Source organism: Cylas formicarius, unplaced genomic scaffold, assembly GCF_029955315.1.
Source record: "Cylas formicarius isolate icCylForm1 unplaced genomic scaffold, icCylForm1.1 PGA_scaffold_10__41_contigs__length_53128322, whole genome shotgun sequence".
Lineage (NCBI taxonomy): Eukaryota > Metazoa > Arthropoda > Insecta > Coleoptera > Brentidae > Cylas > Cylas formicarius.
Window position 1 is genome coordinate 50,745,794 of NW_026844214.1, and position 72,089 is coordinate 50,817,882.

General features: G+C 33.8%; 4 protein-coding genes across 8 annotated transcripts in view; 1 reads left to right on the forward strand and 3 right to left on the reverse strand.

The window, feature by feature from the left end:
* Positions 1 to 2,062: 2,062 nt before the first annotated feature.
* On the reverse strand, positions 2,063 to 43,273 carry LOC132707977 (5'-3' exoribonuclease 2 homolog). Of its 2 annotated transcripts, none has more exons than XM_060680026.1 (11): positions 43,095 to 43,273; positions 42,303 to 43,038; positions 41,921 to 42,228; positions 41,654 to 41,866; positions 41,273 to 41,598; positions 39,337 to 39,505; positions 39,196 to 39,285; positions 38,811 to 39,142; positions 36,836 to 37,054; positions 32,408 to 32,535; positions 2,063 to 2,578 (listed from the first exon to the last, which is right to left on the reverse strand). In XM_060680026.1, the coding sequence occupies exons 1-11, from the start codon at positions 43,167 to 43,169 to the stop codon at positions 2,304 to 2,306; spliced, it is 2,871 nt and encodes a 956-aa protein (XP_060536009.1). In that variant the 5' UTR covers positions 43,170 to 43,273; the 3' UTR covers positions 2,063 to 2,303. The 2 variants fall into 2 exon arrangements, with proteins under 2 accessions (XP_060536009.1, XP_060536008.1); XM_060680025.1 differs by having other exon boundaries at positions 36,836 to 37,057.
* Positions 43,274 to 43,616: 343 nt separating this feature from the next.
* LOC132708061 (uncharacterized) lies at positions 43,617 to 46,795 on the forward strand. Of its 4 annotated transcripts, XM_060680166.1 has the most exons (5): positions 43,622 to 43,845; positions 43,909 to 43,971; positions 44,562 to 44,824; positions 44,909 to 45,046; positions 45,100 to 46,795. In XM_060680166.1, the coding sequence occupies exons 3-5, from the start codon at positions 44,716 to 44,718 to the stop codon at positions 45,312 to 45,314; spliced, it is 462 nt and encodes a 153-aa protein (XP_060536149.1). In that variant the 5' UTR covers positions 43,622 to 43,845; positions 43,909 to 43,971; positions 44,562 to 44,715; the 3' UTR covers positions 45,315 to 46,795. The 4 variants fall into 4 exon arrangements, with proteins under 4 accessions (XP_060536147.1, XP_060536149.1, XP_060536150.1 ...); XM_060680164.1 differs by lacking the exon at positions 44,562 to 44,824 and having other exon boundaries at positions 43,617 to 43,845; XM_060680167.1 differs by lacking the exons at positions 43,622 to 43,845; positions 43,909 to 43,971 and having other exon boundaries at positions 43,981 to 44,595; positions 44,654 to 44,824.
* Positions 46,796 to 48,052: 1,257 nt separating this feature from the next.
* Positions 48,053 to 57,635, reverse strand: LOC132706669 (uncharacterized). The gene is made up of 4 exons (XM_060678147.1): positions 57,281 to 57,635; positions 49,434 to 49,529; positions 48,949 to 49,053; positions 48,053 to 48,896 (listed from the first exon to the last, which is right to left on the reverse strand). Exons 1-4 carry the CDS (start codon positions 57,429 to 57,431, stop codon positions 48,688 to 48,690), a joined length of 561 nt encoding a protein of 186 aa, XP_060534130.1. The 5' UTR covers positions 57,432 to 57,635; the 3' UTR covers positions 48,053 to 48,687.
* Positions 57,636 to 69,439: 11,804 nt separating this feature from the next.
* The window catches only part of LOC132704461 (testis-specific serine/threonine-protein kinase 3-like), a 26,897-nt gene continuing 24,247 nt past the window's right edge, over positions 69,440 to 72,089 (reverse strand). The window contains exon 6 of the mRNA XM_060674505.1: positions 69,440 to 69,664. Within this exon, the coding sequence (XP_060530488.1) occupies positions 69,440 to 69,664 (225 nt within the window). The remainder of the gene's footprint in view (positions 69,665 to 72,089) is intronic.

Here is a 72,089-nt window from a genome sequence, read left to right on the forward strand (position 1 = left end):
ACCCGTATACGGAGCGACGCAGAAAACGGCAAAAGCTATGAAATTCGAACCACGCAAAACATAATCAACGTATTTACAAAATAAATTAACGTAATTATTTTTTTCTACTCCCGTCTGTAAAATGCCTAATTACACACCCCTTTAAGCTAACGGTTAAGTTTAAGTATATTAGCAAACATTTTTATTTCGTGTGTAATATAGCGTGCGTTGAATCGTGTGCGAATTATGCAAAATATGTGCGAATCTAGTGTATCTCAGGAGATGCTCCCGCCCAAATCTAGGAAACACTTCAATTCAGACTATGGAAGTTATACACAATGTTTATTTGACTCTCATTGAAAGATGGTTGGAATCCAAATGGACTTTTCTGTCTGCGAAAAATATTAAAAGATTCTTCTCTGGATTACCATGAAAACACCACCGCTGATTTATTTAAAAATTGGTTTAGAAACAAACTAGTTCCAAACATTCCTCCTAATAGCGTAATTATAATGGACAATGCAAGTTATCACTTACAAAAGGAATACGTCAGTGATAATTATGCAAAAAATCTAGGGCATACAGTTTTCAGGCTTCCCCACCTTACCACTGTATATTTAATCCCATTGAACATGTTTGGCACCAACTGAAATCTGCCATTCGTCGTAACAATGTTTTTCCCCGTGTTAACTCCAACTTATAGAAACCGAAGTTTCTAACATCCCTTCACAAAGTGGGGCAAATTCTGTTAAACATATAGAAAAAGCAGAACAATCGTATATCCATATTGCAAATAATATAGAACAAATAATATATAAATAAATATATAAAATAATACAAATAAATAAATATTGTTTAGTATCTTTCCTAACAAAACCCCAAATAATTAAATTCTTAGCAAAGTACGGACCTGTTCGGCCATATTTCATTCTTACAGCTTGCCCGGGTCTTTCCTTAATTTGTATCAGTTAGTCACTTTCTTATATCTATGAACACCTTCAAGGCTTCTGTTAAACAGCCGCGAGTCCTCAGAATTGTAGTCTGTCCCAAGTTTCTTAATTAGATTAGGAATATCGGTGCAATTAACAAGTTTGTTCAAAATAATCTATAACTTCTTCCTTCATCAAAAGGAGATATTAACGTCTTGTGCCAGTAAATTTTTATTTCGAAGGTCTGATGCTAAAATTTGGGAAAGATCCATAGTCTCCATAGTCTCTCACTAAGTCATTAAGTTCTGAAGTTCTAACTGTGGTCGCTGAGAAACACTCCATACATCACTACCATGACTAGGGGTGTCTTAATTTATTTCAGGTTCAGAAAAACCGGTGGTATCTTTTTATAAATTGGCTGTCGCACTGGCCTAATTGCAGGTTTGAGGTTCGGATAAACAGTGTTTTTTAAATTTTGAATCATCATGGTGATTTGTTAGCTCTTTACATACAACCAGGTGTGTAATTTTAGGTCTAAATTCCTTAATTACAAAGGAACCACACACAAACTAAAACGTATCTGGAATATTTTTTGCTAAGTATTGTTATTTCAAAAAGAAATCTCGCTTAAACAATTTTCCACACTTTGACTATCATATCCACGGACATTACACAGTGTTTTGCTGGCTCTGTCCATATCATAGGATCGCCTGATTGCATTATTGTAGTAGTACTACTAGTACTAGTAGTATTGTTTTTTAAACAGGGGTCTAATTTTAAAAGAACTACACACATAGCAAAACGTATCCGGAATATTTTTACAAAGTCCTTAGCTACTTAGCTACGGCAAACGCAATTGCGCGATGAAGTAATTTTAATTTGTTCAAAACGTATGCCAGTGGCGTAGCAATTTCAATATAATGTTCCTATTTTTCAGACAGTAAATAGGACACCTCAAAAATTAATTCAAAAATGTTGCGTGATAGAATAAAAAAAATTGTTTTTCTATTAGTTTAGTCCCTGTAACTCCAAAAATATCTTTTGGCAATTAAGTTTGCTCACACTGTACAAAACCACAAATTTCCAAAAATTTTCTTTTTTTTTTGCACAATCGTATTTATTGGGCTGATGAAAAATAAAAATGCAATCGCCACTATAATATTTACTTGACGTAAACGGAAAAGAGATGCTTACATATCCTGAAAAAAAACGCCAACACCAATAATTTCCTAACGAACGGGAACGAAACAGTAAAACGACACAAAAATGGGGTCGAATTTTAAAAATTCCACTTTAAAAAAGTTAAAAAGTAAAGAATAGCGCGTAATGAAATCTGTCCGTTAATCTATAAGCTTGCCGTCAAAAAACGTTTCGGGTCCTGTCAAAATACTGTATCTATCGTCCATAATTGTATCTGTTATTGCTGACGTATCTATCTCTGTAGGGCCCGGGAGGTCGGTTACGGTCCTGCTGGTTGTAACTTCTCTGGTTGTAATTTTGATTGTAATTGTTCTGGCTGTACGAACTGCCAGGACCGTACGGACCACCTTGGTTGTAGTTACTTTGTTGGTTGGTGCCTTGGTAGCCCCTGTAATCGGACTGCCTCTGGTAATAATCTCGGTTGTCCTGTCTTTGGCCCTGGTACCCTCTGTTATCCTGATATCTCTGACCTGTGACGAGAAAATTCAAAATTTAATTAATAAATTAAATAGAATCCGAATGATAAAAAATGATTACAAGAAAACCGGATGTCAAAATCATTTGTTGTCGAAAATTACCAATTGTTTTTCCATAGCTTGCTGGGATAATATTTCAATTGCGGCCAATGAAACAAAATGAAACTTTTTGACAAATATTTTAATACGCTGATTTAAAAAAAAACGATATTTCTAAAATAATTTATTTTTTATTCAGTAAAACAGTGGAATCCTAGTTAAAAAAAAGTGACCAAGAACTCAGACTTTTTTAAGTGAAATCTTCGTCTTTTTGCCAAAAAGCTGAGTTGTCCGCACATTCGGCTGTCCACTTTTAAGGGTGTATCCCGTTCTACTATCCAGCAGTAGATCGCCATAATGTGATGGTGAAACCTCTTTCAAACTGCTTCATCAAGCCAAGTTTACTGGATCCCCTAGTAAAACTTTTTTTGGGTCTATCTCCTAATACATTTTTGTTACCAGATGTAAGGCTTGTTCTGGAGGGTCATTCTAAATGAGTATAATGTATATGCCTTGCCCACTCACAAATAAAACATGACAATTTTGTATAACCCTCTGTTGTCCCAAGAGCATGCTCAACACTTTAAGGCCACCACAAAGCATGCACTGATGTTCTTGGTAGTTTATTTTCTTCAAAAGATCATACGTTTCTGTTAAATACACCGAATGTGCAACGGGAACGGGAAGTCCGGAATATTGTTGCAATACCCTAGCGGTATTTCCTGGGTAAAATATTGACATAACTTGTTTGGGCGATCCTGATAAAAGCTTGATGTGATGTCAGGTGCAAGTAAATGGTTGTCACGAAGTCTGGACGCTAACAATTCGGATGCAATCCTTTGGTTTGGGGCGGTAGGTATCGGTAGATCTGGTCCATGAGGAACTGGTCAAGAATGGAATACACAATTCGTTTCTTATTTTGTCTGCTAAATTCTTGAACATTGCATCAACGTGATTCCTCGCCATAAGTTATAGTTTGCTTTTGCTTTACTACGCCATAACTACTACAGATATAACGAATATAACAAAAGTTATTTGGATTGTTCACGCAATGTCTTATTTCCATATTTATACTTTCTAGAACATTAGAAATACGCAACAACGAAGACAACAGACGCGAAAACAGTGGCACGACGTCCAATAGAACCAAACTGCGCATAAGCAGGTTACAACGCTGTATTGACGCTTCTGCGCAATTCTGTTGCTTTGCAGAAAAATCTAATCTAATCCAGTGTTGCCAAATCGCATATAATTTCATAAAAATCAATTAATTGAAGAATCATGGAACAAACATATTCATGCCATAGGCGTGTATATTAATAAAATAACATTTTTAAGAAATAAAGGGCTATAAAAAAAAACGAAAATTGACGTTTTTTAAAGAGTCCCCAAAAACAGCTTCCAAACATCAAAATCACTGTAGACCTGTGTAATTTCCCAATACACTGCACTAATCCAATGAGGATATTTCTAGTTTTTAATAAACATCTCTAAAAGTACTCATAACTTTAATACATTCATAATGACAATAAATAATGGAGTAAAACACAGGGTGCTCCATTTAAAAATACTAAGAAAAACTGATCTTAAAGTTGCAATTTTTGTAACCAAATTTTGGAGACCCTGTATGAAATAAGAAAAAGCTCAGAGTATTATTAGACCTCTATAATTACTGTTCGCACTATTTAGCTGGAACATTTTTTTTTCTATTTGTTCATTTATGGCTCTTGAAATAACGCAGCAAAAAAACCTAAACGTTGAGAAAAAATGTAGGGTGTACAATTTAAAATAATGTGTTTTATGACGTCACACTTTTTTAACCATTCAAAAAATGCAAAAATATTTTCAAAATATGCCACCACCAGATCACACCCTACAACTTTTGTCTTAAACTTTTTTTCTACTGTTGTAAATAAGGATACTATGAATGCCCGAAGCACTAATGCAGGACCCTGTATTTACGAGCAGAGTGGCATGTTACATTAAAAATAATAAAAGTCTAACAAATTAAACCAAACATCAAGGGTCATATAAACTTTCCTGTAATGATTTCCCCAAACGAATAAAAAAACATCAACATTTATTAATAATAAGCTTGCTTCAATTATGCAATTCATTTAAGAAAATGAATAGTTTCATTCAAGACTTTCAAATTTTACCTTATAGAAAGGATGGGCACACATTAAATTTACTAGAAGCTTTGGAGATTAATAAGCATTATATTATTATTAATACTTTTGACGTGTTTTCTTAGCGAACTGATGAAAAAATTAAAATATTCATTTATCTTTCAGTTCAGTTTCGGTACGTGTAGTAGATCTTATTTTGTCCTTTTTGCTTTTTAGACAGTCGCTCGCTATTGCTCATTTCTCAATATTTATGAATGTTGTATGGCTAAGCTGTGTTGCACTTGAAGCTCTTTCAATTACATTAATATCAATTAACAAATGTGTGAACTGTAAAGACCAAAATTTTTTATGTCAAATAAAATTAATATTACAATGATGTCTGTTTTTCAAATTTGAACAACTACACACTGAAATGAAAAGAAATGAAAAAATACTTGATTTACAAAATCCTATATTGAATCAGAACATTGGTTCCAATACCAAGATGCATTGCGTAATATCACCATCTGACTGTTTTTTATTTTTCTAAAATATCACTTGCTCCTATAAAGACCACATGTGTGTGTACCAATTTTTAGAAATTATTGTTAAGAAGTAACTAGTAAACAGGAACAAAGCATTTCGAATATTGTTGCGACCCAGCCATTATCAGGGTTGGGCTGATTTTAATCCTAATTAATTAATTAATTAATTTAACTCCTATTTTTTAAATCTTTTCTTATTCAGACCAACACAAAAAGCACAACGTACAAGTATTATCACAAATAAAAAGTAAAACGCAACTCTCTAAAAAAATAAGACAAATAAAATAATAATATACACTAATTCTCCTCATTTATATCTGAGTGTACTAAACCAAGTGCTCAAAGCTTGTCCTATTGATGCCGAAGAAGCAGTTCCCACATAGCACACAATATCCCCAGTATATCCGGTCAATGTCCTATTTAAGTCGCATGTCCCGGGACATGTCGAGGATATTCTTAGGATATACGTTAGCATATATACTAAGGATATACTGTAAAATACATGCCAAGGATATCCTCTGAATGGATAGCTTGAGGATTTACTGGACACGATACACCACATATATACTCTAAATAGATGACCTGAGGATATCCCCTTGCGCCATAATGGCGCAAAGTTAAATTTTGAACAACCGAGAAGCAAAATACTTAGGTTTTTTTAGATTTGTGGCAACGTTTTTGTGCACATCTATATCGACGTCAGTGTTGGCAAGTCCTAAGAAAAAAAACGGAATCAAACCGTTAAAAACAACTTGATTTTATTATTTTTGTTCACGAACAAACGCTATTTTAATAAAAATATCACAGAAAGTACAGATTCATCTAAGTGAAAAAATTACAAAAATATAAAAATAATATATTTGTTTATAAGACCCCATTTGATAACACTATTCGGCTGCAACCAATGACGCAACCACTCGCGGTCGTGCCGTGCCGGACTCGTTCGAGTTTCGTCGGCTTCTCCGCCGTCTCGTCGTCCGCCATCTTTTCAACCTTGTTTTTGTTGTCGGTATAAGGTATACGGCGACTTGGCGTGAATTCACTTTCTGGAAAAGATCACTCGTTGGGTTGGTATTCTTGTGCTTTTCAATCTCTTCGCATATCTTTTTGATATATTCATTTTTATTTTTTCGACATCTTTTCTGAATTTCTCGACTAAGGTGAGCGTGTTTCAATTGATTTTCATTCTTGTTTGGAATGTTTCTCAATAATCCTCAATGTCACCCCTGTCATCCTGTGCTTCATTTGCCTGTTTTTTCCCTTCAATGTTGCTTCTAATTCCGATTCGCATTCGTTGTTCATGATATCTATCTTATTGTCGGCTAATTTTCTGTTTATTTCTGTTTTGAGCAGTTTTGTTTCTTGCATGTTCAATCTGGATACTGGTTGGGGTAATTTTATGTTTTTCAATTTTAATCTCATGTCTGCAGCAAGCAATTGGTGGTCTGATCCGCAATCTGCCCCGGGGAGGGTCCTCAAATTGCTTATGGATGACTTCCATCGAATCGTCGAATATGATGTTGGAATAAAGTATTGCCTATTTCACAGTTGTATAATATTACCCTTCAACCTGACCTACTACAATTGTTTGCCCTAGACGGCCATATTTGATCGCGCCGTTCGGATAGACCAATGTTTTTTTTTCAAAACATTTTACGTCTGTGCCATAGATTAAACAAAAACAACCAAAAATGACGTCAGCAAGGTAATTCGCCGCCTGTAGCTATTTTCAAAAGGCACGGAAAATGTCAATAGTGGGCTGGAACAGAAGTTCGGTCCGATTAATTTGCTTTGACCGGTGTACGGCAGAAGCTAATCTTACGCGCCGGTGCACCGTAAAAGGAATTTCCCCCCTTGGACCCGAGAAATTAGCCCGACGGTAGTCTTCGCCTTTCGATCAACAACATCTGGAGAAGGTTCGGGTCCAAAGTCCATAACTAAGTTGCTCGATAATGGATACTGGCGAGTCTAATAAACAATATTAACCCTTTTTTCAAAGACCTTATTGTGGGGAAGGACGTTATAGCGTAGGAAATTAAATAATTTAACTGCGTTATAGCTAAAAGATCTCTGGAAAGTTACCGAAGTGTATTGTCTAGGAACGCAATATCTTAAACAATGACGGGTGTCTCGATTATGAATATCATTTCCTCTGTAAAGCTTATGAAACAAGTACGACGGCGTCTTATTGGAGTTTAGTAAAAAAACAACTGAACTCTATATCGGTCTTCCAGCTTGAGCCAACCGCAATCAGAGAGGCACTGTGAAATATGGTCCTACTTTCTGAGATTGTAACCAAAACGAATACAAGCATTCTGAAGTCGTTAGGGTCTCTCCTTATCTCTATTAAGTACAGCTGGTCAGTAGAAGATACTGCAATAAGCGACTTAAAATAACTAACATATCACAGAATTTAAGTTGGACTTCTTTACTGAGAAAAGATTTATTAATATACAATTTCCTCAACTTATAGGAGGCAACATGTTTAGAAAACCGCAAGTCACCGTCAAACCATAATCCCAAATTTCGTAACGTCGTAACGTAATCTTAAAAGAGGCGTTTGTTTACAATATCTTCCCTTTTATCTAGTTATCATTGAAACTACTCTTCTAACTCTCCAATGATCAGATGTACTAAAAAGCTGTAATTAATTCTTATCTGGTAAAAAATAACTGAAACTAGTCCACTGACAGAGTATCTCTTTTATTGAACAGCTGCGTCTGTCTGTAGGAAAGGTTGTTTATAAATAAATGAAGCAGTAGAGGCCGATTCAATTTTTTTTGCGTAATATAATCTTTTCCGATGAAACTACTTTTCGCAGTAATCATCTCAGCATGGATTAGATTCAAAATGGATGGATTTCAAGTTATTGGACCATATTTTTTCCGCGAACTGGGCCTAGACGTTTAGACTTTTTGCAGAATTATTTACGTCAACTTCTTCAAGAAATTGATAGCATTGATATCCAACAAAAGCGGTTTCGGCATGATGCACCTCTCCCGCATTACCATCGAAACGTTCGAGAATGTTTAAATAATCATTGAACACAGAAATGGATCGGTAGAGGTAGATTCATTAGATGGCCCCCTGGATCACGTGACGCAACACCAGTAGACTTCTTTTTGTGGTAATACGTTAAAGATCGTGTTTATGTGAACACCAATACTAGAAGATATGGAAAATAGGATTCGGAACGAGTGCAAGAGAATAACGCCGTTTATGCTAAGGAATGTAAAATAAAATAAACAAAGAAGACTAAGAGTGTGTATCCAAGTGTGTATAAATTATCCAAATATGTTGGTTTATTTTGAACACCCTGTAACATGTAATTTGAATTCCGTTCCATATATATTTGTGGATACAAAGTGTGGAAACTAGTATTTTTTTAGAAAAAATAATTAATTGGAAGAACTATTGGGTTTGGGTATGTATCATTATTGATAAAAATTTCAAAACTATTTCAAAACAAAATTTAAATATAGGATGTTCCATTAATCATCACGCCTTTTCGGCGCACCATGTATACTTTACTCTAACGTTGGCTCACCCTGCACCTTATCTCATTTCCTACCAATGTACCGAACACCAGGTATATGAATTATAGCAGAAATTTGACTTTCAGGTACCTAATTTTCATAAAAAAATGCCCATGATAAACTGGAATGCTACCAATGAGCAAAAAGAAGAGGAAATTTTAATTCAAGTTCAAGATAATTTCCACGTCAGTAGCCGTCAAGTGGCTAGCTTATGTGATACATCCCAATCTACTGTTAATCGCACCATTAAAAGACCTTCTAGACCTTCATTTCCAACAGCCGTTATAAACAGATTGTTTGTAAACCCTGAGAAATGTCACTGTATTTTGTTTACAAAAAATTACTACAATTGCAAATTAAAAGTGATCTGTACATACGAGAGCAGCGCCAAAATTTCCCGGCCTGAATATGAAAGAAACAAAGTAGAGTAACAAATTTTTATTATTTTTCAATATAATCCCCCTTTAACTTCAATAAACTTATTACATCTCTTATGAGCTAAAACATCCTTTTAACTCAACTTCGTCGTTAAGCCGCCGTCCACGTAAGTCCTTCTTCAAATATCCAAACAAATAATAGTCGATGAGGGCTATATCTGGATGGACTATAGGGAGGATGATCTATCTGTTGGAACCCACACATTAAAATTGCAGCTTGTGCAACACCAGCAGTATGGACAGGTGCATTATCGTGCAAAAGACGCACGCCTCTGGCCAATTTTCCTCGACGCTTTACGTAATGTTGCATAATATTTACCATTGACAGTGGTATCTATCAAAAGAATTCCTCCACAATCCCAAAAGATCGTGGCCATCACCTTTTTTGGCAGACTCTGAATTTTTTTGGAGGTGCTCCACCCTTACCACGCCACTCCATTGATTCCTTTTTCGATAGAGGGTCAAAATAGAGAACCATAGTTTCATCTCCAGTGACAATAGTTTCTATCACGGGCTTCGGTTCCGACCCACAGAGTTCCAAAAAAGACCGCACACACTCGCACAGGTTTTTAGGAAATCATCTTGCACGAACCTTATGCATACCTAAATGATCATGCAGGATTCGACGAACACTTGTATCAGAAAGCTTAGTAATTTCTGAGATTTCCTTGACCTTTAAACGTCGATCACTCAATACCACCTCTTCCACAATCGCAACAATATCTTCCGTTATGACCTCCACCGGTCGACCAGTCCTTAAAACATCTTCAAGGCACTCCTGCCCCATTCGAAAACGTTTTGGCCACTCTTTCACTACAGAATACGAAGGAGAACTTTGACCGTACACACCATCCAGCCTTTCTTTAATAATTTTAGTTGCTAACCCTTCTTTTGCCAAAAACTTTATGACTGCTCTATACTCAATTTGCGTTATATACGACCTTTTTTCGGACACGTCTTCTTTAAAATGCTGTCAATAAAAAACTATTTGACTATGTCAGGCCGGGGAATTTTGGCGCTAACCTCGTAGGTAATTACAAACTGAACTTTTCGGATTCTGGGTATTACATTGGATTTGGGGACTCCTTTTGAGATGCACGTAGAAAACATTGCTCAAAAGGCTCTAAAGAGTCTTGGATTCATTCTTAGGATGGGCTTAATAATAAAAAAAATAATAATAATACTTTTTTACAGTCTTGTCAAAGCTGTGTTGGAATATGCTACGCCAGTCTGGAATCCAATGTATTTTAAATATATCGAACGGCTGGAGAGTGTACAATAGAAAATTTGTAAATGCTATAAATTATAGATTTAATAGGCAGAGACATTTTTTTGTTTTGAAATCCTTTTGAAATTTTTATTAAAAATGATACATAGATAAACCCAATGGTTCTTGCAATTAATCATTTTTTCTAAAAAACTATTAGTCTCCACACTTTATATCCAGAAATATATATGGAACGGAATTCAAATTGGACATTAAAGGGTGTTCGAAATAAACCATCATATTCGGATAAAACTCGATTTTCTTAAGTGGCACTGTTGAAGTGTAATCCATGCTTGGGCAATTACTGCGAAAAGTAGCTTAATCGGAAAACATTATTTTAGACAAAAAACTGACTACAGACAGACGCAGCAGTCCAATAAACGGATCGCACAAAATGTCACAAAAAAGAGATACTTTGTCAGCGGACTAGTTTCAGTTATTTTTTACCAGCTAAGAATTAATTACAGCTTTTTAGTACATCTGATCATTGGAGAGTTAGAAGAGTAGTTTCAATGATAACTAGATACAGCGAATGTTTGCCTGTTTCGCAGAATGTAGGGATTACAATTATAGTATGTTTTTTCCGAAACGAAAGGAGATTATTATTGTCTACGTCACCGGAAAATGTCAAACTTCGTCAACCGTAATTAAAAGTTTATTTGGTGCGGGGCGTACCTACCACTTTCTTTGACTGACGTTTAAGACCGAATTAATTGCAAACGGATAACAATGGGGCGGGGGAGGGAGGCGGTCACGTGGCCGACATGGCAGCGCGTGCCGGATTTGTTATCCAAATAAACAAGTCGATAAATATAACGCGCGTGCCGTTTAAAAATCAATATTCACATACGCAGTCCATAATTTAAAAAAATAAATAAACCAAATACCTTATATTTGGGTAATATAAGGTTGTTCGGAAAGTCATTTCGTTTTTTCCCGTCAGAGGACTTAATTAGGTTTTTTGGAAACCAACTTCACACTTAAGCCGCATAACCATTATATGTCTTGAGAGCTGATATTGCAAGGCTTGTGTGTGAAAAAGTTCTATTAATTCTACGCAGTAGTTTTTGGTTGGTGCCCTTTTAAATATGGAGAGCAATAAGCAGCATTTTCGTCATATTTTACTTTTTTACTTCAGAAAAGGTAAAAATGCTGTCCAAGCGAGAAAAAAATTGACGGATGTGTATGGAGAAGGCGTGTTAACAGTACGCCAGTGCCAGAACTGGTTTGCAAAATTTCGCTCCGGCAATTTTGATGTCGAAGATGCACCACGGTCTGGAAGGCCGGTCGAAGCTGACAAAGATGCGATAAAGGCATTAGTTGATGCAAATCGGCGAATAACCACACGAGAGATCGGTGAGAGATTAAATTTGTCGAATTCGACTGTTTATGGCCATTTGAAAGGCATGGGCTTAACCTCGAAGCTCGATGTGTGGGTGCCCCATGTCCTTACGGAGCGAAATTTGTGTCGTCGCGTTGACGTGTGTGATTCGCTCCTCAAACGTCAAGACAATGATCCATTTTTGAAGCGGATTATTACTGGGGACGAAAAATGGGTTGTATACAACAATGTTAAACGCAAGAGGTCATGGAGCAGAAAAGATGAACCGGCTGAAAGCGTGTCAAAAGCCAACATTCACCAAAAAAAGGTGATGCTCTCCGTTTGGTGGGATGTCAAAGGAATCGTTTTTTTTTGAGCTTTTGCCGGACAATACAACGATTAATTCAGAAGTCTATTGTCATCAATTGGACAAATTGAATGATTCACTTAAAGAGAAGAGGCCCGAATTAATCAACAGGAAGGGTGTAGTGTTCCACCAGGATAATGCGAGACCTCACACAAGTTTGGTCACTCGCCAAAAACTTTTACAGCTTGAATGGGACGTACTGCAACATCCACCATATTCTCCAGATCTGGCGCCTTCCGACTACTATTTGTTCCGATCCCTGCAAAATTTTTTGGATGGCAAAACCTTTACCTCAAATGAAGATGTCAAAAACCATCTGAACCAGTTTTTTGCCAGCAAGGACCAAAACTTTTATGAGAGGGGAATTATGTTACTGCCAGAAAGATGGCAAAAGGTGTTGGACCAGAATGGCGAATATATAATTTAATAAAATATTTATTCATTACACGAAAACTGTCTTTCATGTTCCCCAAAAAACACGAAATGACTTTCCGAACAACCCAATACATTACAAATTTCAGTTCGAGAATCTACCGAATTAAAACTTGGTATTTTAATTCGATGGTGAATTATCAAGATCATTTTCCACACACTATTTGGTTTCAGTGTAAAAATGTAAAAATTACAGGACAGGCCTTCGAAAAAAGGGGCTAGAAATTAAACTCTTTCCTTGGGATAAACGATACGAAACTACTTGCTATAATATACAGGGTGTTTTCTAATTGAATATCAATTTTAACAAGAATGTGTCCCAAAAATGTGGTTCATGCATGATGACACGCCGACTCACTTTAGTATTGCAGTAAGAGAAAATTTAAATCACGCATTTAATAACCGATGAGTAGGTCACGACGGACCTCAACTATGGCCCCCTAGGTCTCCAGATTTAAATCGTATGGACCTTTTTGGTTTATCAGCCCAGTTTACACTGTAGAAGAGCTGAAGGGTGGTATAACAGCTTCCTGGGATTTAACAAGAAACACTGGAAGTATACTTCAAAGACTTCGCGACAATTTGAGGAAAACAGCTGAAGCGTGTTTCCTTCAAAGTGGAGAATACTAGTTTCTACGTTTTTTTTTTCAAAAAAACTGTTATTAATTTATTAACAGACAATTTTGTTAAAAATTCTTATTAGTAGGTAGTGTTTTTTTTTTTTAAATAAGAATCGTTTATTATTTATTTTGTTAAGATGTTATGTTACTTCATTAAAAGTGTAAAAGTAAAAAGAAGAGTCTTCCATTTTTTTTTCTGAAAGACAATAGTTGGTTTAGTTTTCACAAAAAAAAGTTCTCGATTGAACCAGTGCTGCAGTGGCGACCTTATGTACCAAAATATTATTTGTTCAAGTGGCAAGTCACTGACTTATTTAAACAAAAATAACATTTGAATTCATTTATGGGAAGATTTGATCTTTTAATTTTTGTGCAGTTAGTCGCGCGGTTTTCACTCAAAAATAACACGAATTTCTCTGATGCTGTCGTATTAAAGATGCAGAGAAGAGGTTCATCATCAGTTTGAAAAAAAAAGAAGTTAAATTTCTTTAGAAATAATTGAAGATTATACGAACAATTTTTATTATAAGAGAAATCAGTGGCGTGACATCAACCTCAAAATAGACAGATACATATTACATGTGTGCCATATTAAAAAAAGATATTTTATATTTGAAAACTTTACCATCCTGTATCTCAAAAGTTAAGACGGTTAAGACATACGGTGACTCACAGCTTAAATGATGAGTAGCTATAAGAAAAAGTAACTGGTCTGAATGTCTGTTCATTTATTTGGAAAAAAAAACAACTTATTAAAATTAAGTTAGTAAAGGGTCTTCTAAAAAAGTGTGAATTACTTTTTGTCTTAAATATGCCTTGCTTAGTTAACAATAAAGAATTAAATTATATACAATATTAACGTCACAGCTTAAATAATGCAAAACAAAATATCATCAAATCAATAGAGAAAAACAACAGAATAATTTGAAATACGCCTGCTAATATTTAGTCGGGCCTCCCTCATTATCGATAACGGCTTGTAGTCTTCTGGGTATTGATTCAACTAATTTTCTAGTATACTCCGCGGCAAATGTGTTCCATACTTTAGTAATTTTTACTTTTAATTCATTCTTGTTACTAAATCGAATTTTTGGAAAGTATCTACGGTCCTATTAAAATTTTTATATCTCGGTAACGGTAAGTCATACGGGATCGCCGTTGGTACCGAAATAATCACCGTCGAAAAGAAAAATTTTTTTTGTCTGTCCATTCTCCGTTGTCGTACTTTTTAACCCTCCATGAGGCACATAAGCGTATAATAAATGGCCCTGATCCGACGCAGGTATCCACCTCTTTTTCGACTGTTTCTTGAACATGAAACACGATAAGTGTATGAAATTTGAAGCAATCGACTTCATATTTGGCACATATACGCAGCTTTGCCCGGTGACGGAACCTATTGAAAATGGGGGCCTGGGAGGTCAGGAAGCATTCTAAAAAAATTAAATATCGCGAGTTCAAGAGTCTACATAAAACATTTTTCAAAAACCGTTTACGAGAGCAAAAAATTCTTGAACCAGAAGACGCAACTTTCGTTCTTGACAATTTTTCAAAAATTCAAAATTCAATTCAAAAGCGTCGATTTTTCGAAAACCATCTTGTTAGATATTGGAACACTATTTACTTTGTTTTTTAAGGTCAACCACAAATTTTCAATCAAATTCAAGTCTGGTGACTGGACTGGTCTTAACATTTGGGCAATTATAAAGCAATGACGTGTACTTTGGATCATTGGCATGACAGAACCGATAATTGTTACCGATATTTAATTTTTGGGCACTAGCAACCAGATGCTGTCGTAATATATCCAAATACACATATTGGTTCATATTTGCTTCAATGAAATGCAAATGACTTTTAAATTTTTCATTTTTAATTCTTCCTCAAGTTTATTTTGGTCCCACCGGCAAATATTACTGAATTCCAGACGTTCAAGTCTTTATCGATATATTCTCTTCTTCTTCTTCTTCTTAAAATTCCATCTTCTATCGAAGGTTGGAAACCATCATGGCAATGCGGACCCCGTTGACAGCCGCTGTAAACAGCTCGGTGCTGCTACATCCGAACCAATCCCTCAGATTTCTCAGCCAGGATATTTTTCGCCTTCCGACAATTCTTTTTCCTCGGATTTTTCCCAAAATAATTAGTTGTAGCAAGCCATATCTCGGGCCCCTCATTAGATGTCCCATGTATTCAAGTTTTCGTTTTTTGATTGTCACCAGAATTTCCGGTTCACATCAAATCCTTCTGTGCACCTCAACATTTAAAACCCTTTCCGTCCACGATATCCTCAGGATCCTTCTGTAACACCAAAGCTCAAATGCGACCAGTTATATATTCTCTAGCGAATGCCAATCTCAGGCGTCTATTTCTTTGGTTTATTTATGGCAGTGCCACCATGTAAATTATTTGTTCCCAGGATTAGTCGAATTGTTTCGGGGTGACGCCTTTTTACAAACTGTCTTTCCACCTCGACACACAATTTTGGAGCACTTTTTTTTGGATAATTCGATACCTCTCGTACAGTCCATCTTATCTCATTTGGAGCGAACCTTGGCTTATTCCCGACTCGACTATTTTCGTTACAGTAACGCTCAATGACATGCTGAACAGTGGACGGACATTTATTTACCATTTTGGCTATGTCTCTTTGGCTGTATCCGTTTCTGTGATGAGTAATAATTAAATTTCTCTCAGAAATTGTAGTCCGACTATTCATTTTTAAAAAGGCGTAGATTCGTCGAATGGGCACAAAACGAGATTGCTGATTTTCATAAGTGAATTTTGTTTAGCGATGAAGCGCACTTCTGGTTGAATGGCTACGTCAACAAACAAAACTGGCGCATTTGGAGCGAAGCTAATCCTCAAGTGTATGTCGAAACACCGTTACATCCAGAAAAACTGACTGTTTGGTGCGCTTTATGGGCTGGTGAAATCGTTGGTCTGTAGTTCTTCAAAAACGATGATGGCCAGAACTATGATTACTAACTCTTTCATTCTTGAATTGAATAACCATGATGTCCAGGAGATGTGGTTTCAACAAGACGGCGCAGCATGTAACACAGCTCGTGCCACAATCGATTTATTGAGAGACACGTTTGGTGACCGCCTAATTTCACGTTTTGGACATGTGAATTGGCATCCAAGATCTTGTGATTTAACACCGCTAGACTACTTTATGTGGGGCTATGTAAAGTCATTGGTCTATGCGGATAAGCCACAAACGCTTGACCATTTGGAAGACAACATTCGCCGTGTTATTGCCGATATACGGCCACAAATGTTGGAAAAAGTCATCGAAAATTGGACTACATCCGCGCCAGCCTTGGCGGTCATATGTCAGAAATCATATTTAAAATGTAATGCGATAAGATTATCTTTCGGATAAATAAAATTCCTGTCGATCGAATAATCCATCGTTGTTTTATTGCAACTCAAAGTTCTATACATCGAAAAAAAAACACCCCTTATAAAATAACGTATTTTTGTTTGTTTATAATAAAGTTGGGGCTGAGTTTGTAAAATTGATGAAATTTTTTGGTTTATCTCGGACTGTGTTTCAAAATACTCGAATAACTTCTACTTCAGGAAGTTGTATTGACAATATCTTTACTAACTCAGATTCGGTTAAAACAAATGTATTAGAACATTACATTTGTGATCACGCGGCACAAAAAATCAAAAACTCCTGAGCTCCCTGTGTATAAACGTGTTTTCTCACAGGGAGGGAGGGATGATTTTCTATGTGAACTAAAAAACCAAGACTGGACTGTGTTATGCGAATGTAACAAAAAAGATGTAAGTAAGTACAAATAAAATTATTTTTAATGAGAAATTCCCTTTTAGATTAATATCACATAGCTTCAAAAAAGCTAAAACAAATCCGGAATTACAGGATATTAAAAAAAGGCTAGACATTCTTTTAACCGTAAGTAACAACAATAATAAATATGAAGATGTTTACAAGCATACAAAAAAAAACGAGAGTAAACTAAAATATATTCAAACAAAAAGCTATCACGACCGAATTATGAAATCTGATAATAAAATGTCGGCAATAACTAAAGATATTACAGGAAGTCTAGAAATGATGATATTCAACTAGAGGGAAATTCTGAGCACATAGCCAACAAATATAATAAATATCTAACTTCAATAGTCCCAAACATTCTTAAAAACATAAAACAAAATCCGTACCAACTCAGTATAATACCTAACAACCAGTCAATGTACCTAAAACCTGTCACTCCTGAAGACTTTTGTCAGCTAGGCTCTGAAATAAAATAGCAGTGGCATAGACGAAATACCAACTAGTATAATTAAAGATTCTGTAAATGAGGTAAAAGATATATTTTGCCTTATAATTAATAATTCATTTCAAAATGGAGAATTTCCACACGGGTTGAAAATATCACTAGTGAAACCATTATTTAAGAAGGGTAACCTCAGTTATAGGTCCATCAGTTTATTGCCTGGATTCTCTAAACTCTTTGAGATGGCTATGTATAATAAACGCCTAATTAACTTAAGTTACTATACAATAATCAACATGGGTTTTTAAAAGGAAAATCGACTCAAACAGCAATCTTCCAATTTACTAAAATAGTGTTGCAATTTTTTGAAAAAGGAGAAGTAGCAACGGGGATATTTTTGGATCTAATCCATGCCTCTATGACTATCTGGACTGTTAGGGAAATTAGAAAGATATGGGGTTAGGGGTTAAGTGGTTACAATCCTATCTGAATGGGCGAATGCAGGTAGTGGGAGTTACTAAAAATGGTGAATCCAGTAAATCGAATATGGAATCGTCCAGGGTAGTATTCTAGGGCCACTTTTGTCTGTTATTTTCATAAATGATCCGTATATCGAAGCAGAACACCCCTGTCACACAATACTTAATTATGCGGAATACACAAATTTGATAACTGGCACCAAAAACATGGCACAATTGTTAAGCGATAGCGGTAGTTTTTTCGTACAGGTAAAACAATGGTTTCATCAAAATAAACTAACTAATAATCTTCAAAGCAAAAAAATCAAAATTAGAAAATAAAACAAAACTAAAAATCGCGAAGAATTCATTCGACGTTTCGGAAAGTGTCAAGTTTTTGGACGTTTTCGTTGATGCAAATTTTGGGCTGGACATTTCACATAAATTACTTACTAAACAAACTAAATTCAATATGTTACGGAATTAGAGTTCTTGGCAAGTGTTTAGATAATAAAAGCCTTAAAAATAGTTTATTTTGCAAACTTCGAATCGGTACTTAAATATGGAATAATATTCTGGGGGCGTCACAGTAAAACACAAGATGTATTCGTATCGCAGAAAAGAACAGTTAAGAATTTTGTCGAATGGTGCACGCCTTGTACATCTTTGAATGTCTAATGTTTTTACGTAGAAATTTAAACCTTTTTCACCATTTAAGAAATAGTTAGTATAGAGAAACCAGGGCGGACAGTTTAAACTACCCGATACACCGCCTTCGAATTACTGAAACAGGCCCGGAATTTATGTGTGTTAAGCTTTACAATAAGTTACCACTGCATATTAAACGGATTGAGAATCAACGTTTGTTCACGAAGAAAATCAAACAGCTTGGACAGATCACACGTCTGTCCTTGTATATATATAATTTTTTTCTATTATTTTATTTTTTGTTAATTTGCAAAGAGAGAAAGTTTTCTTAGGTTTAGTCGGCTTTTTGAGACAAATAATTTTGTGCGTACTCAAATAAAAATTTAAGTTGCTGGAACATTTTTTACCGCGGTATTGCCGTTAAAGTTTTTTTTGGGTCAAGCCGATCGGGAGTGCATTAACATTCTGTGGCGCGTTTTCCGCGAAGGGAACTTTAATTCTAACGATTTTCGTTGTGCGTTTTTATGTTGTCCGTGGCGTAACACCAGTAAGTTCTGCGAATTGAGTAGCAAAACTTACAGCAAAGAGGAAGCAGGCCTGCTGAGGAGACGGAGGCGTGCGCTTAAGGTGAGACCTTAAAGTTCTTTAGCGGCCCGTTTGGCGATCGGTAGTATCTTTAAAGCCTACAGTCCACTTTAAAGCTCTTCCGAGCTCGCCGCCCATTTTCTTTTCATACCGGTGGTTACTCCGCGAAAAGAAATTATTTGGTCCTAACGATCCGGATTCGGCAGTTTTTAGCCTTAGCTACGCAACGGAAAACATTTCTCTCTTACAGAAATTAAAATAAATTCATTATTTCAATCCGCATTATTTCGATTTCGATTATTACCACGGAGAGGGCACAATTTTAATTAAGTTACTTGAAATTGGATTGTCAAGATCTAATTCTTGAGCAAAACAAAAAAAATCGATGACCTTCGCATTCCTTTTTATGTACCTTTCGTCCATGCAATACGCAGTTGTTCATTTAGATAATTTAATTTTTAGCCAGGTAAATAGAGCAGGGCACATAATTTAATATTAGTGTGTGAAGAGTTTGACCAGTTTTTATTTATTTTATTTATTTAAAAAAAATGTGATAAGGAAAATGCGGATGAACTATTCAAGATTGAGGATGATTTTCGGAAAAAATTCGATATTCAATATTATAGAATTCAAGTTATTTATACGCAACGTTTAATGAAGCCGACGACGCAATCTGTTGCTATACCGGGTGAACAATTGCCCATCTCTGCGTATTTAAATTTACCCAAGCCTGAGTTACCGACATTTAGCGGGGAAGTTACCGAGTTTCGGAGTTTTCTCGATCAATTTGATGCGCGTGTTCATACGGTCCCCCACTTAAAAGCGATTGACAAATTTAACCTATTAGTTTCTTGCTTGATATCACAGCAGATAATTACACAATTGCTTACGATTTACTAAAAGAAAGGTTCAATAATGTGAGAGTTATTGCTTCAAATTTATGGAATAACCTCGAAAGCTCACCCAAACTTACCTCAGATAATTCAAAAGAGTTACGCTCTTCATTAGATACGTTTTCAAAAAATGTCGCAGCTTTGCAAAAACTAGGGTTACCCACGGAACACTGGGACTTTATACTTGTTCAAATGACGCTGAAAACACTCACGGTTTCTCTAGTTACACGATTTGAACTTCATCACAACGACAGTACTATTCCAAGTTATGCTAAATTAAAGCAATTTTTAAGTAAAAATTGTCTGGCGTTGGACAATATTAATTTTCACACTAAAACAAAGCAAATTTTTCTCAAAAAGCCAACTTTCTCCAAATCTACAGCAATGCTGGCTCAAACTGAAAATCCACCAAAATGTCCTGTTTGTAAAAATTCTCATTTTATTTATACAGCTGTTAATCCATTTAGAATCTTATTATCTTAATGACTACCTTAATATGTAATAGTCTAAGATCCGAATTAAGAACAACACCCCTCATTCTTTTCCGTGATAAAATAAGTTTTTTTAATAATAAAACTTATTGATTATTCGAATGAGAAATGATTGACAGTCTACATCTTAGCAAGACTATTTTTAATTAAAACTTAATTAATTTCATTTTTTTTCTTGGTTACCGTCAGTATTTTTATTTATAAATTTAGTCTCAATCAAAGAAAAAAAATGTTTTTGACCTTTTTTTAGGCAACAATACGTGTCAACCAGGTGTAAACAGGTAATTGGATGTAGTGATTTACCCTCATTCTTTTTCTTTAAAAATTAAATATGTAAATATACAGAATTTTATTACCCAACGATATATGATTGACTTTCCAAATCGTTTTCCAAATTGAATGTAAAAATAAAGGCTCCAAAATAGTTTTAAGTGAGGCAATATATTTATCTTTGTCTTATACACAGAGAACTGAACACACGCCTTTCTCTTTCTGGCAAGAGTCTTATGCGCAGCTGTTATTGTACATCCTTCTCTGGCGTACATGAAAAAAGATATAGCGCTCGCAGTCACACTTTATTTTTACATGAAATTATTGAAACTTTAGATCGTGTCAATCATTAGCTTTGCCACGATTTGGAAAGTCAATCATATATCGTTGGGTTCGTAATAAAATTCTGTATATTTACATATTTAATTTTTAAAGAAAAAGAATGAGGGTAAATCACTACATCCGATTGGCTGTTTACACCTGGTTGGTAAAAAAAGGTAGTCAAACATTGTATGGCATTTTCTATATACTTTTTTCTTTGATTGAGACTAAATTTATAAAGAAAAATACTGATGGTAACCAAGAAAAAAAATGAAATTAATTAATTTTTAATTAAAAATAGTTTTGATTAATCAATAAGTTTTATTATTAAAAAAAAAATATCACGGAAAAGAATGAGGGGTGTTGTTCTTAAACCGGATCCTCTACTATAATAGGCTAGTTAATTTATTTATGATAGACTTATGTTTGACGTCATTTCACTTTGTTATAATATGTAACAAATTTGAAATAAATATTATATTATTATTATAGGCGCGCATACACGACGCTAAAAAAGTATTCGCTGAATTGGATAATCCGGAATAGGTTCGGACTTGGCAAACATCGACTAGTAATCTCAATTCGATAAAGGCCCCACGGCGTCCCTTCCGCTTCAACGGGGAATTCAATTTGAAACGGCGAAAACTCCACGTCCACGTGAAGTACGTTTGCGAGTGTCAGATCGGCCGGACTGCGCGCGAGAAAGGCCTTTGTCCACACCAAGAGCGCCCCAGGTTGGATAGCGAGTTTTTTTAATCGAACACCCGGGTGAATTTGACGGCTGCCTTTTTTTATTTATTAAGGAATATGGAATAGGAGACGTTTTTCACATATCCGGTAGCGAAAATTTTAGAGCAAGATGCATTTGTAGGATTTTTTTTCGACAAAAATAAAGATTTTTTACTTTCAATTTCGCCTCGCGCCAGACTTTTGAACCAATTGGGCAGGAAAATTTACGTTAAAAATTAATAATTTCTTTTTCTCCATTGGAAAAAAACATTGCCAGCTTTTACGACCTTTTTTATTTCATTTATTTGAATTTGTAAGCAATGTAGAAGCATTTTCAACTTCCATCCCATTTTTTTTAATTTCATTATTAGCGGCATTTTATGAATTAATTTTTTCAATTATTGCGGCGTTCTATGTTATTTCTGTTATTTTTATTTATATCTAATTTAATTTTTTTTTTTTGTTAAACTACTTAACTTTTCAGCAAGTGATTTTCTTGATTTTCGTTTTTGACAAGATCGGGTATATCGATTTATTTTTTCACTTATTAGAAATAAAATGTAACCATCGATTTTTTAAATTATTTCAATTTCAGTTTATTTTCGAGGCTCGAGTATGATAACGACCTTTAATATATAATACGGTACATATTTCAATGAAATTTAGATAGAGTAAAGTTCATTATCTCAATGGTTACAAGTTAAAATGGCTCAAAGTTACAAGAAAATGGTAAATACAAAAGTTTTGAGGATTTTTGAAGGTAGATAGATTTGTTAACAAAAATTTTCGAGGTAGATAAACTTGTAGGATTTTTTTTTTCAGAAAAATAAACATTTTTATTTTAAATTTCACCTTGCGCCAGACTTTTGAACCAAGTGGGCAGGAATAATTTACGTTAAAAATTCATAATTTCTTAAATTATTTTTTATCTTATTGGACAAAAACAGTGCGAGCTTTTACTAGGTTTTTTGTTCATTCTTTTTAATTTGCTAATAATGTAAAATTATTCGACATTTTCAACATAATCCATTTTTTTTTGTTCAATTATTATATATGATTATTTTCAAAAACATGTTATTTCTATGTCATTATTTTTATTTATATTTTATTGTATTTTTAGTAACTTCAACTTAACTTTTCAGCAAGTGAATTTGTTTATTACAATACATTTAATACAACATTAGGTATATCGATGTATTTTTTCACTTATTTTTTTTTTAATTTGTTAGTAATGTAAAATTCGACGTTTTTAACTCATTCAATTTTTTTATTTTCATTACTAACAGTATTACATGAATTTATTTTTTCAATTATTGCAAATTTCTATTATTATTTTTAAAGATTGTTAAGCTACTTATCTTTTCGGCAAGTGATTTTCTTTACTCTCATTACTGACAAGATTGGGTATGTCGATTTATTTTTTCATTTATTAGACAACCCAACAAAACATTGCGAGCTTTTACGAGGTTTTTGTTTTCTTTTTTTTTTAATTTGTTGGTAATCTAAAATTATTCGACGTTTTCAACTCATTCCATTTTTTATTTTCATTATTAACAGCATTATATGAATTGATTTTTTCAATTATTGCCAATTTTTATGTTTGTTTTTTAAAAATGCGTTATTTGTATTTTATTATTTTTATTCATATTTTATTTTATTTTTACTGTTAAACTATTCAACTTTTCGGTAAGTGATTTTCTTTATCTTCATTACTGTCAAGATTAGGTATATCGATTTATTTTTTTAACATTTTAGAAATAAAATGTTACGATCGATTTTTTAAATTATTCCAATTTCAGTTAATTTCCGAGGCTTGGTAAATACAAAAGTATTAGGTATTTTTGAAGGTAGATACATATATATGCAACGAAATTTGAATTAGATGCTACAGGGTGTTCAAAATAAACGAATATATTTCGACCATTTTAAATTGAAAAACCTCGATCTCCAATAGAGAATAGGACGATAAATTTATTTATTTTTATTTTTTTGCAAAAATAAACATTTTCATATTAAACTTCCCCTTGCATCAGGCTTTTGAACCAAGTGGGCAGGAATTATTTAAAAATTAATCATTTATTTTTTTTTCTTATTGTAAAAATACATTGTTAGCTGTTACGAGTTTTTTTTTGAATTTGTAAGTAATGTAAAATTATTTCATTCTCATATTTTCATTATTAACAGCATTATATGAATTTATTTTTTTAATTGTTGCGATTTTTTACGAATATTTTATATTTAAAAGGTGTATAATATATTTAGTAATCGTATTGGGTTAGCCGACTTAGTCAGCTAGAGTTTGCCCTTTGAGATTTTAATATTTTGTACTGTGTATTATATATATTATATATCTCAATTCTCAATAAAGGCTATTATTATTATTATTATTATTATTATTATTATTATTATTATTATTATTATTGTTATTGTTATTGTTATTGTTATTATTACTATTATTATTATTATTATTATTATTATTATCATTATTATTTAATTCAAAATAGCATTGAAAATTATATGGATGGCATTAACCTGGTTTGGTAACGAGATGGCGCACCGCCCCACAATACCGATCCAGTTAGTGAATACCTAAATGACAGGATATGATCATTGGATGGATCACTCAGTGATATTTCAGCATCGTAACAACGAATATATAGGGCGTTCCATTTAAAAATAAAAAACTTATTGCTATTTCTAAACTTCGCGATACGTGTTTGTTTTCCTTTACAAGTCTAAAAGGTAATACAGCAAAAATTTTACAACTTTTGTATTAAAAATTTTTCTCGGTGTTGTCGAACCAATTGTCTAGTGAAAATATATAATTTCGTGAAAATCTGAACTTTTAGTTATTATTTATTTTGTTAAATGGATTTTCATCAAGTAAAAGTCAAGTCAGTTCAATTTTTGAAAGAAGCCAAAATTGGTTTCTTAACTATTTGGTATTTCAAATTGCTTCTACGGTGCCGAATATGTTCCCAAAACATTTGATTTTTTAACAAATGTCTACAAAATAAGGTTTTCCCAAGTTTATAAAATTAAAAACCAACAACAGAAGTCCCGCTACAAGGCCAGACGAAATAGATGAAGGAAGAACGAAGACACGAGTACACAAAACGGGATTATGTAAAGGTAATACATTCTGAATTGTCTCATAGACTTAATCCCCTAGAATTGGACACATTTGATTATAGAGTTCGAACAGACATTTCATCTATCATTCATAAAAAGTTTCTTACACAAAAACTAAAGTTAGACAAATTGATTTTTAATACAAAAATATCTAACAGCAAGCCAGTTATTACAAAGTATACCGACCACCAATTTTACAACAGGTTCATAAACTTAACAGGCACATTTTCTCAAAATGAAGCTGAATTTCTGGAAAAAGGTTTCAACTTTAACTTACAGCACTCGTACATTAACAGAGAATTAGACTGTTTAGGGATCGATTGTGATTTAGCAATTAAGGACATTAACGATTCTAATTTAAACAAACATGTATTATTAAACTCTCAATTAATAGATAACAAAAAACACCAAGAAATTTCTCAAATGTCACTAGTAAAAACTATCAAAAACAAAGCTTCTCAAAATAACATAATATTTACAATGCAGATAAAGGGAAGAGAGTCATAGCTATCGATCTCCCAGAATATATTTCAAAAACCAACAATTTTCTTAAACCAGAACTTTTCCAATGTATCAAACACGATCCTACCGAGTTATATCAAAGACAAGTCAAGGAAGCAATTACTGATTCCACACTATTTAGTGACAAAGACAAGTATTTTTTAACAATTATGAATTCACAACCGCCGAAATTATATTCTTTAGTTAAATTACATAAACAAGATATGCCCGTTAGACCAGTCGTGTCTTACGTAACAGCTCCACCAGTTAAACTCTCAACAAAATTAGTAAATATTTTAAAGTTCCACAAAGATTTTAAACCAAAATTTGCAATAAAAAATTCTTTTGAATTAACCAACAAAATTAAAAATATCCCTTCTAACGCACCACTATTGTCTTTTGATGTACAAAACTTATTTCCCAGTATTCCACCTATGGATGTGATAGATTTAGTAGATTTCACCCTAACTCGGAAACAGGTTAACCCATTGGAGAAACAAGATTTATTTGATTGCTTAATAATATCTTTAGACCAAAATTATTTTGAATTTAATAGACAGAAGGTTTGATTATGGGAAACCCACCACTTAGTCCTTTGTTAGCCGAGATTTTTATGGATAATTTGTAAAATATCATACTAGAACATCCTTTAAATAAAAGTTTTACATGTTGGTATAGATACGTGGATGATGTCTTTGCTTGCTTTGTTGGAATGAACAGACAATTGAATTCATTTTTAAATTACATTAACTCATTACATAATCATATAAGATTCAATATCGAGATTGAACAGAATTTTTTAGACTTAACTATTACGAAAACGCAAAACAAATTAGATTTTTCCATTTATCATAAACCTTCACACACGGACACAGTCATACATAACAGCTCAAATCACCCTTATACACACAAAATGGCTGCATTTCACTCTTTTATACACAGACTTCATAATACGTCACCCTCAACAGAAAATTACAACAAAGAACTTAATATCATTAAACAAATTGCTCTGAACAACGGATACAATCCGTCCATTATAGATTAAATTATAAATAAAAAACAAATCCAGCCAACCGTAAACTCTATTTATCCGAAACCTAATACAGAACACGAACAATTTAAAACAATTACATACATAGGAGAACCCAGTGAAAAAGTTTCAAAACATTTGTCAAAATGGGGATTAAAAATAACTTTCAGAACTAACAACACAATAGGAAAAATTTAAAAAAACAATAATCACAAATCACGTGTCTGCAGGTTGAAATGCGGATTATGTACTAAAATTTATATTGGACAAACAGGTAGATCCTTCAAGAAACGCATTAACGAACATAAAGGAGCGTTTAAAAACAATAGTCTAGATTCTAATTATTAAACATAGAAAAACACATTTTTGACGACAATTTTGATATTTTACATACATCCACAAAAAGTTGAAAATTAAATTTATTGGAAGCCATAGAGATTAACAAAATGAGACATTCAAATATATTTCTCAGTCAACTAGATTCAAATACCTCTGCTTTATTGAACTCAAATTCTCACAACAACATTAATTATGGTTTTATTGTCATTTTTCGGTATATATAGTAGCAGGTAGTTTGTAAATATTACATTTGATAAAGAGACGGTGTTGTCGAAACAATTGTCATATCAAAATATATAATTTCGTGAAAATCTGAACTTTTAGTTCTTATTTATTTTGGCAACATTTTTGATGTTACAATTTTTTTATATTTAGTTTTCAGTTTTGAAAATCACATTGGCCATAATTATTACGTCATAAATAAAATATGTCCTCGGGGTTAGATTTCGCTTTCCTAAATACTTTTTGCCATTTTTTCGTCATAGGTAAATTATCAAAATATTATTAAACTTTTAACCGGCCCGTAATCGAAATCGTCATAAAAATACTCGGAAGGTCGCGATAATCGCTAACCGCGTGCGTAATGTATGTTTTGGTAACCCAATCGTCGCGGACAATGCGTCCGCATTGTTTGTTGATCCATTGTTTGCAGGCGTGACGACGGTGACGAGGGGGGGGGGGGGGGGGGGAGACCGACGCACGTAATTGTCCCATTGTCATGTTGTCATCCGCACCCGCACGCCTAATTTGACGCGCTCCGGCTAGTCAACGCTCAAGGGAAAGTTTTTCGATTTTTCTTTTCGATTTCCGACGCCCGACACGAGCGTCCAGATTTATATTGTTTATTTATTAAAATACGTACCTTTTTACATTTATCCGGTGCAAGTACATAATTCATATAAACGAAATCTATCAAATCTACTGCCAATTATCCCCACCCTTTTGGGGATAGAACGAGAGGGCCGGGTAGAATAATTTAAAAAAAATTATCTTAAGTTTTGTTGTTATTTCAACAACTTTATGGCATTTGTTTAAAATAAAGATATGTGAATCAATAAAAAATTAGTTGGGTCAAATAAAAAAATGAAGTTTTGACATAAGACTTTTTGATTTAGCCCAGAGGTCGGGGAACCGGGCTGAATTACCCCAAATAGGGTAAAAATTACACTTTTGTGAGTAAAAAGTGTATATCAAATAATTAAACAATTTAGCGTCAGACCACGCCAGCTCACTCAACACACTCGAGTTTGCGCAGTAAAGCACAGCGCCGGCTAAAGTCTGTTCATAGATATAAGAAAGTGACTAACTGATACGAATTAAGGAAAGACCCGGGCAAGCTGTAAGAATGAAATATGGCCGAACAGGTCCGTACTTTGCTTAGAATTTAATTATTTGGGGTTTTGTTAGGAAAGATACTAAACAATATTTATTTATTTATGTATGTATTATGTTTAAATCTAAAATAAAATTACAAATTATTTTTATTACCTACTTAAATTACTTAAAATTATTCGCATAATATATCAGTATCACTGTCGCTATCATCGCCTGTTCTAATTATTATTTGTTCTATATTATTTGCAATATAGATGTACGATTGTTCTGCTTTTTCTATATGTTTAACAGAATTTGCCCAACATGGTGGAGGGATGTTAAAAACTTCGGTTTCTATAAAGTTTGAGGACATTGGTGTTAACACGGGGAAAAACATGGTTACGACGAATGGCAGATTTCAGTTGGTGTCAAACATGTTCAATGGGACTAAATATACAGTGGTAGGTGGAAGCCTTAAAACTGTATGCCCTAGATTTTTTGCATAATTATCACAGACGTATTCCTTTTGTAGGTTAATTACTTGCTTTTTAGTACAATCTTCGTGAAAATAAATGTAGTTATTATACATGTGGTTTTGGATTGTTGCTTTTGTGTCACATGAGGAAGGGATTTTAGTCAACTGCCTACTGTGATAACTTGCATTGTCCAATACAATTACGCTATTAAGAGGAATGTTTGGAACTAGTTTGTTTTTAAACCAACTTTCAAATAAATCAGCGGTGGTGTTTTCATGGTAATCCAGAGAAGAATCTTTAATATTTTTCGCAGACAGAGAAAGTCCATTTGGAATAAAACCATCTTTAGAGCCAGCATGCGAAATAGTTATTCTTTAACCTCTTTTTGATGACGCGTTTGTTTTACACTTATCAGTTGAGTCAACCTAACCCTTTTCCGGGATATCATAAGTGTCGAACCAGATTTCATCCAAGTAAATAATTGGCCTTTGCTGTTCTCTGTAAATCCTATTTTTTTCTAGATATTCCAGTCGCCATTTCCGAATTCTAAAAGATTCCATTAAAACTTGCCTTTTGGCAATTTTTTTAAATCTAAAACCCATGTGTTGAATACATTTCCATAAGGTAGTTCTGCCACATTTAACACCGGTTTCATCTTTTTCAAGCCTCCTAATTAAGATATCTAATGTAGGCACGCTTTGTTCCTCGTATAACTGGCAAATTTTACGCCGTATTATATCTCGATCACTTTCATCTACACTCCATACAGTTGATGTTGGAATTTTCGTCAATGTGGCCGTTTCTTCTAAAAATGCTTGCTTGCTGGCACCACGTTCAATGAGAGTCAAACAAACATTGTTTATAACTTCATTAGTCTCAATAGAATAGTGTTTTCTACATTTGGGCGGGAGCATCTCCTGAGATACACTATACTCGCACATATTTTGCATAATTCGCACACGATTCAACACACGCTGTATTACACACGAAATAAGAATGATTACTAATAAACTTGAACTAAGTAGTATACCAAACCAAAGAATATTAAACACAGGTAGGTATAACATTATTTTCTATTACGGACCACAATTTTACTTGAATTTAAATTCCGAAACTTTATGTAATAATCTTGTTGCATTGTATGTTAATGACCATCCTTGGATAATCCCATTAAAAAGCAATTGGTCACTTTCTAATATCTATGAACAGACCATACCTGCTCAGTACGTCAAGATACAAATACATTGACGAGTCAGGGAGCAAGTTTTTACTAGTTTTAGAAATTCCTTAAATACGGTTTTACACAAATAAAAGACAATGGTACAATGAAACCACAGTGTGTTGTATGTATGAAGGTACTGACTTCAGAATTTTTCAAAAAAAGTCGATTGAACAAACATTTAGATAATTTGCATTCACACCGGTCTTCCAAACCGCGAGAATACTTTGCAAATGTAGAAATGTCTGTTAAAAGACAAAGATTGAATAGCAACTTGTTTGGTGCATTTGATCACCGTTCAGCATCAAGGGCCTGGTATAGATAAACTATTGGTGAAGATTTGGTTAAACGAGCATATGAAAATGCAAATGAAAAAAACCTTGCCTAAAAGACCATGAAAATTGACGTTTTCTTGGATAAATAATTAGCTGTAAATGAAAAACTATAAAAGATGATATAATTTGGTTTAAACAGTATCGTAAATTTTTATATTTACCAAAGTTTGCTATGATTTTGAATTTCGGCGAGACGTGAAAGACACTTTATACAGGGTGCGTGCACAACAAAATGACATCGACTTTGCGAAAGTTCCATAGTTCCTTAAGGCGTGTAAAGTAATGTGAACTTAGTTTAACTGATAACAAAAATTGAAACAATTTTGGGGAATCGCATAAGATTGTTTTAAAAGCTTAAAGTTTTGCCGGATTTCTGGAAATTTTGTTATTTGACACCCATTTTTAAAAATGGAAATAAAGCAGACGTCTGCAAACTACAGACCCATATGGAACCTAAGCTGTATTTCCAAATTCTTCGAAAAGATAGTTGATTAGTTGAAGTTCATTTTCAGCTCAACAATAATTGACAATCAGAGGTCCACAGAATTGAATCTGGTTACTTATGTTGACAGCTGGTCTTCAGATGACTCTTGTCCAATGGATAACTAGCTACCTAACGGATAGATTTTTATTTTCCTATCCCCTCTGGTGTACCACCCTTATTGATGATATTTAAATCTTCTAGATTCTTCTTCTATCAAGCTATTTCTTTTCAGCATGATTGTCTTAAATTTCAATCTGACCCCGAGAGACTGAACATAGCAAAATGCCGCTCCATTGTCTCAGGTGTTAAACATCAGTGATCTAGGAGTAATAATGGACTCCACTTTATTTGTTAATCCCTTAGGTAGGCTAACCAAAAACTTTACATGTCTTTTTATCATCCTGAAGAATGTATTTGTGATCGCAATAGCACTCATATGATCCAAGTTTGTTCACACTTCACACTCATTAATATCGGCACAAGTTTTCTCATTGACGTTGCAGTAACCAGACGGACATAAACAGTGGTGTGGCAGACAATTCAGTCTTGAGTTCGAGCACATCCCGCTTTCATCAAAAGTATCTAAACAGTGTTTCTTTCCATCACAAACGTGCTTTAAGTCGACGCAAGCTTTTTTGTCTTGGCATAGAAATTTTCCTGCCTTCAAGGTGCACTTCTTTGGATCAAAATGGTGTTCACAATCTACTTCATCACTGTTATCTCCACAATCATCGGCTTTATCACATCTCCATTCATTAGGAATACACACATTATTTTTGCATTCAAAACCATCACAATCTATATTCTGCAAACAACCAATCCCTTCATCTGAACCATCCAGACAATCTGCTTCTTAATTGCGCACCCATTCCTTTGGAATACATAAATGATGAGTACATTGCCATTCGCCTTCGTGACAGGTGGAGTTCATATGCATTATTTTAAAATTTTTGCAACCTTCTTCATCGGAATAATCCCCACAATCATTTGTATTATCACAGAGGAACGTCCTAGCAATGCATAGATTATTTTTACATCTGAAAAAAGTGGGTTCCTTACGCAACACCAAAACTCTTCATCAGAATGTGTGCTAAATATGCTTGGCTTCATTAAAAAAACATCAGACTTCACAAGTATTTCTGCTATTAGATTATTATGCTGCTGCCTAGTTAGACCTATATTAGAATATTGCAAGTACAAAGAAATTTTCTGAGGCAAATGGCGTATAAATCAAACATTCTCTTCTGTGATGGGTATAGCTACGACTTTAAATTGCTCCAGGAGAGATTTGAACTACCGACATCGGCGGTTAGAAGAGATCAGACATGAATTATATTTTCCCATATTGCTTTCTTTATTGATGATCTAAGTTTCATCAACGCGTTTTATCGGCTCTTTAGGCGCACGAATGTTGGACATAATCCGCTCATCGCCTTGATTATCTTGAAACCAGCTTTAATAGTTTTATGAGTATCCTGAAGCGTCATGTGATATAGGCATAAATCTTGTACTAAAACTGGCCAAGGTACATTATTAAATAAATAAATGATTAAACTCTTAAGGGTATAATAGTTAATTTATGCTCCCGAAACAAAATTTGCAGCTAATTGTTACAATCAACAACCAAGTTTTTGTAACCGAATTTTAAGGACAAAATCAACGCAATCACTTACCGGAATAAGATGGGTAACTGCTTCTTCTATTGTCCAACCCTGAAGGGGGTGGTACACTGCCATAGGGTCCCTTTTCTCTGGGCGCATAGTGACCCAACATCCTATGCCCCGGCAGATCCAAGGAGGCCCTGTGAACAAACGCGAACCCAATAAAAAGCTGATTTTACATATGTTACTTATTTCATATGTGTATACTTATACAAAGCATTGATAATTAAGTGAAATACAAAATTGTAATTTAATAATTTTAACAATTTATTTGATTTTTTGGGGGTCCGGCAAAGACAGACACTGTTCAAGCCTCAATTTGATGTAAACCAAATTTCCCTAAGAACAAGGAAAAAAATAATCAAAAAACAAAATTAAATATGTTACGCAGAGTTTAGAATACATTTATCATTAAATACAGTGTTCAATAAAGAGAGAAATCGCGGGACAAAGGACAAAGGAGGGGGTAGGGGTAAACAGCAGAGTGATTGTCCGATACAGAAATTAATGAGTTTCAAGAATATACCGAAAAGACTTTTCTTTTCGATGTTGTGGTATTCTCAATATAACATTTTCCTTATGTTTCATTATAAAGATATTAAGGAGATTTATACTTAAGTATGGCGAAATATGATCCTGCCGGCGAACTCCATATTCAAGCCGCAATCATGAGTTTTGAATTTTCTGGATAGATTATTGGTCAGCAGAGTACAGGCAGGTTGCGTACACAATGCAATGATTGAACTGTGATAAAACGATGGATTCACACAGCAGTTTCTTTATAACAATTGGAAGAAATTATCTATGACTGAATGTTAACTTTAAATTCCCATATGCTATTCCCAATTTGTTTGTAATGTAATCCGTGGCCCGCAGTCTAGAGTCCAAGATCAGTCCTAAACTTTTCGATTAATCCGAGTATGGTATAGAAGTGTCATTAATTTTTATGATCATTTTGTTTTTGACTTTACGCACCTGGTAGTCATTTCCAAAAGCCAACACCGACGACTTAGTTGAATTTAATTGCAGTAGATGATAGAATGCAATTTTATATTTATTTTAATAATATTTTATAATTTCATGATTTTGAAAAGTAATTTTGAATGTCGTCAGCGTATAGGTGATAAATACAACATTTTAAAGCTTTTACAAAGTTAAACGTACAAATTGTACATGTAAGGGACCCAATATGCTACCTTGTGGTACACCTAACTCAACGGAGAGTGGTCTTGCTAAAGTCTAACAAAATAAAGATGTTCCGGGTAAAGTCAGAATAGATAACCACACAACTTGGTCAGAACATTTATCAAACCTCTGTAAGAAGATTACTAAGTCCTGTTATTCTTTAAGGATCTCATCAAAATATCTAGCCTTGGAACATCTTAAAACAGTTAATTATGCAAACATTTTTTCTGTACTCCCATATGGAATAATTTTTTGGGACAGTAGCACAGGTGCGAATACGCACCATTTTGAACCTGTGCAAACAACATTGTTAGGTTAGGTTAAAGGAGACGAGACTTCTCACAGTTCCCAGGTTTATATATATTTTTCACAGAAACTTCCACAGGCTACTACCACTATTTACTCTTCTGGAGTCCTGTTGCGTCATATATACTCTTTGAGAGGGTAGGTAGAGCTTTGGTAGAAAAATTAATTGCATGCAAAAATTTTAATTTTAGCGAATAAGATTTCATGTTCTTTGAGCCTAGTTAATATTTGTCTTCCTGTCTGTCCAATGTATTCTTTGATTTTGTTCGATTTACAAATGACAGAAGAACGAAGAATCCAGAAGATTTGTTGCACTTATTCGTGCTTAATAAGTTACCAATAGAAATAAAGGTAGAAAAAAGCTTTAAGACTTACAAAAACCAAACAATATCAATAGACCTAAAACCTTCAGAGTTCTTAAATTACAGGTTTTAAATTAATATGGTCTTTGTAATTTACCTTTTTATTCTTATCTCTGTAATTTTTAAAAAAGGTCAATTATTGTTTTTTCAGATTTTTAGCTGAAAGGTTTAAAATCTTTTGAATGTGCATGATCTTCTGTAAGTAGATAATTAATAATAATTAAAACAAGTATGATAGTTGGCTTTTTGATTCCGTTCTATTAATTATAAAATATGTGGTAGATCTAATACTAAAATATGAAATAACTAAATTTGCATTATGATGGGAACCTATGGAGGTTCAATTACTAATTTTTTTTACGACGTTTATTTTGTTCAATTGTGACAATACCTTGTTGGTTTGTTTGCATTTTTTAAAATTTAAAGATCGTTTAACACTGACTTTAGACTTAGACAAAAAGTGACAAATATATACAGGGTGTTATTGCAATGAGGTTGAGAGGCGAATGACAAAAATAGTTGTTATAAAGATTGCTGCCTGGTATTTCATATAAAATCCATATCCCACAGCGTCAGAGTTGTACAGCTGGGCTGGATAAGATTATGAAACAATAATCGATTGCATAAAATACCGATTCACAACTACATAATACTATAAGATATCAGTAAAATAACAACCTGTACTCGTGCCAAAAACAAAACTAAAGGTAGTTACGGATCAGTAAATTATAGACGACAGGACTCAGGATGAGCCTACCAACTCAATGGTCCTTGACTTCTGATTTGTTTCTAGTTCTTGAATTTTGCATAGTAGGCCTATATTGACTGGGTCAAAATTAGAATGTTCAATGTTTTAATTGGATTTTAGATTGATACATAGATAGAATTTATTTATATTTATTTATTTTTTTATTTATATTTATTTATAACCATGGCACAAATACAAGTAGACAAACAACAAATAATAATGAAAGTAACATAACCGTTTTTATTATTTTTATATTTTACAACCAAATTTATGTTTCTTATATATATATATATATATATATATATATATATATATATATATATATATATATATATATATTTATGTTGGGAATACCATAGATACAGCTACTAAAACAGTCACCCAAAAATTCTTTAACAGAATAATGAGCCTTGTTTATAAGTAGTTTTTTGACTTGAGCAATTAACTGTTTTCGGGACAAGGATTTCAATGGTGGACGTATGTGGTTGGAAAATTTAGTAATTGGCACTGGCTCTGTTTGATTCGGGCCTCACAGAATCAAGAGATAATCTATTTTGTCCCCTAGTATTGTCATCATAAGCATACAGTAAACAGTTTATAATTTTATTTTTTGAAATATGGATTTCATCGTCTGCTATTGATATAGTGGTGGTATCAGCAAATAAACTTATTCTAGCCTTCTTACAGTTTTGAAGTTTATGATGATAAATGTCATTAATGTACATTGAAAATAATACTGGACCTAGAACCAAATTCTGAGAGATGCCGTTCAACACCCTCAAAATGCTGAATGTTTTCTGTCCACATGCCACATATTGATAACTCTTACTCAAGTATCAAAATTAAATTTTTCCAACTTATTGACCAATACCGAATGAGAAACACAATCCAAACACTTTTTTATATTACAGAAGGCAAAATTAATGTACATTCCTTTTTTCGTGGCCCTTATTATCTCCGATAGAGGATTAATAGAGTCGATTGTTCCCCTCTAAGTGTTTCATAATCTGTATTTTCATTGAACAACCTTTGAAAAATGGTTACCAAAGAGATAGGTCGGAAATTGTTGGGTGTTAATTCGCCGCCATTATGTATAGGATATTTTAGGCACATCAGGAAATATATTAGAGTCAAATATTTCTTTGATTAAGTACGTTATTGGATTTTGTTGTGATTTTGTGATCAAAGCTACATTTATTTTTTAAAGTATCGAACAATGTCCTTCAACCGATTAAAATCTTATCAAATTTAAAAGAAGGGCAGTTTTCACTGCATTTATATTCATTCCTATATCTACTACTCGGTAAGTTATTAATTATTTCATTAGATAAATTTACAAAGTCGTTATTAAGAGCATTAACGTTCTAATAGGTAAGGAAGACTTAGTGTTTGACCCCTTGGTGCCTCTATTTTCATGAATTATAAACCACCAGGCTAGAGGATTGCTGCCTTCATTTGTTACCTTATTTTCATATATTCATTAATATAAAAACTTTTATATGTAATTAACGGTAGTAACAGAAAAGCTTTGAAAGTGAATCATTTATGTCCCTTTGCAGTATTTTTCACTATGATGAATACCTTTACTGGAAAAAAGGTGTGTGTAAGTAACTGATAAATATACACTTCATACTTAAACAAACCGAGCTCACCCACACCATCGAGAGAAGAAAACTCGAATATTTTGGTCATATAATGACAAATGTGAATTACTGCACCTCAGAGATTGTCATTTTGGTAGCCGATCTAAAGGAGGTGGTAAAAAAGAAGAAGAAGAAAAACACCCTCGATTTGATGTACTCGATAATTAATTTGTTTCAACGTTTCATTTCAACTCACCTCTGAGTGGCAGGGGCCATACCGATCTGCGATCTCCATTGTCGATTCTCCTGGGGACTCAAATCTTCCGGTTTCAACACTCTGGGCGGGTCTTTGGCGCCCTTCAACTTTCTCGCGGGAAACACGAACCCTTTGCCGTACTTCGGATCGCGAAATCGCACGCACACAACTATGTTACCGTGAACGGGGGGCAACCCCTTCACCGGTGACGTCAGGCTTCTACTGGAAAAAAAAAATCACACTGATGCATTGGCGAACGGAACATAGGAAATCCCATGTAAATTTTTAGGTGCCCAAATATTGGCTGTACATTTTGTAGTAAAAGTTCTAATATGACTTTTTGACGAGATCTGTATGATTAACTCATGTGCCGAGTTTTAATAAATTTTAATTAGCCAATCTTCAGTTATTGAATTAAATATGGTGGCAAAATTTCAAAAGGTCAGTACAACAAAGAACAGCAGCAAATATTTTTTGTGATGCTATTTCCAAGCTGGACGATGACATATCAAATAAAGGTTGGTGCGCAATAAGCACATTTGGCTTCACACATTTCAAATAGACTTAGTATGTAGGTATATAATTATGTTTTTGAACTCCCGTCTCGAAAATACCTAATTACACACCGATCTAGCGTGCGGGAAGCGTCACTTTACCACGTCAGTTTCGTTTCCCACGGATCCGAGCCACTTCGGACATTTCCGGGATTTTACCGCACGGCTTTGGGATCAATCGGATGATTTCGGAGATATTTCCCACGCCTTCAATTTGATCTTCAATTACCTTTACCTTAATTGTTCCATAATATACTAATTTTCTTAGGTTCGAATTCATATTCGGTTCTTAAGACCTTCTTACCACTTAAAGCGTTCTTGGCATGAAGTTCATTTAAAGAACGATTTAAGCAACAAAGAAGCTTCAAAGAATGACTATAAATTTGACCTTCAAGTCTTTTTAAAAATAATTAATAATTATAATAAAAATAGGGCTACAAAATATTACTAAAAAAAGACATGATTTAAAATAAACATTATTTTTTAACCAAATATTCAAACAACCTACGATTAGTAGTTAAACAATATCCTAAGCGATCATAAAATTCATTTCTAACATTGCTTAGTTGATATTGTGAAATACAGTCACATTCTAAAAAAATAACGTTTTATTTTTTTTTTTTTTTCATTTTAAAAAATGTTTCAGTTTTTTTGAATTTGCGGCGCACCCTGTATATTTTTGTAAAATTGTCAAGAATAAAAGTTTATAGAGCCGTATCTTCTGCTTCTTCTGGTTCAAGAATTTTTTTGGTCTCGTAAACAGTTTTTGAAAAATGTTTTTTGTAGACTCTTGCATACGCTATTTTTTATTTTTTTTAGAATACTTCCCGACCACCCAACCTCCCCATTTTCAATAGGTTCCGTCACGGGGCAAAGCTGCATAGACGTGCTAAATATGAAGTCGATTGCTTCAAATTTCGGACACTTATCGTGTTTCATAGCAATGTTCAAAAAACAGTCGAAAATCGCGAAGAAAAGATGGATGCCGGCGTCGGATGGAAGCCTTTTCTTACAGGCTTATGTATTACGTGTACGGTTCAAAAGGAGGCAAATTTCAATTTTGTAACTCCAACGGTTCGAAAGCTATTCAAGAAAAACCAAAAGACGAGAACTGAGAACGAAACGTTCCTTTTGTTTTGTTTTGTTGTGATTTGTTTTTTTTTTTAATATAGCTAATAACTTCGCTTATATGATAATAATAATACAATGTTTTCTTTTGCAAAATAAAAGTGAATTTATTTATTCTACGCAGTTTGGTTAGTAAAAGAAATAAGTAAAAATAATTTCCAGAGGGTGAGTATTTTTATACTTCATTTTTCCCTATAAGCAACTTTTTCTAATAAGAATTTTTTTTATGGGAAATGAGTTGCTTATACGGGCGTTCACTGTATACAGAAAAATCAGTCTCACATCACACTCACCCGTCGATCTCCACCCTATCGTCGGACAGTAACACGGTGCCGCGCATTCCTTCGATGGAAATCGCGTTTTCCGCGTTTTCATCGATCTTCGCTTTATACAGATTGCTGAGCATGTCGTAGCCTTCGTTTTTCACTGAGACGTATAACCTGTCGTCACCTCTGACATTACGTTTTTTCTCCGCCTCGCTCAGTTGATCGTAATAGGGCTTCAGGGCTTTGAATAAGCGCTCTTCGTCGACGAAGGGCAACAGGGCGACCCCCTGCCACGCGAATTTCTTGCCGTTCAGGTCGATTTTGAAATCGTCCGGGTAAAAATCGATGATCGGAGACGCCTGAAATGATTTCGGTTTAAAATTAACAGAACATTATAATTTTCTGAGCGTACAGGATCGGACATTAGTTTGGCAAATGGTTCGGGTACGTGTTTGCTACTGGCTGCCGGAAATACGCCCATCAGTTGCTCCAAGGGATTGAACTATAACGAAAAAATTAAACAACATATTTATTTTTCACGGTTCGTACTCACGGGTTTGGTATCTGCTTCGAATTCGGTGCTGAGACCGGCGATATTACAAAAGTCCGACGCAAACGGGGCATAATGATAGGGATAATACCATTTCCAGGAAGCGCATCCCTGATAATAGTACCGAAGAACCCAACACAAACCTCTGACGTAATGGAGAGCAACAGAATACCTGGCACGTAAAAATCAAGCCTTAGTGTCATAATCATAAAATTTCCAGTAGATTCGATAATCCAGATATTTGACTAGTCCGGATTGACGCCAAGCTTAAGTTATGTACTGTAACTTTTTTCTTTTTTGAGATATCAAGGTAAACAAAAAAATAAAATGTACCGAGTTAATAGGTAAGTTTTTTGGAACACCCTGTATTTATGTGTTATATGATGTGACACACTTTATATTTTAGTAGACTCGTCTTTGACAAATTAAAGTAGAAAAAAAACATTGGAAATGACAAGACACGCGAAAGTAAAAAATTCTTTAAACATTTTAAATACTTCTGTATGTGACCACCATTTTCCTGAACGCATTTCTCATACACTCTATTTTTTTATGTGTTCCCAAAAGAAAAAATCCATTAAAGTTAAGACGGGGCTGTTGGCTGGCCAATCCATAGTTCCGCCGTTTCCTATCCAACCCTTGGGATATTCCATTTTAAGAAAATTTTTAACTTGCACAACATTGTGCGGAGGGGCACCGTCTTGCTGCCATATAATCAGCGCTGATATATTTAGGGGTAAATCTTCTATATATTGTTCTATTTAATGTTCTAAGAGTTACAAATAATAACCTCCAGTTAACTTTTGATCTATAAATATCCGACGTTAATTAATTGATACCCCTGGGTTTTTATTTCGTGCATTTGTCTAGGATTATTTAAAGACCAATATCGCGCATTTTACCTATTACAACCCTTTCTTTCATCAGTCCATACAATGTTTTTCAAAAAATTATTATTCTCATTATATCTATTTAAAAAATCCAAACAAAACTCCTTGGACCTAGTTCTGCGCTTAGTTTTTCAGTTTGAAATTTAAATACATTATATATATATATATATATATATATATATATATATATATATATATATATATATATATATATATATATATATATATTCTTTCAGAACTGAATGGATTCATCCCTGAAAAATACCTGTCTCTTTATATACTCTAGTAATAGAGGACACTGGATGAGCTTCATCGAATATTTTCTTCATTTAAAACATCATGATTCTAGCGTACGTTTTTATATAATTTATGTAATTACTTCGACAATAATTCAACCATCAACATTGTTTGCTAATAAGTCAAACATAAACATATTTTTATTTTAAAAATATTGTTTTTCTACTCCCGTCTGTAAAATACCTAATTACCCACCGACCTAGTGTGCGGGAAGTGTCACTTTACCACGTCAGTTTCGTTTCCCACGAAGCCGAGTCACTTCGGACATTTCCGGGATTTTACCGCACGGGTTTGGGAGCAATTGGATGTTTTCGGAGATATTTCCCACGCTTTAAATTTTGACGTTTGTCAATTCTGACAGTCATGTCAGTGAATGTATTCGTATTTTGCGAAAATGTACCCAATGTACCTTGTAATCCGGATTGCATGATTCAATAATCAAAAGGTGAAATGCGAAAGGTGAAAAGACGAATATTAGACATACGAAAAAAGAAAGATAAAATAAAAAGGTACGCTTATCTTATCCTGTTACAAGCTGTTTAATAATAATATCTTACTCTCCAATATTTTAGATTAGATTTGTTTTATTTATTTATTTCAAAATACTCAAATTTTGAAGATGCTACAGAAAATTCATACAAATTTAAGTCAAAAGATATTAATATCGTTTATCTTCTCCAAGAGAGGAATTTCTAATGTAAGCTTAGTGACTTGAATGAAGATTGATTACTTTCTCACACAATATTACATACCTAAACTCCAATTGCTTCGGGGCAACATCGAACTTGGACTCGTAATATCTGTCCTTAAACCCATCCTCCCACAAACGCACTTCGTCATGAGCCTGATCGTCGTCGCTATCATTATCGACTTGATCGAACTTGCGCTTATTGGAAGCAACATTTGATTGAGAATCATCTTGACCGGCAGGTCTAAACATGCTCTGTAGAGCAGTCTTTGCGTCGGTACCTTGGAGGCCACTATCGACTTGTGAATTAGACTGAGTATGCATACCGGCCCTTCTTATATTGTAGGCCTCCTGTCGAGCATTTTGGACTGCCTGCTCCTGACCTATTGCCTTAAAAAAAAAAGATACCACTTTTCTGGGTTCCCAATTTCCAATGTAATGTTACCCTTGGCGCAAATTGGGTATTTTTTATGAGATTCCAATTTGGCCTGTAATCTGAATAGCCATCAGACCTCCTTTTTTTGGCCTTTTCCCGTGCCTTAAACTGCAGCTCTTTTTGTTGTCTAGTTTTGAAAATTTCATCTTCAGCTTTTCCTAGCTCTAACATTATCATTTGAACCCTTTCCAGATTCACGTCTCCGCTATCGGTAAGATAACCCTGAAATATTCAAATCAAGAAACATCACATACCAAATGACACAAAATACCATACCCCTGTCTTATAGACACAGTCCTTATACAAACGAATCAGGCGATCTATAGCGCCTTCTCTGATTTCCAAGCTTGGCAAGTGTGGTAGAAAATCATTACCAACAAAAAAACACATAAAAACCCAGTCGTCCAGTACTCTTTCAAACTCATATTTGAAAGGCAGATTCGGCATGCTAAGTTCTTTTTCCAAGTACTCCCGCAGCACGCATAATCTTACAAAAATAAAATCTGTTTCGGCACTTATAGTTTGTAGCGGTTCTTCTCCATATTCACTACGAACTCCTCCAATACAGTCTTTCATTTCATGACCTAAAAGTAAAACAGTACAGTCAAATGTACAATTAAAAAAAAAACAAGAAAACAATTTTAGATAGTAAACGTACCTAATTGACCACAAATATCGCAAGGTCTTGGTTTATTAGGCTTAAATTCTTCCCGTATAATCGTAAAGTTAGGTTCATGTGTAGCCAAACCTAACATAATTAAATCGGCATCAGCACCACACAGGACATGCTGAGTATTTGGATCATGATCCGGCTGAGCCCTTTGTTTTCTGATATAGTCCATAATTTTATGCTCTCCTTCTCCTGGCACATTTGCGTCAGACAAAATAACCTTTATTCCCCTCCACCCGGGATCATTGTTCAACCTGTCATGAATGTAATAATGCAGACATTCTGACAAACGGGCCATAAAAGGTGTACCAGGAGTAATACAATTGGAATCGAAGTGTTCCTCTTTAGGTTTCTCTGGTGGCAATTCACAACCCTTGAGCAGCAGTTCCGCCCTAATCCTCTTAATTTCATTTACTTTTTCTACTGTTTCCTTTGATGCTCGGAAACGACGAGACCTTTGCTGATTCATTTTGGCCCTAGGGGCGACCCCATCAATAGCCATATACAACAATTTGCGGGGTCTAACTATATTAAAGAGCCGATCAATACATTCGAATATAGCAATCATCATTTCATCTTCGTTCTTTGGAGCAGGCTTATCTTCAGGATGTGTACAGGGGTGTATAATACCGTTCATATCAAGATACAAATTGTCAAATTCAACCCCGTTTGGATTCGGCTCGCATGAATTTGTTGGTATTCGCGTTCCATTTACATCCACGGCCTAAAACAATTTGTTGTAAATACTTCAAAAATACCAAGAGAATGACTTAACCTTACTTTTTGTTCAACACACGGCACAATAACGGACGGGTATTTACGGCTTAGCCAACGAAAAAATGCCGGGACTCCCATCTTTCCTAAGAATAACTTTGGAAATGATTTGAATTTAGACTACAGTTATAAATTTTTAAAAAATATACCCCTATCTCCAAAACATATTAAATATCATAGAACACAAAAATTGTAAAAACTAATTTAACTGAAAAGTTCTCTTCTTTTAATATTTATTCCTTATCACTTATCATTAAAGATATGCATCGAGTATTATTATCAATTATCGAGAACTTGAGGTGCTTAAAACGAATAAATTGAACCGTTCTTCCCTAACATTTAGAAAGCTTTTACGAGTTTTAAGAATTTAAATCCCTTTTATGGAGTTGAAATTTCTTTTAATTTTTATTTTTAATTTCGTAGCATTACACCTACCACTACCTTGCGAAATCTAACCGATTGATTCAAATAACTTTGGCCAACAGAAATAATGACTAGAAGAAGAAGCCTTTATCTAAGATTCTAATGCTTTCTAGGGTTCCCTATATTTTAGTGTCTGTGTTTAGTGTTATCTGTTGCTAACTATATCCATCATTTACGTTAGAAGTTTCTTTGAACATATTTAACAATCGCAGAAACAATCATTGAAATTAGTCAATATTTCATTAATCAAACCTGTGTGAAATGGGTGATGTAGATGATTGCATCCAATGCTGCGACATTTGCAGAATTTGTTGTGAATGTGGTCTTTGCATAGGTAAACATTAGATTATTTGGTAATGTTGATATGAAACTTGTTGGAATATTAAATATATTTTAGGATTGTGCTGTCTTTGTTGCAAGGATAGCGACAACACATCAAGACGGAATCCCTATTATCAAGGTTTGGATTATATATAGGAAAACTTACTAATAAAAATCGAGTTCAGTACAATTAAATGATTTGGGATGGTGTATTGAAATTATATTTGCTCAAAAGGAGTTGAAAATATTTTTTAAACCTTTTTTGAGCAATTATCAAATTTTATATTTAAATATTTAAAAGAAAAAACTTTTTAACTATAAATGAGGAGTACCTGTTAAGTAACCATATAAATGCTTTATTTTATTTTTATTTTATTATCTATTGACTCCAGCCCAATAAAATTTTAACAGAGAAATGCAAACATTGTACTTGCAGGAAAAAATTAATTTAATATTATTACCACCACAATATTTGCACACAAAACTTTTCAAGCGTTAATCATCCTAATGAATCACGTTTAATGACGCGGTTTTAAAATTAAATAACCCTTATAATTAATATTAATCTCAATCGCAAATATTGAACCGGCAACAGTGGTACGGTCACGAGTGCTTTTGATCTTACCAATTTGTAAGCTGTGCTGTGTATATAATAAGACTAACCATTATGCTTCTATGGTGCTAGTGGTTTTTCTTTCATGTTTTGATAGTTTTTGGTTTCATTCTTAGAATTAAGAATGGATTAGTTCCTTGAAGCAAGAGTGTGAGTATCGCATAAATATTGCACCTGAAAACACTTTCGGTGTGTTCTCTTGAGACAGGAAAGTGAATGGCTGTGAACATTTTCGAAAATTAAATTTGGAGTTTTGAAATTTCTATAGCAATGGATATCATAGGTCCCATAGCATTTATAATAATTTGCTTGATAATCTTAAGTATTTGTGGCTGGTGCTGCAAGAAACGACGCCCCGGTTTTGTATATGGCCAACCAAGTGAGTAAATCACGTTTTGCTATTCAATCTTGATAATTGTTGGTAGTTGAATATAGAGAATTTTCTTTTTTTTTTCTTTTTTAGATGGTACAAATGTGACGGTTACTACTCAACCTGTTCACCAATCTCCATTAGTCAATCCCCCTTATCCTGTCCACCAAGGACCGACCCCTTACAACTACCCACCGCAAACTATGATGCCGATGCCCCAGCCACCGCCTGGTAATAATTCTATCTTTCGTTGCCTATGTCATATTGAATAAATCAAAATTTAGGTGTTTATCCTCCACCTGGCGGACCCCCTTATCCTCCGAACGCGGGTGCGCCTTATCCGCCTGGTCCGGTTCCGGGGATGGGAGCTCCATATCCGCCCCAAGTAGGAGGTGCATATCCTCCCCCGTATGATGTAGCAATGGCACAACCACCTATTCAACCACCTCCATCAAGAGAAGCTTATGGGAAACAGGCGCCTTACAACCCAAATTATTAAAGTTAAGTCACTACGTTAATTAATTTTTACTTTAGTCAAAGCTTTTGTTTTAAGTGTCAAGTTAAGATGCTGTTTGCAACTTTTTGTTGTATATCTGAGGATTTATATTGCAAATCAAAAATGCAAGGATTATCTCAAGCTGCATGTTGCTATTGGAATCCCATTTGTTTGCTCAGACTGTGACTTAAGTTTATTTGAATTGTTTTAAAATTATTGTTGTGTTAGCATTATTTTGTTTTAGCTGTATTCAAAATATTTTTTTCATGAGTGTGATGTGGGATAATAACTAATCTACTTGCAGAAGCCTTCTCAAGGAAAAAAAAATACTGACAATGATAAAAGCGACAAATAAATGTATATTTATTCATATATTTAAAAACAAAGAAAGGTCTAACAAGTAAAAAAAAAGCAAGGTTATAAGAGATCTGGTTCGTATCATCTTTTATGTATACCTAGGCTAGTTTGGTTAGTTTCGTTCTTTCGACTATATTAGCTCTAAAATTGAATACTTTTAAGCCTACATCCCCTATTGTTTCACTATTTTTGATACATTAAGCACCCTAACATGTTTCATTTCAAAGGAATACATCGGATTAAAGTCTCAGCTTTTTAATGACTTCACTGCCTTTATGTTCAAAAATGTAACATGAACTGATGAGATTAAGACTGTTAAAGATCAGCTTCGGGTAGGCCTGCCCCCCAGTAAAGTTGATGCTTTCAATGGTTATGGGATAAATAAATGGTATTTTAGAAGTTGCTTTGAACAAGTGAAAATAAGATAAATAAGAACTAAAAGTTCAGATTTTCACGAAATTATATATGTGACATTTGATAAAGACACGGTGTTGTCGAAACAATTGTCATGTCATAATATATAATTTCATGGAAATCTGAACTTTTAGTTCTTATTTATTTTGATAAATGGATTTTCATCAAGTAAAAGCCACCTCAGTTCAATTTTTGAAAATAAGATCTTTGAAATAAAGTGCAGGAAATGAATGCTTGCTAATCCGTTTGCTATCACCAAAAATCAACTAATTATTATTAATTATATGGGAAAATTTGCAGAGCTAAAACAAATCACTGAGATGTGCTTCCTGCAACGGCAATGAAATTAATTTCAAATTCTGCTAAAATCATTCCAAAATGGGAAATTTTTTTTTATGGGAAATTTTATTATATAAAGAAGCTTAATATTAATTTGTGTCCAGGGAACTGCATCCTGATTTTATTTATTATTATTTTTGTTATATTAATTGGTTAAATATATTTTTGTAGTAAGGCCTTCACAGATTCAAGGGGTATTTTCAAAAAATAAATATGTCCAAAATAAATTATATTTAATATGAAAAGTACGATTTAGTAATAAATGTAATGGATATCTGTGTGATAAAAACTTAAATGTTGATCCACTTATAATTAAGAAGTCTTATTGGCTGTTATATTATTGTATTATATTGTATTTATGTAAATAAACAAAATATGCATATATTATTTTTGCTCAATTTTCTGACATTCCAAAAAGACCACGAAATTTAAAAAAAAACTATATATTTAAATTTTAGTATTTTGTGTTTCTATTAGTTTTTTTTTAATTCCGAAAAAAATCTTTTTGTCATGATTTGGTAGAAAGTGAAATTTCCTTCACTGAGCTAAGTCAATGAAATTCCAATAAAAAACACAAAATGTTTTCTAATCTTCACAATTATGGTAAGTTAGCAATTGCAATATTTTTACAATTTTATTACATCATTATAGTTTATTGTAATTAAATAGTTTTTTGATATATATTGTTTGGTTTTCAAATACCACAAATCCGTAGAAAGATTGTGGAAATTACTAGATTAGATCGCCAGTAAAAATTGTACACAGACTGTAGATTAGAAATGTGATAAGAGTGAAACTTTACTTAAAATAAGTGGATAGAAAGCATAAACAACAATTTTGCAAACTACTAATTAAAATTTTACTAGATTTTACTTGCGAAATGCCAAAAAATGTTTGGTATTTTGAGTACAAAGCGAAAAGAAAACTGTCTGCAGGAACTTGAGATATCACGTACATATTTGCTTACGTATGTTTAAATTATGCATACCACATATCAACAGACGTTTTCTCACGTAGAACTTTGCCAGTGCTGTCTAAATCTGATAACGGCATTTTTTATTTACCTGATAGGTTTCAAGATGGCTCTTTCAGATTAATTTATTCTGTAATGAGTTTGTATGCCCTCAGTTCACGATTTGAATTAAGTGTATTGAACCACTCTTGGTACTGTAAATCCTAGAAAAATTGACTAGAATTATCATTATTTGACATATACATATCTAAAGAAAGAAACGCAAACAAACCTAACCTAATTGCATATGAATTGTTTTCTAAGGCTCTCGAAAATAAAGCCCTTCGCATGAATTTTAAATTTGAAGCAAAAGTTATTTATATTAAAATTGGGTGCTTAACTGATGACGTCACAATGTCAGCCCGTGCGGATTGTTAAACTAACCTAAGCTCTTTTATGTCTGGGTTCCATGGAATTGTCGTTGGATTACCGTAAATATTTAACGCTTTGTTTACATATAAGTTCGCCTGAATTTTCAAAAATATTTATCAGGTGCAGCTAGCCTATTTCGTGTTGCGGGCCACAATACATTCTAAAGGTGGTTTCGAAACGTGCTGCGGTTTTACAGTTTTCCTTACACGGACCTCAACCGGTAAGTTGGTTAGATTGAATCAAAAAATGTAACGTCATAAGTCACGTAGTTACCAATGACAAAATTAATATCTGCGGCAATTTGGCGACGTTTATTAATCACAACAAGCAGCTTTCGATAACAAAGTTTGAACAAAAATCACTTGTTATTTAAAAGTAAAATTGTAATGTATTTGTACGCGGAAAGACTAGTCGCTCTATATGAATATAATTATTCTCCATTCGGAATTATTTAGATCGAAAATCGAAATTAAAGAAAGCCCTATATTTGACTCATCCCACTGTTTACTATTTTTGAATAAATCACGTTTAGACCACGTTCGGATGTAAAGGGTCATATTAAAATGACTTAATATTAGGTATTTATATATTATTTGCGGAGATTTAAGTTTACAACATTGTCGGATTTGATAAATTTCGCAAACAACGTTTGTGCGATATCATTAGGGCAATAAACATAAAAGGGAATGTACATACATTATTTAAAATAAAAGATGTTTGTTTAAGAAAAAATGGTAGGTATATATTTTAAAATGTATCGCTCGCTTACAATTTTCTTATTATTTAAAATTAAATAAACAGTTTCAAGTCAGGTTTATATAATTATGTTTAAAATCACAGCACTAAAATTTCTTAAATGGATACACAAAGAATAAAAAAAAGTCACCCGCAAAAATTCGGATTGTACGGAGCTTGTTGCCGGTACACGACACTAGTGGTCGTTAGTGTCCCGTCTGAATAGTAAGACACTTGAGGTTGGTAGCAGTGATTCACATCGGGGGACGAATCCCGTTGCTGGGACGTTTCCAGCGCTTTCAAGTCTTTAAGAACGACATAATCTGCTTTCACGTCGACGTCACGTGACGCGAAATCTGAGAAAACATAATGTCGGGTGGTTGTTAATTTTTTGAGTGCGCGTCTCACCGAAGTCCGGTGGCAAAGCGCTGAACGGAACCAGATAGACCTGACTGTTGTACGAAGCGCTCCTTTGATATCTCCTCATGACATCTTCGGGCGATCTGATTTGGTCTGGAACGCGAAAAGGTACGATTTTATGCGATTGTTATTGATTAGTTTACGTCGTTACTGTATTATTCGCTTTCGTTGTTTGGAAATCGCATTAAAAGATCTATATCTCCTTTTTTTTTTAATTTTATCTTGAGGCTTAGTTTCACATTAAAAAAAGCCGCCGATAGTCTTGATTTAAAATTTCAATTAGTCGTAAGTTTGTTTCATTAACGTATCTAGAGTGCCATTACAGATAGTATTAAAAAGTTCTGTATTTTTAAAAATTACACTCTGTACAATCTCACAATACGTTCATTTCAAGTTTTTTTCTTTGAAATGAACTCGAAAAACCCTGTTTTGTCTTTTCAAAAGGACAACAACCCAGCATATTATCAACTTACCGCTTATCTCTTCTGGAATTACATATACCGAGGGAGATGATGCTGTTAGGATTCTTCTTCGTCGTATTTGTCCATGCTGTATGCGCTTTCTCCTGTCTAAATGAAATAAAATACATTTTAAATCCAAACAAAACTTTGTCAACGACCAATAAAACCAGCGTCCGTAAAAAGCGCCCCCTAGATACTACAACAGCAACTATTTTTTATTCTGATTCTTATTTTTATTTCTGTTGAATTTTGAATCGCCTAACATACTTTTCCAAATGGTAAATTTGTAGCAATTTACCAGCGCAAAATCATTGCTGAACCGATATTCTAGGTATAAACATTTTAAAAACATATTTTACCAATGCTGGCTAGAAATACGTATCTTCTAAAGCAAATAATAAGCACAGTTTTAAAATTTATTGATTTCGGATGTGTTCCCAAATGTTCTAGAATTTTTTTTTACAAATATTGGGATCATAATGAATACGTAGATTTTAGCCACGGTATTTTGACGTTCACAATTCTAACGGCCACTTCACCGGGTGAATGTATTCACGCCCTGTTGTAAAAATATACCCAGAAACTAATGGTCGTTGAAACAATTTAATATTCAGCATGTCGATAAACTTCAACTTTCGTTTATTAGGCACTCGCTCCGCTCGTGGCAAATGAAACTCGTGACTAAAATGGCTTTTATCAAACTTGGTGCATTATACATTATTCAGTCTCTTTGGGACCTTTGCATTTGTCAAGAATGGCAAGGCAATTGTTGACGTATAATTTCAAATTATTATGAAGTGTGCAGGGAGGCTCAAAAAAAAGAAATTGAACATCTATTTTTATATTTTGTTTTGAATCCGTTTTAAAAATTTTCAACGTTTTTATTAATAATAATACATAACTAAACCTAATAGTTTTTCCAATATTTTAATTTTTCTAAAAAAAATCCAATTCTCACACTTCCGATTGCACATTTTTAAACCACTCCTATTTGATATTAGCGTTATCCAAAGATGCCGGAATTTGAATTCGATGCTACAGGATGTTCAAAATAATCGAATATAAACTTGCGTGCACAGAAATTGTAGGAACTTTTGAGATATACCTTTTGAAAGACAATTTAATATGTTTTTTCCACAATTCGAAAGCCGACTTCTGTAATGTAATCTTGCACGACAGTTGCGGTGTGTGGCCTAGCATTGTCATGCATAAAAATTAATTCTTCTCCAACGTAGTCGACATATAGTACCACGTGATTTGATAAAAGATGCTCCTGTCCCTTGACCACGGCCGCCCCTACTTCCGCCCTTCATTGCAGCATTCTGAAAGGTCTTACAAAAACCTACTACTTTAATTATGTATGTCATATATCTACTGTTAATACTTCGCAATTTACTTTAAGTGTACCGATATTTACCCTTCTTTCTGTCTAAGACATGGGCTATGTAGTTAGCCGTGACAAAATGACATTGTCAAAATTTTGCCTGACAACTGAGTTCATAAAATTTTTTGTCGTGTAAGTATGGGTTTTTGTAAGAATTTTCAAAAAAAAAAAATATGTGTTATTTTAAAAAATCGAGATTTTTCAATTTGAAACGATCCAAAAGTAGTAGTAGTAGTAGTAGTAACATTTATTTCAGCAATTAGATGATACAATCAAAAATGTATTAAATGCACAACTAATTTGAGAAATTTGTGCGTATGCATCTTAACTTACTAGTTAATCCGAAGTTCATATTAATATTTAATTGAAATTGAATTAAATTAGATCACATTGTTATTAAATTTATCACTCACTTAATTTTATTAACAGTTAATTTATCACTAGTCAACATTAACCAACCAGGAGTCAACAAGCCTAATTCCTTATTTTGCGAATTTATTGGGCTCGCTCCGTACATTCGATATGGAATACAGTCCTGCAAACGACTTGAAATGTTGACAACGGCATATGGTGAATCTACTTTGAACAAAAAAAAATGTTTATAAGTGGTACAAGCTGTTCTATCATGGCCGAGAAGATGCCGATGACGAACCTCGTACTGGACGCACCAGCACGTCAATAACTGATGAAAGCGTTGAAGAAGTGAAGCAAATGGTGTTGAAAAATCGTCGAATTGCTATTGGACACGTGGCTAAAGACGTCGCACAGTGGGCGAGGGAAACCCTAGGTGTTTGACTAATTCGATTTTTTTGTAATGCCAATAAATTTTACTTAATATTAATAAAAATATAATTGTTATACAGAGTGTTCACAGAAAAACTTTATATTTACAAACAGTTTTTAATTAAATCGTGAAAACTGTTTAATAACACTGCGCAAAATGTAGAAACATTTTGAAATAATTATATTTAATTAAATACAAAAATAATAATGCAGGGTATTGAACTGAGATGGCTTTTACTTGATGAAAATCCATTTTTCAAAATAAATACGAATTAAAAGTTATTTTCACGATATTATATATTTTTACATGACAATTGTTTCGACAACACCCTGTCTCTATCAAATGTAATATTTACAAACTACCTGATAGTATATATACCGAAAAATGACAATAAAATTATTGTTGTCAGAACCTAAGTTCAATAATCGTTAAGCAATACATTTGAATGTCCCTTTTGTTAATCTCCATGGCTTCCAATAAATTTAATTTGTGGCTGTATGTAAAATATCAAAATTGTAGTCAAAAATGTGTTTTTCTGTGTTTATGTGTTCTGTGTTATGTTAGTTAATGGGTTTTCTACCTGCTTGTCCAATATAAATTTTAGGACAAGATCCGCATTTCAACCTGCAGACACCTGATTTTTGAGATTTTCGACATTGCGTTTTCTTGTTTTTTAAAAATTTTTCTATTGTGTTGTTAGTTCTGAAAGCTATTTTTAAACCATATTTTGACAAATGTTTTGAAACTTTTTCACTGGGTTCTCCTGTGTATGTAATTATTTAAATTGTTCGTGTTCTGTATTAAGTTTCGGATAAATAGAGTTGTCTGGATTTGTTTTTTATTTATAATTTTATCTATAATGGGCGGATTATAGCCGTTGTTCAGTGCAATATATTTAATGATATCAAGTTCTTTTTTGTAATTTTCTGTTGAGAGTGGCGTATTAAGAGAAGTCTGTGTATAAAAGAGTGAAATGCACCGATTATGTATGTATAAGGGTGATTTGAGCTGTTATGTATGACTGTGTCCGTGTGTGAAGGTTTATGGTAAATGGAAAAGTCTAATTTGTTTTGCGTTTTCGTAATAATTAAGTCTAAAAAATTAATAAAGTTATGCTGTTCAACCTCGATAGTGAAATTTATACTATTATGTAATGAGTTAATGTAATTTAAAAAAGAATTAAAATTGTCTGTCCGTTCCAACAAAGCAAGCAAAGAAATCACATACTTAAAGTATGTTCTAGTATGATACTGTCCAAACTATCCATAAAAATCTCGGCTAACAAAGGACTAAGTGGGTTTCCCATAATCAAACCTTCCTTAGAGATGTAAATCTGTCCATTAAATTCAAAATAATGTTGGTCTACAGATACTATTAAGCAATCTAATAAATCTTGTTTCACAAATGGATTAACCTGTTTCGGAGCTGGGGTGAAATCTACTAAATCTATCACATCCATAAGTGGAATACTGGGAAATAAGTTTTGTACGTCAAAAGACAATAGTGTTACGTTAGAAGGGATTTTGATATCTTTAATTTTGTTGATTAGTTCAAAAGAATTTTTTATTGCAAATTTTGGTTTAAAATCTGTGCGGAACTTTAAAATATTTACTAATATTGTTGAATGTGTAACTGCTGGAACTGTTACATCAGACACGACTGGTCTAATGGGCATATTTTCTTTATGTAATTCAACTTGTTGTGGATTCATAATTGTTGAAAAATATTTGTCTTTGTCACTAAATAGTGTGGAGTTAGCACTGAAAACGGCTACAATCCGTCCATTATAGATAAAATTATAAATAAAAAACAAATCCAGGCACAACAGTAAACTCTATTTATCTGAAACCTAATACAGAACATGAACAATTTAAAACAATTACATACATAGGAGAACCTAGTGAAAATGTTTCATAACATTTGTCAAAATGTGGTTTAAAAATGGCTTTCAGAACTAACAACACAAAAGGAAAATTTTTAAAAAACAATAAAACGAAATGTTCAAAATCTCAAAAATCAGGTGTCTACAGGTTGAAATGCGGATCTCGTCCTAAAATTTATATCGGACAAACAGGAAGATCCTTCAAGAAACGCATTAACGAACATAAAACAAACAATAGTCTAGATTCTAATTATGCTACACACTTAAACACAGAAAAACACATGTTTGTTGACAACTTTGATATTTTACATACAGCCACAAAAAGTAGAAAATTAAATTTATTTGAAGCCATGGAGATTAACAAAATGAGACTTCCAAATGTATTGTTTCACGATCAATTAGATTTAAATACCTCTCCTTTATTGAACTTAAATTCTCACAACAACATTAATTAAGGTTTTCTTATCATTTTTCGGTATATGTAGTAGCAGGTAGTTTGAAAATATTACATTTGATAAAGACACGGTGTTGTCGAAACAATTGTCATGTAAAAATATACAATTTCGTGATAATCTGAACTTTTAGTAAAATTTATTTTAATACAGGGTATCCCAAAATGAACAATTTAACGAAAAAAATATTTTATATAGATTCAAACAAAATATTTTTATCGTAACAATTCATTCATCGTTGCTTGTGTCTAACTTTTTGGCCAAAAACAAGACCATAATCATGCCTCAGCCACCACATTCACCGGATATGGTCCCCTGCGACTTTTACCTGTTTCCAAAACTCATGACACCCATGAAAGGAAGGAGGTTTATAACGATTGAGGAGGTACAGAAAAACTCGCTGGAAGAACTCAAGGCTATACGAGAAAGTGCTTACCAGAAGTGTTTCGAGGATTGGAAGGAACATTGGCATTGAACACCCCTGACATAGATGCAGATCCAGCATCACGATAAATTTTTGTCTTCTTTTAAATATATATCTTAGTAGGCTGCGAAAAAATGTCGCACATTTTAAACAAGACGTGTCCGAAAAAATGTCGCAAATAACGCAAATGGAGTATAGAGCAGTCATAAAGTTTTTAACAAAAGAAGGGTTAGCACCTAAAATTATTAAAGAAAGGCTGGATCGTGTGTACGGCCAAAGTTCTCCTTCGTATTCTGTAGTGAAAGAATGGGCAAAACGTTTTCGAATGGGGCAAGAGTCCCTTGAAGATGATTCAAGAACTGGTCGACCAATGGAGGTCATAACGGAAGATATTGTTGCGATTGTGGAAGAGGTGGTATTGAGTGATCGACGCTTAAAGGTCAATGAAATCTCAGAAATTACTAAGCTTTCTACAAGTGTTCGTCGAATCCTGCATGATCATTTAGGTATGCATAAGGTTAGTGCAAGATGTGTTCCTAAAAACCTTTTGGCTATTCAAAAACAACGCCGTGTCGAGTATGCGCGGTCATTTTTGGGACTCTGTGGGTGGAAACCGAAGAATGTGATAGAAACTATTGTGACGGGAGATGAAACTATGGTTCTCTATTATGACCCTCTATCAAAAAAGGAATCAATGGAGTGGCGTCGTAAGGGTGAAGCATCTCCAAGAAAATTCAGAGTCTGCCAAAAAAGGTGATGGCCACGATCTTTTGGGATTGTGAAGGAATTCTTTTGATAGATTTTAAAGAAACTAATACCACGATAAATGGTAAATATTACGCAATATTATTACATAAATTGCGAGGTTGCATACGTGTAAAAAGTCGAGGAAAATTGACCAGAGGCGTGCGTCTTTTGCACCATAATGCACCTGTCCATACTGCTGGTGTTGCACAAGCTGTCATTTTAGAGTGTGGGTTCCAACAGTTAGATCATCCTCTCTATAGTCCATATATGGCCCCCAGTGACTATTATTTGTTTGGATTTTTGAAAAAGGGCTTACGTGGACGGCGGTTTAACGAAGTTGAGTTAAAAGAGGCTGTTTTAGTTCATTTTGCAGACAAACCAAAAGAATATATTTTTTAAGGGATTGAGTTGTTTATAAAGCGATGTAATAAGTGTATTGAAGTTAAGCGGGATTATATTAAAAAATAATACAAAATTGTTGCTCTACTTTGTTTCTTTCATATTCAGGCCTGGACATTTTGGCGCTGTCCTCGTATTTCTTTTACGTAATCTTCGAATAATTATTATTAATAAAAAAAAAGTTAAGAATTTTTATTTTTTTTTAAATATCTACGTTTCTCCAAGAAGGTTGAAATTTTTATCGAAGATGGAGGTCAATGAGGTCTATTCGTAAATACCATTAAGTCTGGCCCCAACCCCCTCAATTCATAATTTTCATGGAAGTCATGATTTTCCTCAAAAATTCTCGTTTTTAATTTTTTTGAAATATCTACGTTGCTCCGAGAAGATAGTAAAGTCCCCCCCAGTACCCACCATTTGATTGTAATTAATAATTAATATTAATTACAACCATAATATTCATATATAAGCTTCTCAACACCCCAAAAAAAAAAGAATTTGATGTTTTAAATGCCACGCGCATTATCACGCTAAAATGCGTTTTCGAATATATTATATATTATATTATATTATTATATTATATTATATATAGTATTACTATCGCTATCATCGCCTGTTCTAATTATTATTTGTTCCATATGCAATTGGATATACGATCGTTCTGCTTTTTCTATATGTTTAACAGAATTTGCCCAACTTTGTGGAGGGATGTTAAAAACTTGTTTCTGTAAGTTTGACGGCATTGGAGTTAACACGGGGAAAAATATTGTTACGACGAATGGCAGATTTCAGTTGGTTAGCCTTAAAATTGTATGCCCTACATTTTTTGCATAATTATCAGAGACGTATTCCTTTTGTAGGTTCAAACTTTGTAGAACCTCAATGAATTTCTTCGTGAAAAGAATCTTTAATATTTTTCGCAGACAGAGAAAGTTCATTTGGAATCCAACCATCTTTAGAGACAGCATGCAAAGTAATTATTCTTTTTCCTCTTTTTGATGGCGCGTTTGTTTTACACTTATCAGTTGAGTCAACCCAACCCTTTTCCGGGGTATTATAAGTGTCGAACCAGGTTTCATCCAAGTAAATAATTGGCCTTTGTTGTTCTCTGTAAATCCTAATTTTTTCTAGATATTCCAGTCGCCATTTCCGAATTCTAAAAGATTCCATTAAAACTGGCCTTTTGTCAATTTTTTTAAATCTAAAACCCATGTGTTGAATACACTTCCATGAGGTAGTTCTTCCACATTTAACACCGGTTCCATATTTTTCAAGCCTCCCAATTAAGATATCTAATGTAGGCTCGCTTTGTTCTTTGTATAACTGGTAAATTTTGCGCCGTATTATATCTCGATCACTTTCATCTACACTCGAGAGAATATCAGCATCGCTTCTTTTTTTCCTCGCTGAAATGGGATTATTCACAATTTTCCATACAGTTGATGTTGGAATTTTCGTCAATGTGGCCGTTTCTTCTAAAGATGCTTGCTTTCTGTCACCACGTCCAATGAGAGTCAAATAAACATCGTTTATAACTTCCTTAGTCTCAATAAAATAGTGTTTTCTACATTTGGGCGGGAGCATCTCCTGAGATACACTAAACTCGCACATATTTTGCATAATTCGCACACGATTCAACACGCGCTGTATTATACACGAAACAAGAATGATTACTAATAAACTTAAACTAAGTAGTATACCAAACCAAAGAATATTAAACACCCTTGGATAATCCCAGTCAAAGGCAATTGGTCACTTTCTTCTATCTATGAACAGACCATACTTACAGAACCACACGGTCAAGATCAGCACGACGATGACGACGCAGAATAACGTGACGGGTACAACGATTCTGTAATCGATTTCGTGGTCCTGATGATGGTCCGAGCGACGACGGAGGTTTTGGTCTCGCTGTATCCCCGTTTCCTCGACCTTCATTGCGATTTTCGACAATCACGGCAAATGTTTTTCATGCGTTAACGCGAGAGACAATCGAAAGCGGCTCACTTTATCTCATTCCGCTTCAATTTTCGACGCTGTCAGATCCGTTACGAATATGATCTGCTCTCGCGATTTATCAACACGCACAGCCAGATCGACATCTGATGTTAAGCATTATAACGGCTATTGTGTTATCGCGAATCGTACCGATAACACATAATGTTAATCATTTTAATGGATCCCGGAGTTATATACTTACTCGAAAGAAAAAGACCCCCCGCTTCACACGGGGCACTTGAAATTTGTGGCGCAATTGCAATTAGACGTATTGTTGCGCGATCACTTGCTGGTCGTGTTCTTGCCGGGGGAATCACGTAGAAGATAAGGCAGAGCAAAATAGAACCTCATACGGCGGCCGGAATAGGCTTAACCCTTTGCATGTCGCCGTATATCATTACAGCAGGTTGGTCGGTCTGTCATCATCCCCTAAGCTCATTTCCAATATTTCCAAATTGCTTTCTTGAACCTTCGTAGGGGACAGGTTTACGTAAAAATAAAAGATAGCATGATATTTACGAGGGCAGCGCCAAAATTTCCCGGCCCGAATATGAAAGAAACAAAGTAGAGTAACAATTTTTTATTATTTTTCAATATAATCTCCCTTAACTTAACAACTCAATCCCTTTAAAAAATGTTCTTTTGGTTTGTCTGCAAAATGAGCTTCTTTTAACTCAGCTTCGTCGTTAAACCGCCGTTCACGTAAGTCCTTTTTCAAATATCCAAACAGACAATAGTCGCCGGCGGGCCATATCTGGACTATAGGGAGGATGATCTATCTGTTGGAACCCACACTCTAAAATGGCAGCTTGTGCAACACCAGCAGTATGGTCAGTTTTCCTCGACGTTTTACACGTATGCAGTCTCGCAATTTATGTAATAATGTTGCGTAATATTTACCATTGACCGTGGTATTAGCTTCTTTAAAATCTATCAAAAGAATTCCTTCACAATCCCAAAAGATCGTGGCCATCACTTTTTTTGTTGACCGACAGATCCTGAATTTTCTTGGAGGTGCTTCACCCTTACGACGCCACTCCATTGATTCTTTTTTCGATAGAGGGTCATAATAGAGAACCATAGTTTCATCTCCCGTCACAATAGTTTCTATCACAGGCTTCTGTTCCGACCCATAGAGTTCCAAGAAAGACCGCGCACACTCGACACGGCGTTGTTTTTGAATAGCCGAAAGGTTTTTAGGAACCCGTCTTGCACTAACCTTATGCGTACCTAAATGATCATGCAGGATTCGACGAACACTTGTATCCGAAAGCTTAGTAATTTCTGAGATTTCATTGACCTTTAAGGGTCGATCACTCAATACCACCTCTTCCACAATCGCAACAATATCCTCCGTTATGACCTCCACTGGTCGACCAGTCCTTGAATCATCTTCAAGGGACTCCTGCCCCATTCGAAAACGTTTTGCTCATTCTTTCACTACAGAATACGAAGGAGAGCTTTGGCCGTACAGACCATCCAACCTTTCATTAATAATTTTAGGTGCTAACCCTTCTTTTGTCAAAAACTTTATGACTGCACTATACTCAATTTGCGTTATTTGCGACATTTTTTCGGACACGTCTTGCTTAAAATGCTGTCAATAAAAAACTATTTGACGCAAGACTTCCATTTTTTTTCGCAGCCTACTAAGATATATATTTAAAAGAAGACAGAGTTTTATCGTGATATTGGAGCTGCATCTATGTCAGGCCGGGAAATTTTGGTGCTAACCTCGCACTATACTAGCATGCATATCAGGTAATTTAATGTTATTGACATATTTCAGGAACACAACTGGAGAGTACGTGGAGGTAACGTACAAGTTACAATCAATTACAATAAATTTATCTGAAGTATCGACCGCGCAGACCTTTATGCAGCGTCATACTGTTTCCTGGTGGCGAAACTTATTTTTCTGGGAAATGTCTAATGTCAATGCATATTTTTTATATAAAACTAGATATATTTGTGACACTTGCACCCGAATGCCCGGACTACACATTGTGTATGAATTTATTTAAAAAGCAGCTTTTGTAAAGCGATTTTTTTTAATTAAAAAAAAAACAATATAAAAAAATCCGGGTAGACAGATAAGTAGATAAAATAGTCCGACTACAGTGTACTCGCAAAAGGACATATATACGAATGCAAAGGATAAACCTTTTGTTGAGTCGTATTTGCTGACGTTTCGCCAATCATTCTGTTGGCTTCTTCGGAGCTTGACGAAAACGGGCTCGTATTTTACTCTGTACCTACTTATATACTGTTTGAGGGGGACCGACCTAAAGGAGTGGCATGAACATCGTCTCGGATGACCCATGTTGGCACTTTAAAAAGCCATTGCTTATATGTGTTTTAAATATACTCCAAAGCTTTAATGGATTCTCCACAAAATTATATATAGACCATTCCGCCATGCTATGAGGGGCAAAAACATGACTGACGGATGACTGATTTAAATCACGATTAAAATCATTTAGAATTTTTATGGAGACCAAGACAAAATGATCAGCGTAAAAATATTAACAGCAATAAAAAGTAAAACGCAACTAAACGCAAAACATAAGACAATTAACATAATAATGCTTATGTTTCTGCATTTTCGATGTATAGTTCGAACCAAAATACCAATTTTCCAATTTTTTTCTATCCCCATCCTGTTCCTTATATCTGAGTGTACAAAATCAAGTTCGGAGGAAGCAGTTGCGCACAGGAACTGTTTTATTATTGGTAGCTGTTTCGTAATTTCTGGTTAATCGTTTTGTGATATTCGCCACTGTATTCCACATATTGCCAATAAATGTGGAAATCTTGAGTTTTTTTAATTTTTGATAAAGCTCATTCTACAACATTCTCGAAGATTTTTAAATATTTCCACTGTTGTACAGGATCTGCTCTGCGAAATATCAAGAGCAACTGATATTGGTGTTTAACATGCTAAAATATTCTTGTGCATCATGTTACAGCGCAATTTTGTTTTCTTAACGGATTTTTAATAATATATCCCATCGAGTGACAATCAGCCACGATATTCCATCGCACATCTAGATGGTTTATCGATTTAGACTACACGTTCTTTGATGCCTGGTATTTCTAAGTCTCTGCACAGTGAATTTAAAATGTTTGCATAGTAGTCATTGAGCCCGTCTTTTCCTGCTCCTTAGCCGTCATGCTGTAATTTACGTGAAGATATTAGTTCACAAATTACTTCAATCAAATATTGTGGAGTATGAAGTTTTCCCGAAGGATTAATAGTTTCGTAACAAAGCACATCTTCAGTTGTAAATATAACTAAACATTGTCCTAACAGGGAAGAAAGACATTTTGCCTTTTTTTCCTCATCGATGTCATCCAAAAGGCTTGTGGATAACGTTTTTCTTATTGGCGAAGTATGACCGGGAAGGACAACAGTGCTTTTGCACTCATTGTCTTTGGAAAGTGTATTTTGTGATGGAACGCTTAATAGCTCTAATGTGGAAATTATTAGAAGAGGAAATGTAAGATGTTTTAACTCTGTTTTATGGGTCTGGAAACAAGATTAATAACCGATGATTTTGAGGGCGAATGGTGATCGGACATCGCATTAACTCATATTACCCAAAGCATACAAAAACATTAATTAAATGCTTTTTTGCTCCGAAATTATTTATTTTGTTGCGCTTAAGGATACATTACACATGTCAAAAAAAAACTCGAAACATACAAAAAGATACTAGTGCATAAACATGTGGCACATAACACATAAGATATAACATATATTTTATACATAAATATACAAAAGAAATTTCAAATTCGACAGAAAACAACCAAAAGTAGATTGTTTTCCAAATAGAAACCTGATTTGATACAAAAAAACGCATAATATTTTATGGTGCGCAAGCCGGTTTCATTTTTGCTGATATTTTACAAAGCATGAAGTATGCAAATGCACATTACACATATTACAAACGTAAATTGTGTGGCTGTGGTAGATTCTACATCTCCTTCGGGAGGTGACCTTGATTATCACAACGCATTTCATCTATGGCAGGTGCAAGATTTCATTGAGTAATTGTTTCATCAGTTTTTAAAAGTAGCAAAACAATATAAGTTTTAGAATCAAATCAATCACTTCGTCATCAAAAAAACATAAAAAATATTTCAAGCGGAGTTTTTCCAGAAAGCCTATTTTTTAGTTCCTCAATCTTACCTTTCTTCCATTTGACAGTGGAAGCAAGCCTGTCATTTGCAGAAAGCATACGTCCTCTTTTGAATTCGAGGGTTTCATCATCTGATGAGTCCCATTCAGGTTCAGTAGTTGATGAACTACAGGACTGTTGAAGGACAGTTGCATCATTCGGTGTATGTAACTCGAAAGTTTCAACTATATCAGTTGGTTCCCCAAACTCTTGTAGATTTATGTTATCGTTCGTATCTTCTTCGTCAGTCAAGGTATCCACATCGACCTCGTCAATGTGTTCTGCTAATATTTTTTCACGTTATTTCTAGCATAAATTTATGGAATGCTACAATACATAACAATACGTAAATCCAAATAATACTTACGACTTTCATTGTTATTGTCCTCATCCATCACGATCTCCTCCATAGCCGCCTCTAATTCCTTTTGCGTCAAATACTTCGGAAATGCCATATTTTACGAACCGTAACGGTCCCTGCACAAGGCACAAACTAATACTAAAGAACACGCTAATTGTTGGATGTTTATTTTACACGCGCTGACTTGTCTAGATTTGCAATAACAAAATTTTGTTTCACAGATAAAACCAGTGGTGCATTCAAGCACCAGTAAATATTTTCAGAAAATAAAGCATAATCAATATAGTATTTCCAGTGTATCTTTTCTGCGATGTGATCTACATGCTATAGACGTAACAAAAATGGCAATACAAATTAAAAATATTTTTTTTTACTATTTTGGTTTTTGGTTTTACACATAAATTAGCGATTTCTACGGTTTTATGTCCTTTAGTAGTGATAATAATAAAATTTCTAAATGGATGTACAAAAATATTTCCTGGATGTGAGCACCACTGGCACAAAATGGGTTGGTATCGGTCTGTGTGCGTAGGTTTAAGTTAAGATAAGAATATCCGGACTAAAAATCTAAAATTCTTGCATGTAATCAATTGTTCTACCAACGAAAAATCCGAGAGTCTATAGAAATGTATAAACAACCTAACAATCTTAACAAGTTCTACTAAAAACTCCGCTGTACTTCTCATGTATTACGAACAACATTCAAACCCCCCGACACATTTTCCTGTCATTTTTCGTCACGGAACTTCAGTTGATTGACACCTGACAGTTCGTTTCGCCACAGTGAGTTAGAATAAAAGCCAGCCATGGCCAACTTCGTGTAATTCTTCTTTATAAAATATTGTCTGATACATTTTAGTTGTTAGCTATCACCTGTGAAGTTATTAATTAGACAATTACTTTTACGCCAAAATGACACACTTAATAATTAGTGGAAGTTGTGAAAATGCAATTAAAAACTATACGTCACATTTGAAATTTCAACATTGTCACTGATTTCGGGTAGAACCGGCAACGTTGAAAAAGAATATTTTTAAATTTTCCGTCAGCGGCTAATTGCAAATATTGTTTATACGGAAAATTCATGAAATTAAGCCTTTAATTTAACTTTAATTTATTTGCAGTGGAAAACAATCCGCAAAGGTTTAACGCGCATAAAATAGCAGTGCACCGCTATAGATAAATTTTATCGGATTTTATCCGTAAGCAAATAAACAAATCGCAGGCGGAAAACTGTATACTAAAACAATAAACGGATGCTGAAAATACACTTCTCATCGGAAATTAATGTAACGTAATCGGTATATTCCAGTGACGTTCGTTTGCAAATCCGAATCCGATGCTACAAAAATCGTTGGTTATCAACCCTCTTGTTCACAAAGTCGTAAATCTTTTCTTCTCTAAACAGTATTTAATTAATCAGAGTCAAGTTCCAACCGTCGAAGACGTATAATTTGTAGTTTCTGATTTACCAGTTTTGGGTCCTTGGTTATTTATCATCTACATTAAAAATGTTAACTCATTCATCACCCCATTCAAGGGTACGATGATACAACCGGGTTAACCCCTGGGAAAAATAAAAAGTTAAAAGAAAATACCGAGCAACTAGAAAAATCGACAAATATGTGGTCTGCAAATAACGGTACAAAAACTAAACCTTCATCAAACCCAGCACCTATTTCAAGCAAGCGAGGAGTAACTGATGGTAGTTCGGTTAGCTTTCTTGGTATTGTAATCGATGACATGTTAAATTGGTCAGAACCAGGGTTGGGCAAACTTTGATTTTTATTAAAAAAATCAAAAATTATTGTATTTAAAAAAAATCGAATTTTTTTTTATTTTAATTAATTTTTAATTAATTACAAAATATTTTAGAGCAACTAACTATACTAAAGCGGTATTATTTGCGGATGACACTATGATTTTTATTGTGGGTGAAAATGTGGATGAAATGCAAAACTTTTGTATAAACACGGACAAGTTAAAATTTTGTATTTTTGGTAAATGACATAAATTGAGTAAATTAAATTTCGATGTAAACATTTGTATTAAAAACAAAAAATTAATTCATGAAAACGAAATCAACTATCTGGGGGTTATATTTGACTCAAATTTGACGTTTCATACGCACGTCGATTACATAATGAATACATTTTCTAAAAAGATCAATTTCCCATCTAGAATAGGGAAAAATTTGTCAATTGCCACCAAAATCTTATTGTATAACATCTTTTGTTCAATTATAAATTATAAATTAGAGCAATTGCAGATTGTTCAAAATAGGGCCATGAGAAATATGCTAAAGTGTAACAGATATAAGCCAATTCAAAATATGTTGAGTGTTCTTAATTTCTTGTCTATAGAACAAAAAGTAATGTTAAATGTCTATGTATTTATTTTTAAAATTAAACAGCAGCGTGTTTATGAAAAAGTTACCTATTTCAGAGATATTCATTCTTACAATATAAGAAATTATGGTAATTTTATGTTGAGAGAATGTCATTTTAGTCATGTATAAAACTCTATATTACATAAAGGCCTAAACCATTTTAACAATTTACCGCATGATATTAAAAGCTGCTATACTCTTGATAAATTTGAAAGACTTTTATGACGCCATGTACGGGGGGGTACCCATAAAAACCGGAATTGAATTGCCGCGCGCAGAGCTTGTACAGTACACCTTTCTGCCGCTGGGTTGTGGATAGTACAACTTATCGCGAGTTCAACGCCACCTTCGTTTTAAATTTAACTTGTTTTGTTCACTTGCAGTGCCATTTTTTGTTAACGTGTTTTTTTTTGTTATTTCGTTTTTTTCGATGGCAAGTTTAAAAGAACAGCGTGCAGCTGTGAAATTTTGTTTTCTGCTCGGTTAAAGTGCTGCTGAAACTGTTCCAATGTTATGGGAAAAACTCAAGTGTACCAGTGGTTTGTTCGCTTCAAAAATGGCGACGAGTCAATTGATGACCGACCTCGTTCTGGACGTCCACCAACTGCTCGAATCGACGAAAATATTGAAAAGATTCGAGAGTTTGTGCTCACGGACCGTCGACAGACAATTGAACAATTATCAAAGATTAGTGGGTTGTCTGGGAGCACGGTTCAGCGAATTTTAACCGAAGATTCGGGAATGAAAAGAGTTGCTGCCAAGTTTGTTCCTCGTGTTCTGACTGACATGCATCCAGATTTTCTGGTGACCAGTCATGGTCCTATGGTTACGATCCAGAAAACGAAGCAACAGTCCAGCCAATGGAAGACGTCACTGTCTCCCGTCCAAAAAAATGTCGTCAGGTCAAGTCCAACATCAAAACGATGCTGATTTGCTTTTTCGACATCAACGGCGTAGTTTGATTGACTTGATTAACGGTCTCACCTGGTGAGCTTTTTATCTGGAAGTTTTAAGAAGATTGCGCAACAGTATTCGATTTGTGGCGGATAGGGGACTGGTTCTTTCACCACGATAATGCACCTGCACACACAGCCATTTCTGTAAAGCAGTTTTTGCCTAAAAATGGCATGGTTCCTCTGCCCCGTGCACTTTACTCGCCTGATCTCGCTCCGTGTGACTCCTTCTTATTTCCACGTATGAAAAGGGACATGAAAGGACAGCGATTTGACAACATAGAAGAGGTCAAGAAAAAAACGAGAGATGACGTGTCGGCTATAGCCAAAGATGAATATAAAAAATGTTTCGAACAGTGGAAGCACCGCTGGGACAGTTGTATTAGTTGTAATGGAGAGTATTTTGAAGGGGATAATGTCATTCTGTGATTCCGGTTTTTTTTGGATACCTCCTCGTATTGTCCGAATTCTGATCTGAATTTTATATTTAGAATTTATGTTTTGTATTTTTAATGTAGCATAATGCTAACTAAAAATTGTATTATTATTGTAACTATAAACAATATAGTGCAACACACTAAGTACGCGAGTTTTGCAAGAACATTTCTGTCGCGAATAGATAGTCGATCAAAGGAGTGGAACTAGTTGAAAATACAGCATTAGATGAAAACATTTAAATGGCTGGAAGAAAAGAAAATAGCACATGGCAGTTTTACATTAAAACAACAGATCCAAATAAATCTTGATGTAGATCGATTTGTAAAATCCGCAAGAAAGAAATTCACTTTTCACAACAATTCACAACTTTTTTCTTTTTTATTTAACTTTCTGTGTCGTAAAAGGTAGAAGTGTGGTATTCACAAAAACGTTTTGAAAAGAATTAAGGCATTTGTTATTTAAAAAATAGTCTCTTCTGTCCAAAATTTGAATTCATTCATTTTTCATTTATATTATTTTCTTCTTCTTCTTATTTTTCTGTGTTTTTATTTTTCTTATACATAAAAAAGTACTTTGTATTCATATCATATAATTTATTTATCTCAGGAAGGAATGTACACGACTTTCAATGTATTTACAAAAAAAAGTTAACAAAATAAATTTAATAAAATCCAATAATCATATTTTGAATGTTTTTATTTTCTTTTTAGGCACTTTAATGTCGCTTGACTGTTCTGTCATAACAAGGAAAAAGAAAAAAAATGAAAATCAGCCTTGAGTAGTTTCGTAATGCTGAAACAGCAACAGCTGAAAAATGAAAAGATTGACAAACAAATAGCAAAAAAAGCTATTCATTTCTTAAGACTTGGTTGTACTCCGCCATTTAGAAAAACGTTGTCAACAAGCCTTTTAGATGACATCTATGAGGGGGAAAAGGCAAAATGTTTTTCTTCTCTATCAAAACAACGTGTGAATATGTTCATCGACGAGTGGTCAAACGTCCACAAAGAGCCAGTTCTATGGGCAACAATAACAACTGAAGATGGAAGAGTTCTTCTTTACGAAAAAATTGTTACTTCGGGAAAGCCTCACAATATTTCACTGAAGTAGTTGCTCAGTTGCTCTTGATACTTTGCAGAGAAAAAACGCTATTATCTCAAATGCTGAAGGGCAGTGGAAACATTTACAATATACATCTTCGAGAATATCGTAGAATTAGCTTTATCAAAAATATAAAAAAATCAGGATCGATATAAGCAGGCACTCACGCCATATCATTTTATGGCGTATATGTTACACCCTCAAAAGCAAATTTATGAGTTAACACCCGAAGAAAAGAATCTGGCTTTAGAAACACTTAAAAATTTGTAACAAAGATGAATGCCCGGAGTTGCCCACTCAAAAAAAATATATTTTCGAATGAAATAATAAAAAACGTAAATGGAATACAGTGGTGGACATGACAAAAGGATGAGCCAGAAATTGCGAAACAGCCACCAATAATAAAACAGTTCCAGTGTCAGCAGAACAAACTTTCAGCACTTTTGGTTTTGTACACTCAGATATAAGGAACAGGATGGGGATAGAAAAAGGAGGAAAATTAGTATTTGGGTTCAAACGAAAATGCAGAAGCATAAGGTGTATGTTATTATGTTATTTGTCTTATTTTTTTAAAGATTTATGTTTTCCTTTTTGTATGTGATAATATTTTTACCTTGTGGTTTTGGTGTCAATGAAAAAGATTTAAAAAAATAGGAGTTTCAATTTGATTTGATGAATCATAATTTTAATCGTAACCCTGGTGCTACATGTTAAATTTTAGTATCACACTAAAAAAAGAAAAATTTTTTGAGAATAAAGCAATTTTTCATTTGTTCTGCAAAAATTACTAAATCTTACGGTTTTTTATCGTTTGACTCTAAGTTATGGTAAGAAACATGTGTGTGAAGGTTTATGATAAATGGAAAATTCTAATGTGTTTTGCGTTTTCGTAATAGTTAAGTCCAAAGAATTAATAGAGTTATCCTGTTCAATCTCAATTTTATACGATTATGTAATGAGTTAATGTAATTTAAAAAAGAATTCAATTGTCTGTCCGTTCCAACAAAGCAAGCAAAGACATCATCCACTTATCTATACCACCGTACTTATAGAATGTTCTAGTATGATATTTTTCAAATTATCCATAAAAATTTCGGCTAACAAATTACTAAGTGGGTTTCCCATAATCAAACCTTCCTTAGAGATGTAAACCTGTCCATTAAATTCAAAATAATTTTGGTCTAAAGATACTATTAAGCAATCTACTAAATCTATCATATCCATAGGTGAAATACTGGGAAATAAGTTTTGTACATCAAAAGACAATAGTGTTTTGTTGATTAATTCAAAAGAAATTGTTATTGCAAATTTTAGTTTAAAAACTGAGTGAATTTTAAAATATTTACTAATTTTGTTGAGAGTTTTCCTGATGGAGCTGTTACATAAGACATGAAATTTAACTAAAGAATGTAATTTCGGCGGTTGTGGATCATAATTGTTAAAAAATATTTGTCTTTGTCACTAAATAGTGTGGACTTAGTAATTACTTCCTTGACTTGTCTTTGATATAACTCGGTAGTCACACTCATACATAACAGCTCAAATCACCCTTATACACACAAAATGGCTGCATTTCACTCTTTAATACACAGACTTCTTAATACGCCACTCTCAACAGAAAATTACAACAAAGAACTTAATATCATTAAACAAGTTGCACTGAGCAACGGCTACAATCCGTTCATTATAAATAAAAAAAATCCAGACAACAGTAAACTCTATTTATCTGAAACCTAATACAGAAAATGAACAATTTAAAAAAATTGCAAACATAGGAGAACCCAGTGAAAAAGTTTCAAAACATTTGTCAAAATGTAGTTTAAAAATAGCTTTCAGAACTAACAACACAATAGAAATTTTTTTAAAAAACAATAAAACGCAATGTCGAAAATCTCAAAAATCAGGTGTCTGCAGGTTGAAATGCGGATCTTGTCCTAAAATTTATATTGGACCAACAGGTAGAAAACCCATTAACTAACATAAAAGAGCATTTAGAAACAATAGTCTAGATTCTAATTATGCTACACACTTAAACACAGAAAAACACATGTTTGTTGACAACTTTGATATTTTACATGCAGCCACAAGAAGTAGAAAATAAAATTTCTTGGAAGTCATGGAGATTAACAAAATGGGACATTCAAATGTATTGCTTAACGTTCAATTAGATTTAAATACCTCTCCATTATTAAACTTAAATTCTCACATTAATTAAGGTTTTATGGTAATTTTTCGGTATATATAGTAGCAGGTAGTTTGTAAATATTACATTTGATAAAGACACGGTCTTGTCGAAACAATTGTCATGTGAAAATGTATAATTTCGTGAAAATCTGAACTTTTAGTTCTTATTTATTGAATAAATAAATAATTTTTGACTAAACTTAAAAGTCACCTTCTTACTTTTTGAACACTCCTCGTTTCTAGTAGCTATATGGATGGTATACAGCAACAATAGGAATGCAGACATCTTTTAGTAAACAGCCAGACCTACCGCAAACCAAACGCAAGTCCGAAAAAACTATTTATTTCGAAGTATTCGGTTGTTTTTCGAGTTTTTCGTCGAGTTTATCGTCTTCCGGCTCGCTAGTGTATCGAGGCCCTTCGGTTTTGATCGGCTCCTCTTCGTCCGTGCTGCTTTTTCTACGCCCCCGCGGTTTTGCCTGCATTTCCAGCTGTTCTTTGGTTATCAGATTGGGCGGGACCAGAGTTTTACTGTCCACGGATAATCTGCGTTCGTCGTCCGATTCCTGCTTTGAGAGACGACCAAAAAGAAAACTTCGTATGTATTCATGTCGTAATCATCTTTGAGGTACAGGGTGGTAAAGTTTTCAAAAATAAAATATTTTTTTCTTAATACAGTCGAAACTCTCTCTCTCTCTCTCTCTCTCTCTCTCTCTCTCTCTATATATATATATATATATATATATATATATATATATATATATATATATATATATATATATATATATATATATATATATATATATATATATATATATATATATATATATATATGTATATATATATATATATATATATATGTATATATATATATATATATATATATATATATATATATATATATATATATATATATATATATATATATATATATATATATATATATATATATATATATATATATATATATATATATATATATATATATATATATATATATATATATATATATATTGAAGGGACTGCTTTTTTTTTCGTTATAGAGTTATAGGCACATGAAAAATAACAATACGCACATGTGTTCTGTAATATTTAATTATTTTATTTATATACATATTTTAACATCTACTTGGGAACATTTTATTCATTCATTCATTTTCTTTTGAATCTTTTCACTATGCCAATATGTATCTCGTACTTTGGGTTGTATTTTCACCATTTCTTCGGGAGAAACATCTTCCCCATGATACATAAAAATATCTCTAGCAGCTTAACTGAATATAGGGCTTGTTGGTGGTGGTCCCAGATCAATTTCTTCATCTTCTTCTTCCTCTTGGTGCTCTTCCTCACCCTTTCTTGCTTGTTGTAATATGGCTTCCTCTGTCAAGTCTGCTGTTGTAGGCAAATCCTGATCTATCTTCTTGCAACTCCTCACTTGTAAACGTAATTGTTAATGGCTGATAATCTTCCAAATCCTGTTCGCATTCTGTATGGGCAATAAGTCCTGCATGACGTTAGGAGTGTTGAATTGTTTCTGCTGTCTTTTAAAGCTTTACTAATAAAGTTCACTGCATCTAGCATATTAATGGAAAATTTGTCTTCGAACTCGATCATTTCCACTAAAAACTTGTTATTTTGGCCACAAAAAATGCCTATTCAGGATTCCGTAGACTTGGAATATGGGGATATGCAGGGCAGTTATTTAAGAGAAGTACTATTTAATTTTACCTTTAATTCTCCTCTTTAAAAATTTGCGATGTCATCCATGCAGACTTGTTTGCCTTGTAAATGACCGGCAAATGCTTGATATTCTTAAAACATCGTAGGTTAGTTGATTTTCCAATCACGACTAGCTTTCTTTTTTCTGTCCCACTCATATTGGCAGCCACTAACACTGTTATAGTTCTTTAGAAAGTTTTCCACCCACACACTTTTCTCTTCGAAATTTAAGAGTTTTATCTGGCGTAATTTTGTAAAAAATACCAGTTTCGTCAGCGTTAGAAATGTCGTCAGCAGGGTACTTTTCTGCTAGTTTTGGCCACGTCTTCTCCAGCCACGGGCTTCGCCACTTGTCTGTCCATAATTTATACCATGTTTCTGTTTGAACTTCCCCAACTATCCTTCCGAAGCCTTGAAATAGATAATGCCAAGCTGTTCAGCAAACTTTTCTGCTTTTATTTTTAACATAGGTCCAGAGAGTGGCACATGTTTAAGACGTTGCTGTTGGAACCACTGCAACATTGCTCGATTCAAATCTTCAAATTTTGGCTTTCTTAGTTTTTTACTAGAACTGCCTGCCGCTTCATAAGTCGTATAGAGAGTTAGAAATTCGTTGTACACAGTGGATTAATACATAGCTTTGTATGGAGACCTAATAGTACAACACATTGTGTTCGTAATGCAGAGTTTTGTTATAGGGAGTTTTCTCTTTATTCACAATTTTTTAAAAATACACCTCGGGCGGGCGCAGGGAAGGTGAGGCAAGGCGGCCTACTTGAACTTTTTATTATTTTTTGTGGCTTTTTACTTTAATTAAATTTAAAAAGTAATTAATAAATAAAAAAAACCTTACTGATTAATAACTATTTTTCTATCGATTAAAAAATTTGTTATTGGTATTTATAAGATTTTCGAAAGCTCTGGGTTTAGGCTAAATCCATAAAATTATCCAAAAAATAACACTTTCAATTAATTAATTATGATTTGGTTATAATAATATGGAATAGCTTTTTTAATTTTTTTTGTAGCAAGTCGATTTCTTTTTGACCAACTTTAACTAAATTTACCCAAATTTTGGCGACGCTTCTGATCGTCTTGCCCCACTGTCTCCAATTTATAGTGTTATATATAATAATTATAATTATTTATTAAAAAGTATATAATGAAAAAAAAATTTAGAATTTTTTAAGCTGTCCATTTTAAAGGTGGTATTACGCAAACTGCTAAAAATGAACAAATAACCAGAATTTATAATCATTAGAAGAAAAAACG

Excerpts from the sequence above, each read along its gene's own strand:
- LOC132708061 (XM_060680164.1), top strand. The coding sequence starts at position 43,773 with ATGGGTGATGTAGATGATTGCATCCAATGCTGCGACATTTGCAGAATT. Across the intron at positions 43,846-43,908 it reads TGAATGTGGTCTTTGCATAG|GATTGTGCTGTCTTTGTTGC; the intron begins GTAAACATTAGA and ends AATATATTTTAG. Across the intron at positions 43,972-44,908 it reads ACGGAATCCCTATTATCAAG|ATGGTACAAATGTGACGGTT; the intron begins GTTTGGATTATA and ends TTTCTTTTTTAG.
- LOC132707977 (XM_060680025.1), bottom strand. The coding sequence starts at position 43,169 with ATGGGAGTCCCGGCATTTTTTCGTTGGCTAAGCCGTAAATACCCGTCC. Across the intron at positions 41,599-41,653 it reads ATACCCAATTTGCGCCAAGG|GCAATAGGTCAGGAGCAGGC; the intron begins GTAACATTACAT and ends TTTTTTTTTAAG. Across the intron at positions 37,058-38,810 it reads GATAGGGTGGAGATCGACGG|TAGAAGCCTGACGTCACCGG; the intron begins GTGAGTGTGATG and ends TTTTTTTTCCAG.
- LOC132706669 (XM_060678147.1), bottom strand. The coding sequence starts at position 57,431 with ATGAAGGTCGAGGAAACGGGGATACAGCGAGACCAAAACCTCCGTCGT. Across the intron at positions 49,530-57,280 it reads GATCTTGACCGTGTGGTTCT|ACAGGAGAAAGCGCATACAG; the intron begins GTAAGTATGGTC and ends TATTTCATTTAG. Across the intron at positions 48,897-48,948 it reads CGCTTTGCCACCGGACTTCG|ATTTCGCGTCACGTGACGTC; the intron begins GTGAGACGCGCA and ends ATGTTTTCTCAG.